Genomic DNA, 72,089 nt, shown 5'->3' with positions numbered 1-72,089 from the left:
ATTTTAAGTGTTAATTTCCTCCGCTTACCCTACCGGTGCACCTGGTCTGAACTCCCAGTTTTTAGTGGAGTCCGAGTTCCCCACCCCATTTGCTTTTGTTACTTTGTAGGTATAATTTTTTAGTTACTTTATGTTCTTTGTTGTGTGTGTCTATTTTTCATGTTTGGTCTTTGTCCCTGGATTATATTCTTTCGATTTCCGCAAGATTCTTGGTTCTCTTGATTACTCTTCGTATTAGCTACTCTGACAAAAAAAAATAGTAGATTAATTTTGATCATGTGTAAACTTGTACATGCATGTAATGATTATAAAGCATTCAAGGCTGCGTAAATCCAAATGTTAATTTGTTTTGATCCACTTTTTGTCTTTGCCTCAATGGACATTTTGGACCGGAACAACGGGAAAATAAAAACTTGAAAAAATAGAAAAAATAGTGAAGTGACGAATGAAAAATACATTTTACTACTTTTAATACTGACTGCTATCATTTGCAAAGAGAAAGATCGTTGAATTTGAGACATTATTTTATTCTGTTGGAGTATCTACTTTATTGATGGTGATCAAATGCAATGGTTCTTAAAAATTCGAGTGAAAGTCATTATTTGTTATATTAAACTTGTATATATTTTACAGGTCTGTGTGGTTTAACAAAATGGTGGAGATTGATGTTCAACTCTACTTTAAAAAATAATTTTACCTGTGAAATTCAAAGAATTTAAGACCTTATGAAATTACAAGTAACATAAACAAATGTTCCTAACATTTCAATTATTTCAAAGTTATTTGAAAATTCATTGTAATCATGATTACTTGCCAATGTAATCATTAATTCAATCAATTACTTTCAGAAATGCTGTAATAATTAATTTCTATAGAAAGTGTAGTTTTTGTTTTCCATTATCTTAACATGTTTACTCCCCAAATAGGTTTCATCATTTTAGCTCACCTGGTCATAGGCCAAATAAGTTATTGCCATCACTTGGCGTTAGCGTTCATCATTGTCGTTGTATACAATTTTTCCAAGATATTTTATTCTGAAAGTACCGAATGAATATTAACTTAGCATGCTCGTTCTTAGGGTATCTTGCACAAATTTTCCACTTCGATTTTTTATCTTTTGAAAAACGTCTTCGCCGTTTCTAAAAATATAACAATGGGGTCAGTCAGAAGTTATACTCATATATCTCCAAAATTATTTGGTTTAACCAAATTCTGATATAAGGTCTCACTAAGCACTTCTAACGTTACCATTACTTTACATGTTAAAAAAGTAAAATTTTCATTTTCATTGTGAATTCCCAGGACAAATGACATCTTAAAGTTGCATACCATTTCAAAGCTAGGAAAATAAGGCTTTCATAATCATTATGCTAATGGAACGATGATTGTAGAAATTCTTCACAAATTTACTTGAATAAATAATACTGAAAATCCACATTTTTACCTTTTCTGCTAACTGACAACATGGAGGCTAATTACTCACACATATAAACAATATTCATACACTTTTGTAGTAAAGTAAATTACATATATGGTTTTAAAGTACACATTCTCAGCTTTATTTTGACTACTTTTGATCAGAATACACACAAATAATGCACTTACAATGCAGAAGTCTAGGTTCAGTGTGTTTTTAGGTACTACGTAGGGGATGGGGGCCATTTGACCCGAAAGTGGTTAATAAGACCTAACTCATATTGGAGTTATTGCCCCTTTTCGACATTTTGGGCTATTTTTTGATGTTTTTATTTTTTCAAAAATCTTTTTTTCTGGAATGGTTATATTTTTCACCATCAGGCGATGGGCCATTGCCGAAATTTTCAAAATGATTTGTCTCCCGATGTTAGAGTAATGGTCCCTGAATATTTATTTTGTCGTTTTTGCAAGTGTACAACTTAAAAACCATTCGAAAAATTCATTGAAAGTTAGTATAATTGTTTTTAGGGTATTTTGCTCAAAATTTTTTTCATTGATGGAATAGCACAGCTATCGTTACTAAACATAGGGATCAAAATTTTGTTTTTGCTTTTTTTCACTATAGGTGAAAGATGAAGATGAAAACTACTTATAAGATACATATGATATTCTGAATTGACTGGCAGTATTGAAATGCTTTTTTTTCATGCAGCCATTTTGCCATATTGCGACCATTTACACCAGTTGATCGGAATCCAATGATTTTTGGTTTTTCTGGGCAGCCATTTTCCCAAATGAAAATGTTGTAAGTAACGTTAATTAAATAAATGCCATGATTTAAATTAATGTCATGTTCTTTATCAGCAAATGTATACTAGGTTAATGCCTCCTCAGACGCGTTGGAATACACTTGTAACTTACAGCATTCATTCATCAACATATGCTCTATTTCAGCAATGTTTTGTCAAACATGGTGGCAAAATATGATACCTTAACTTACTTAGTTAATAGGGCATGGTTTGCCAGGTGGGCGATTCAGATTCTTTCAGAGCCTCTTGTTATAATTTTATGTACACATTTTTTAAATATTATTTTATTATTAATTAATATTTTTAAAAATTTATAAATGCTTGACTCTGCACAGTACATCAGGTGGATACTATTTTTAATTGTTATATCTTAAAGGAAATGCCCCTCCCCCTAAATGTCCTGTAAATTCCTGAAATTTCTCTCTAATTCCCTATTGATGTTAGAAGGAGTTGCTCCCTATGTAAAACCCAATTTTTGGAGTTATACTTTGTTATTACGTAATTTCTAATGTTTGATCAAAAACTTTTCTGCTCGCGAAAAAAAATAATGCTTGTACAAAAAATATATAGATTGTCCATTTAGTGCAGTTCTGCCTTCAAACCAGGCAGACGTTTATGATTGGTGATTCACTTCTTAATCTAATTTTTTTTTTGATTGAAAATACTTCCGTAGGCCTAAATAATCTATTTGAAAATAACAGTGCAAATGGAAGATGGTTATTTTTGAGATATTAACTCTTAAATTTGGTTGCGGAAAAGGATGGGTAATTTTCCCGCCAGAAAATTTAAACAATAACCAGTCAAAAATATTTCACAATATATAGAAGATGCAAGGAAATGACCATTAGAAAACTTGTTTTTTATGACTTAAAAGTATTTGAACATTTTCATTGATTAGCTTGAGATAAAATGAATCACCTTCTTGCCTGGTTTTTAGATTGACTGTTATCAATGAAACATTTCGTTATAACAAGTAATTAAGAATTGTAAATTGATATCAACGATCATATATAAGTTACAAGATAACGTCTTATTAGAAAGCAAAGAAAGTAATAAAGTAATATCACTAGTTTTGTAATTCAGTCTGAATGATATTCTAAGAAGAATCTCAAATTATTTCATTTTATTTTAAAAAATAGTAATGATTGGAAACAGCACAAAGAGTTTATAAATTGCTATTATTGTGCAATTAATACTTTCAAAGTTAAAAAAAAAACATGTTTAATTCACGTATTACTTTCCTCGAAAGTGGAATTAATTAAATAATGTTGACTTGAAATTTGTCAATGTGCAGATAAACATTTCTTAAATGACTTTTCATGAAAGAGCAATATGATGAATATAAGACAAGTGCTCTATGTTTATCATATGTTTATAAAAGTACAAACCCATTCTATGGTTCAAAAAGTTATCATGTGGTTCCCATAGAACTTCATGTATGAAAATAGTATCATTTCGTTCTGTTGTAAAATATATGTTTTCATGTGTTTTTATATGAACAAATATATATATTTTTTTCTTACTGACCCCAAATATATCAGTTCACATTTTTAAAACTACGTGAAAACATATGTTGCACGCACTTTCTTCTGTGAATACACAGGCTGATTATATTAACAGTGTACTACAAGATATGGCTTAATTATATAATTAAGTGATAGATAATTAGTGAATATAAGAGGCTGCTACAACAATTCTAAAAGTATATTGACAATAATATATTTTTTTAATATTCTAAAGTATAAGATTATCAGAAAATAATGTAATGAAATTTTGTAAAGGAAACCACATTATACGAAGACAATAAAATTAATTTTTAATGTTATATTTGATGTTTTTATTTGTTCTACAATGAGGGGACGAAACTCACAAGGCCGAACCGACTCAAAAATACAAATTTCTGCATGTTTAGAAACTTTGTTTAGTTATTTATTCCTGGAGTTGGATAAACTGATTTATATGCACAAAAGTTGAACTTTGTTGACAATTTACACATTTTGTCTTGTGTCAAGAAGTCTGTTATATGCTCTGTAATGTATTTAACTTGGATGCGAAAATGGAGATGATTTAATATATTTGTGTATTTTTTTAAACTTAATAGGGACAGGGTGTTGTTGTCAATAGGGACAGGGTGTTATTGTCAATAGGGACAGAGTGTTATTGTCGTGCTATATATGTAGGGAATCTGAAAGATGAATTTAGTATATGTAATGTCGTTCGTAATTTACATTATTCGGAAGTAATTGTTCGAACATTTAACGCAAACGCAGACAAAATGTTTTAGGAATTCTCGCATATCCCTGTTGATTGGTTTCATTGACAACAACACGACGAAATAGCTCCGTTATCAAATAGACGCAGCCTGAAATCATATTAAGCATCTTTCATTGGGAGATATTATTTTTGAATTTTTGTAGCGTCTCCTGATTTTTGAATTTATTTGCTATGGGGTTTTGATGTAACAAATTCTAACGCGCTTATAAATCAGATTTTCCTTCACTTCAATAATTTTTTAAATTAACTTAAATCATAAAACCTTTTTACACAATGTCAGCATGGCCTTGGGGGTTTAGGCGTTTGTGCCATATTGCATATTATATACAATATTGTAATGTCTATGTGAAAGCCTACTGATGAGTCCCATTCACACATGCATGCTTTGTGTAAGATACACATCTATTTGGAGTTAAAATTCTTTGAATAAATTTAATTATTTTCTATGCAAGTTTGTACACATAAAGAATGCCTGTCAGTATTTTCAATAGCTTGTTGTTTGATGTATATTTGGAATATTACATGTAATTAATGATTAATGAGGTATTAGGTGATGTCTTGTGTCATTGGAAAATGCATACTGTGAAAAAAACTATTGTTCCTGGGGTACCAATTTTCGTGGTTTAAATGGGAATGCCAAACCATAAAATTTAGTTCCCAACGAAAAAGATATTTCTATTTTAGTGTATACTGAAAAGCTCCAAATCACAAATTAAAGAATCCACGTGTTTCTTCCCTAATCCACGAAAATTAATATCAACGAATTAAAGTACATTTACAGTATTAGAGGTATTGTTTTACACTTAATCTTATCATAACCGATCCTCTTTACGACTTTTAAATTGATTCGATTAAGAAACGTCTCTGGTTTTCCAAGGTCCAAAATATATGAAATTGATATGAAGAGCCTAAAAATGTCTGGTTTGAACTGGTTTTCAGGTTTTGTAGGGATCACTTTATTAGCTCACCTAGCCATATTACCTTCACTTGGCGTCAAAACTCCTCTTCTCTAAAACCACTGAACCAGTAAGAATCTAATTTGGTATAAATGTTCCTTGTGATGTGGGGATTTTTTATCCATCAAAAACATGGTCGCCGTTACTTAAAATAAAACGTAGGGGTCGGACATTAGTTTTTCGCATTTATCTCCAAAACCGTTAGGTTTATCCAAATTCTCTCAATGCTTATATAATCCTTATCATAAGGTCTACAAAAGTCTTCAGGGATCAAAGTTGTCAGACAACTCCTTGTTAAAGTTATTGCCCTTCAGATGTGAAATTTTTTTTTCAGTTTTCAGCCAACATCTTGGAGAGATTCAGGCTCCTGGGATCGTTTCACACAATGTCAGCATGGCCTTGGGGGGTTAGGCGTTTGTGCCATATTGTATGTTATATATAATATTTTAATGTTTATTGCCCTTTTTCGACATTTGTACTGTTATTTTTAAAAAAAAATGTCCTCTGAAATTACCTGACCAATTAGAACCAAACTTGGTATGAATATTTCGTAGAGTATTCTGAATAGATTTCAAATGGGGATTTTTGATGCGCAGAAGAACACCGCCGCTGTTACTAAATTTAGAACAAAGGGGTCAGTCAGAAGTTTTTCTCATATATCTCCAAAACTGTTAGGTTTAGCCTCTCCGACGACTTCTTGATATAGTTATGTCCCTTGAAGGGTGAAAAATTATGTTCAATTTCTTGAAAATTATGATAGATAGATAGAAACTTTCAATTTCTGAAATTATCCTTATAATAAGGACTATACAAGTCTACTGGAATCATAGTTGTCGGTCGACTCCTTGTTAAAGTTATTACTCTTGAAAGGCGAAAATGATGTTTTTTTTTTTAGTTAGATTTTTTAAGTTGTCAGCCAATATCTTGAAGACTATGTTGTTAGAAAGAAAGTTTAAATTTCTGGAATGATCCTTATAATAGGGACTACACAAGTGTGCAGAGTTCATAGTTGTCGCACGACTCCTTGTTAGAGTTACTGACCATGAAAAACGAAAAATGATATTTTTAGCAGTTTTTAGCCAATATCTTGTAAACGTTAAGTTTAACAAGGTGAGAAATTCGGGTTCCTTGGAACCTCTTGTATTAGGCTTTATTTAGTATATATACACGGATACGTTTAATGTAAGGCATTCCAAAAATAGTTATGCAATTAGACCACTTAACATTGAATAATGTTTTCTCTCCTTGATATTTGACTGTTCGGTACTTGTCGCACTTTTTGCATCTACTGAAGAAGAGTTGTGTCATGTTCTTTTTTATACTGTCGACAGTTGCAGTTTTCTACTTTTCCGGCGCTTTTACATTTAAAAAACGAAATATTTCATTGATAAATGCATGTTGTATATAAACATTTATCTGTCTGTATTGCTTTCAATACATTTATGTTAAATTACATAAGCTCGTTTTAACATAAAAGATTATCTATCTCATCGGTTCTTCGAATTTCTTAGTTCAACCAAACATTTGTGGACGTTGAAAGCAATATTTTTATATAATAATCATTTAGTCATTATGGTGGAAATGCTAAAGTGAATGACTTATAGTTAAATTGTTTTTGGAAATACACTATCCAACACCAGTAAAGTTGTGAATTTTAAAGATTTTATTGTTGAGAGATGTATACAATTAAGATGCTGTCCATGTTGAAACAATGTAGTCCATGCAGGTGGCACCTGGTAAATTTGATTCCACTGAAGCTTTCGTTCCAATGTAATCTTATCATCATATATGAGTTAAATAGTGTACAGATTGTTTTTAGTTGACAATGAACAAATGATTTAAACATTTTCTAATAAAGCAACAAAATTTGGACTCAAAAATAAAGAGTTATCTCCCTTTTTCAATGAATTTTAATGCTATCTATGTAATATGTTTTTCAAAAATATAGAATGACAATTTGTTTGAAAACAATATGTGTCATTGGCCACACCCTGCATGGATTTTGCATGGACGCTTTTTTAATATATTTACATAGACAGGTATAAGGTTTTGCACCAAAGGTAACTAAAATTTGAAAATTAGCCACGTGTTTTAAGATAAACAGAGAACGTTTTCTCCAGCGGTACACCCGGTCCATACTCCCAGTTAGGGTTGCTCGTTTACCATTTTTTTGTACGTGTCATTTAAGTTACGTGTTCTTTGTTGTGTATGCCGGTTTTACTGTCTAGTCTTTGACCTTTGATTATATCATTTCCATCATCATTCGAATATTTGTTACCTTGATAACTTTATCTTCATATTTAATTTTAAGTCTATGCTTTACGAGCAACTTGTGGTTTTCAAAACACTTCTTGTTTCTGTTGTTAAGAGAGCGGATTCAGTAAGGATTTGGGTTGTTACAGTTGGGGTGGCTGAGGTTTTGGGATAGGGCGTGGTGGGACAAACGAATGTTGGGGTATTTAACAAATGAATACAAATATGCAGTTCTTGTAAGAGATTCCATATACTTTGTAAACCTTATTCCAATCATCTTCCGAACATATCGAATAATGTTTTTTTTTTCAAAATACTGAAATTGTTTATCCACAGCATATTTTACCAGTGAGTTTGACACGTTTTAAACAAACGTCCAGTATTTAATGAGAACAAATTGTGTTACTCTACTTCCTGTCTTATTTCTTCATTCTTACGAGGCTGGCATAATAGCTGATCTAATCCAAGAAAGGAACATCGTTGAGCTAGATCCTTTAGTCTAAATTTCCACTTTAAAGATGATTTTTTATCGTTAAACAATCCTAGTTTCGGGTATTCGACACCTCGCATCTATCCCCAAAGGCGTGTGATCAAGGATACTACAGACCCTGTGAAGTCAGTTCCATATCTTGGCCTAAATTTAGAAATCGAAGGTAAAGGGAAACTATTGACCAAGCTATACAATGCGATGAATTTTCATTCCGTATTGTTCACTTTCGGGTGCACTATACAGTTATATTAGGCGCACTGTTTCGCACACCAAGTTCAAATTTGGTGGATATATTGTTTAAATGTAGTTAAACATTTATACATAGACAGATATAATATGTGTGCTGGTAAACAGGTGTAATTTAAAGGAATAATGGTATCCGGAACGTTTCAGTCCCCTGCCGTATTAGGTTCCCTCCTCAGCATCAGATGGCTGATTCTTAAAATACCTTATTTTGCACGAATGTTTGGAATTAAAATTGTGAGAGAATGAATGGAAAAGGGTCTTATTATTTTTACCCTTTTTCCACCTACTCCAGGCATGCTTTCATGCTGTGGTAGTGTCTAAGTGCCTGATATTTTATAAAACATAGTAATTGGCTGTTAGTTTTGGAAAGGCCTCCTGATTTGTACTAAAACTCTTTTTTTTTCAGTATGTGTTGTACTACCTTCATTTTATCTGTGGCAGCACCTGCATATGTAGTTTTCATATTTCAACTCATACGTTATTCAAGAGCTTACCGTAACTAAGCCGACTTTTTGTGTCGGGCAAGACTTCTTACAAGTAAGATTCTGGAATAGGGTTATGTTGCTAAATATTTAAGTTTAAGGTCGTCATCATTAATTCGTGTCATAGTTTTGTTTTTTTTCTTTCCTCTTTCTACTTTACACTTCACCTTGTCATGAGCAACTCGGCGGGTTTTTCTCGAACAGCAGAAGACACTTACCCTACCGGTGCACCTGGTCCAAGCTGCCAGTCTTTAGTGGAGTCTTTCCTTTCATCTGTGGCCACATCCCTTCAGCACTTGCGTATGGAGTCTTCATATCACAACTCATACGTTATACCAGAGCTTGCCGAAACTAAGCAGACTTTGTGTATCGCGCTAAAACTCTAACAAATAGGCTTCTCGACTGGGTTATGCTGCTACAAGATTGAAGTCATCACTACAGAAGTTTTATGGTCGTCATCATGAACTCGTGGATGTTATGGTGTATTCATCTGCACCACAAAAACTGATTTATTCAACGGGTCATAGTTTTCCTTTCCTCGTTTGTCTACCCCGGACTTGACTTTTTATGAGCAACTTCGGCGAGTGTTTCTAGAAAAGCAGAGGACGCTTACCCTACTGGTGCACCAGGTCCATGCTCCCTGTTTAAGTGGAGCATGTTACTTTATGTTCTTTGTTGTGTATGTCTGTTTTCCATGTCTGGTCTTTGTCCCTGGATTACATTCTTTTGATTACCGCTATAACCTTGGTTCCCTTGATGACTCTTGAATAAGTTCAGATGTATATGTATGATGCCTTTATATAAGTAGTGTGAAAAGGCCGATTCTACCGCACATGCAGAAATCATGCATAAAACCCCCAACCCGACAGCCAAATGCAAACGGACGACATCCCTATTGAGCATAGGGTAAATACAAGAATTATGGCTTTCGTATCGATCGAAGAAGACTTCATCAGTGAAGATTTCTTCCAGGAAAAGGTTGAAGAGCAGAGTCAGGAAGCTCTGAAATGGGAGGACTTACCCATCGGGGTAATTTGCAAGATCACGGAGGTGATAGAGGTGGATGGAAAGTTCGGTATGTCTAAGATCCATACCTTGAAGGATAGACAAGGAGAGAGCACCAAAGTATGGGCTTGCCCTACGCTCAACAAAGAAAAAGATCCCTTGCAAGGAGCAGACGTCCGGAGCACGGGATTCAAAGTGAGCAAAAAGTCCAAACAGGAATACCTCTTCTATGATCTGGTGAGGAAGTAAAAAAAAATAACCGAGGGCTAGGGGTTCGAAATTTCCCAATCCAAATTATTGGATTGGGAAATTTTTTTTTGGTCACTTGAGACTTTGATCTGGAGGATTCTGGAATAAGTGCAGGGATCGAGGCGTAGCCGAGCGAGGCGCGCGTTGGAAGAACCTCCCTATGGCGCATGCGTAGTAAGGTCTTCACTAAAAGTGGTGGTGGTGGTGGAAGGTTTTCGCAGCTGCTGCTTTTCGTCGTAGTAGAAGCCAAGACATTTCACAACCCCTGCAAATTCAGATTCATCGATATCACCATCCTCCAGCGCTTTGCTCACTGCATCTTCGATCTTGGATTGGTAGGATCTGGCGATACGCACGGTATCTTCATGCTTTTTACGCTTTTTAATCTTTAATCTTACTGTACTACATATGCCAATAACCATAATTATATGAGTATATGTACATGTATTTTGTTAGTTTTCAGTGTAAATTTCTTGTTCACAGACATACAAATGTAAACTGCAAATTTTGCTAAGAAATATGGCTACACTGTTCTACACTAGCAATAAAAACAGTATACCTATCACCAGTTTTGAAAATTTTAAATATCTGTGTACATACAAAGTATATGAATAAATAATGTATACCTTTAGCACTTACCTAGTACATTGTACATGTCCCCTTTAAAAAACCCTTCATTCCTTAATAGTTCAAGGCACACACCCAATTCAATTCCAACTCTCTTTTTGCAAAATGACACATTGCGGTAAAATTTTTAAAAAATTCGTTCACGTTTACTCAAGTTGTTTTCCGAACATACAAATGCACTTTTATGGACCCTTTTGGCCCCTGATTCTAGTATGGCACCCTTGTCGTATAATATCAAAAAATTCCTAAATAGTTAAGACCTAAAGTCACACCCCCTAAAAATCAATCCCGGCATTCCTTTTGTTGTATGACACCTTGTGGTAAAATTTCAAAGAGTTCTATATATTCACATCATCCAGTTATTGTCTGTGTGTCATGAAAAGGCCAGTTTTGACCCCATTCAGTCCCCTAATTCCTAAACGGTTCAAGTCACAACCACAAAAATCAATGTCAGACTTCCTGTTGTAGTATGACACCTTGTGGTATAATTTCATAAATATCAAAACACTTATACCCAAGTTATTGAGTGGACGTGGAAGTGTCTACGGACGACAACGCCGACGCCACCGATGACGACGACAACAGAATGATAACATTATACGACCGCAATGCCATGTTTTAATCTATCAATGATTATATCGCTTGCTTTTCCCTATAAGAAGAAACGCCTCGATGGTCTTAGGGTAGAGTGCTCACTTTGACTCAACCGTTCTCTTTCTCAACTGCACGAGATATTTGCTATACAAATGTACAAAATGTAAAATCAATAAATGTATCATTCTTATATGACGTGCCACAAGGACGAAAAAAGAGATAAACACATGACCAACATTTCGTGTGATTCAGAGGCTGCGTCTATTCAAAAATATGAAGAAACTAGTCCTATTAGAATCGAAATAATAGAAACCATGTCTTTTTGGTGTAGTCTAATTAAAAAAAACTACTTGTACGTGTAAAACTGTGAGCAAATTATGTTTTCTTGTTGATATCCCTTCCGTTTCCTAGAAATCAAATAAGAGGTGCAATACGGCATTATGTGCTAATGTAAAGCTTCGCCGAGCGCAGCAGGATACGACCACAGTGATCCAAACCCTGAACAGTTGGGGCAAGTGTGGACACAACATTATTTTTTACACACTCAAGCATAAGGACTTAAAATTTATTATGGACCAAACAAATGGTTTGCACAAAATATGAAATTCAATCAAAAATGTTCAAAATCCGACTAAAATTAAAAAGGAGATTGGAAAATGAAGACAAAGATATCTATTTTCATGGGAAATCCAAAATAAAGAAATCAAATCGAACAAAAGTCATTTTTTGGGGGTGTGGTCCCTTTGACACATATATATATGTATTCTGATTGAAAATTGCAGGCAGAGATTTTCATAAGGAATCCAACAACAAAAAAATTGACATCGGACCAAAAATGAAAAAAGTAGATATTTTTACCCTTAAAACTCGAAAATTGTGCGTAATCATCAAAGTCTACCAGAATTAAATAAGGAACACAATAAAAAAAAAGAATTTTCAAAAAAGGAAGAAAAACAAACATTCTACATTTTTATCTTTTCGGGCCATTATTCTAAAATAGTAGGGGCCAAAATCACTGTCCTGAACGAGCTCGGTTTAGATTTTTTGGAACCTGGTTTCGATAACGCAAGATGGCGGTCGGGCACTTTGACGAAAGGTAGGTGTCTTGTATATCATCCTGGTACGACCTAACGCATACTTGTAACTGACACACCACACTGTCGGTTTCCGTTAATAAAAACAAAAACAAAAACAAAAAAACTGAGAGCCCAGAATTTTACCAAGCTAACCTATAGCTATATAAAGTGAATGTCCAATCATTATTAACATGACATAGCAAGTTAATTCTACACATCCATGCAAGTACACCTTCAAGGAAGAATATGTATATGACATGTCCTATGGTTGTGGCATGTCATATTGTGTAATGCTATTTTTCTTTTAAAATTTAAATTAGACCGGTAAAATCAATCCAGCAATGAAATTTTAAAAAAGAAACATGCAAAAAAGTTTGAATAGAAGCAATGTGAAGTCTAAACTAGTGGATACCCGACATAAATTCAACATAGTAGATTTGTTCCTTTTCAGTTCATCTTGATTGGCTATAAACAAACTAAAAAGGTAATAGTTTCAGTCAATGATATTTTATTTGTTGTCATTAAACAAACTAACATTCCATATATATTTTTAATTGATTTTTAATTGCTATTCGATAAATTCATCACAAAATGCAGGGAAAAAAGAAACAATGCTTTTTTTTTTTTTAGATTACTACAATATGTATGAACCAAGTTCAAGTGTAATTACAACTTGTGCTAAAATAATAAAATTGATAAAATATGCTGAAAAAAATAGCTTCATTCCAATTAGATAGGCTACCTTGCAAAGTTAACCAGTCCCATTTACCTGAGGCTGACTGGTCAAGGCAGCAGTAGTTTGCCTTCGCCCAATCTCCGTCTGTCAAAACAGTTCCCCCATGACAAGGTGGCTATGAAATTTGATAATTCTAGAAGAATGAAAGTTTTAAGTTAAAGGAGCAAAAAAAATAATTATATCTTCTCTTCGTTATTTTTTCCCTTTTTTGTGTTTCTTTCTTTTTTCTTTTCTTTTTGTTAAAGTTTTCACATGAATAAAATTCATGAATGAAAATACACTCTTTCATTGGCGATGAATGCCACCCAGGAAAAACCAACGCTAAAAAACAATTAGATTTTTTTAAAAAGCGATGGAAACCTGTGACTCGAGGTAATGCCGACACCGCCTCCAGAGTAGGCGTTCAAGTCCTACGCCTTGGAAAAAAAAATAACAGAAATATAACAATAACAATAATTATAACTTCACACACATTTACAAATCTTGTTCCATTTCACCTTTTGCTCAATTTTTTTTTAAAAAACCTGTCCAAAATTTAATTTGCAGTCACATCCATAACTATTTCAACGTAGTATTATCCCACACTGTAATTATATACTTATATGGAACCAATTTCAGCCCAAGAAAATAATTCCCATGATCAATATAACATTTTCATAACTAGACACTTTTTATCAATTTGAATGTTCCCACAAATTTTACTTGCTTGAACTCCCTGTTTATTAATCATAAAACATTAATGATATGATGGAGATTTAAACATCTTTCAAGGCTGAAAGGAGTCCTTCAAATCTTCAGCTCATTTGAAGACTATTGAAGCTCATTATTGAGTTTGAGCTAAACAATTGCCAGAAATTATTTAGACAAGATCATATTGAGCTGAATAATTGCCAGAAACATATTTAGACTAGACCTTATTCAGCTGAATAATTGCCAGAAAAATATTTAGGTCTTACTGAGTTATTGATCTCATTGAGCTGAATAAGTGCCAGAAACACAGACTAGGTCTTGATGAGCTTAATGATTGCTAGAAACATATTTACAGGTTACAAAGATGTATTCAATGATATAAAATAATTATATTTTTGTGTAGTGTTCAGAAACAGTAGGAAAGTTCCTGGCATGAACCAGAAACATAAGGTATTTTGATACTAAAGGATCAATAACCAAAAAATAATGTAAAAAATATCTTTTTTCCTTCTTTTCTCTTCTGTTTCTATTGCTTTACTTTTCTGAACTTTTGAATTCATTTGTCTTTTATCTATTTTTTTGTTGCTTTTTTGTACATTGATCATCATCATTTAACAATGTCAATTCCAGTGTCTTAATTCTGATCACAAATTAACTCGTTCTTTGACCGCCAAGTTCATGCTCCAGTCGCCACTTGTTGACCTGCAGCTTCTGTCTATTGCTTTTGACCTGCAGTTTATTTCATTTCACCGCTTTTTGACCCACAGTGTGTTTTTCTTGTAATTGACTGAAAAAAATAAAAAGAAATAAAACAGACAAGGAAGAATATGAATATTTACTGTTATAATTAACAAATAATAAAATAGTGAAAGCATCAAAAAAGGGCAATAACTCCCACCATAGCTTAATAGATTTACATGAAAAATTAACCACAAAATTTTGATAAACCCTATAGTTTTGGAGATATATATTGGCCAATCAAAAACTAATACAGCCTATGGCAGCCATCTTGTTAAATCAAATTTAACAAAAATCATCTAAGTTGTCCCTTTTATTATTTCTGCCAAGTATGGTCTCCATTGGCTAAAAGAACGCAGATATATCGTTTTTCAGTGACTTTCAGTGGCCACAGCCACCCGATGAACCACTCAAAAAGTGGACCTTTGTACAAAGCATTCAGGTTATTAACCCTACCAAGTTTGGCACATGTGATTTCTGAGGAGTTGATCTTTGAAAATTGGCCGATCAGAAGCCTCTGGGGACCATCTTGTTTAATCAAGAGGAACCAAAAGTGGATCCTGCATATATCCTATTTGCCAAGTTAGGTTAAAGTTGGTCAAGGGGTTTTCATGTAATTTAGCAAAATGTGAAAAGTTGACAACAGATGCAATAATGAAATAATCCTTTGAGCTACATGAGCTTAAAAGCATGTATGACCTCTTTCATTGTACATTAGTATACATACCTTCTGAAGATTTGACTATGTATACTGGAGCTATCTTTTGTGATCTTTCCCCAAGGACAGACATCCACTGATTACCCCCGCCAAAGATAGATATGCCAAAGTCCTCACAAGAAATCTCCCCAGATTTCTTGCAAGAAGTCTCCCTCTCATTCAGCGTTAAGTGCATGTGAATTAGTAAGGGGTTAAATGTGAGTTACATTAGTTTTATGAGTATTTTTTAGTACTTGTTAGGGTTGTTAGGGTTGAATGATATTATGGAAGACAAATTTGAATGGATTTTGAATATTTACTTCCCTCCCAAAAAATCCCCAAAAAGAAAAAAATTAGATCAAGAACCAGTTTCCGAATGTCCTGGGCTTCAGCTGGAAGTTTTGCTGTTCTGAGTAAAGCTGTGCTGAAATTACAAAAAGTTTATCATAGAGAAAAGCATATTAGAAAAGGTACATCTGCTACAAGTATTCAGTTGCTTTGAAATTTATGTATACAATAACTAGAGATGTCAAGGAATACTTGAGTATTCAAGTATTGCTCGATAGGTCCGAGAATCAAGCAGCAATTTAGCTACCAGGGTACTCTTATAAAAATCGCTCGTTTGTGTTTTCCCCCATCCTTGCTACAGCTATGAGTATTCAAGAGCTTTGAAATTTAATTCCTATCTAAAGTCAAGTTTGTTCCATTGATTAAAATTTCTCAAATATGTGATCTGCCATTTTACCTCAATCAATCAACGTGATTTCAGAGGAAATGTATTCAAAAGGTTGTAAAATGTAGAAAAACTCAGATGGAAAGATTCAAACAATGGAGCAATAAAGGTGGTGCATTTGTTTTTGGCAGATGCACTAGATTCTTGGACAGGGTTAATGGTGATATATGATTACCTTCAAACTTATTAAATTTATTACTTACCTTACCAATATGGAAGGACTACATCACCTCTGTAATTCCTGCTGGGTACCTATAGCAGTGAGGCTACTGCCTGTTTGTGTATACAAGCCCTTCACAAAACTGAAAGAGCACAAAACAAAGAGCTAATTTTTCATTGCCCTTGAATAATTTGCATTTGACAAAGAGTATTTTTAACTAGAAATATGTGAGCAAGCTCACAAAAAGAATAATGTTAGACATTTGTTGGATTATCTCCTTTGGCTTCATCCAACAATAATTATATTCCTTCATGCCTTTCTGCATATGAGACCCAGCCTTCATATAAAAATATCCCTTGAGAAGTTCAGGTGGAGTTAGGCCTATGAGGTTTTACCCTTGATTTGGATTATCTCCCTTTGGAGAAATCTGAGATTATGACTTTCCTGCACCATGAAGTTTAATAGTCATCATGAACTTCTGAATCAATACAGTGTATCCATCTGCACCATGAAAATTGATTTGTTCAACTTGTCATAGAAAAGCTGAGGATTCTTTCCCTATCAGTGCATGTGGTCCATGCTCTCAGTTTTTAGTGGAGTCTGTGTTGCTCATTTACTTTCGTTCCTTTAAATCATTGTGGTTATTTTATGTTTGTTGTGGGTGTTTTTTTTTGCCATGCCTGAGTTTTGCCCCTGCCCTTTCAATTTCCGCTCGAATCTAGGTCCTTGGATTACCTTTATTACCTTTCATGCTCATCTACATGTGATACCCAACCTTCCTCCCTTGATTGGTTTAGTTGTGCTTACAAGAAATGTGGACTGACGGATGGATGGACAGACAGAGCAATTTGTATACACCCCCCTTTAAACTTTGTTTGTGGGTGTATAAAAATATACAAACCCAGCCTGAATAGTATTGTGTATTATTTTCAGTGTCTTTCAATTTAAAATAGCAGAAAAATATACCTAGGTGATACATCTTTGAGCCAATCCATATTCTGCAAATAAATGCCCCATAAAAATCAAATGCTGTTGAACATTGTTCAATTTTATTTTTATCAAGGCAGAATTCATTTTTAAAGCAACAACTGTACCTTCCATAAACTGGGAAATACTTCCAAATACATGTTCCAAAATGATACATGTATGTACTGTTCAGTGTTGACCTTTACATAAACAGCCTTTAGTTCTTTACCTGTAAAAATTACACAATCAAATAAATCAAGCTGACAAAATTACACCTCATAAAATAATACATTGCTGGAAAATTCATGATCTCTATCAAATCTTAATGTTTAAAACTGTCATCTTGTAAATGGGCAGATCTTTGGGTGTTTTCAGGCTGTTATTTGCCCATTCTTTGTACAAAATAAACAAAATTCTAAGAGCAATGGCACTGTACATCGTAAAAACTGTGACCGAAAAAAAGGGTTCAAAACACACATTAACACAGACAAGGGTAAAACAGTATACCTCACTCTCCTTTTGAGCAGGGGTGAAAGAGGGCAGTAACACCTCTGGAACCGCCACTATGGTATTGTTAATATAAAAATATCTACACGTCCTGGATATTAAAAAACTATCATTATAAACAGTATCAATAAAAGAACAGAGTAAAAGTAGAAACCTTCTACTAGGTTGAACTCTTCTTCATACAATACATTCTGTTTACTGCTTCTTGACCTTCAGTAAACATCCATTGGTTTTGGTGACCTGTAAAACATACACAATATCTAAATAAAGTACATAATTTTGGTTATATATAATAAGCCTAGGATGACAAATATAACAGATTGTTACATTACAATTGCATTTGGTAGCAATGTACTGGATTTAATTCTGCAACCAGAATTTAATTCTTTGTATCAATTTCTGTCTAAACTTCTTCTATGGCTTTCTAAACAAAGATCATAGATTTTTTTAAACCATTAGTTCTTGTCCAACCTCCTAATGTTAAATCTGACTTGGAAGGATTCATGAAAATAAAATGCTTTCTACTGGATACTTATTGTGAACAGACTGGTAGACACCAATTTCCTTGTTAGGCTTGTAAAATGAAAGATTACTTACGTCTTGACCAATGTAAAGTATCTGTAATCGTGTTGCTCCTGCTTTGTGATATATTGACCAGTATCCTCTGGAGGCCTTGTTGAGAGGTTATATCACATTGAGCAGGGTACCTTGGTATGTAGTTAAGCTTTACTACATACAGAAGGGCAGTATCACTGAAATCTGTAGACCATAATTTCAGTGAAGATAGCCAATCATTTGAGGTATTGTGTCAGCAGAAATCCTTCCTTGCTTTACTCAGGCAACACGATTTTCCCCCTCAAGCACAACATGGAAGATATAGCCTGCAGCATATTAAAGTGAAGTGTTAGTGCATTTTTTTGTTTTTGATTGCATCATTGAATGACAACTCAAATGATAAAGAACATTTATTTGAATACATATCTGTTATTTTATATATATTTTTTCAATATGAACTTTAATCTTAATGATTGTTTTCTCATTATCAATTATTAAAAAAATAAATATAAGCACAACATCACATACAATATGTACTCACATTTTACAAAACACTTCAAAGACTAATGTTAACTGACCCAACGTGGTGACATACTGTGTATCTTCTTCATTTGTCTTTTTATCTTTATTTTGTATTTTTTTTGTACAATGATCACTTAACAATGTTTATTCAATTGTCTTAGTTTGATCACAAAATAAGTTGGTGTTTTACCTCCATGTTCATGCTCCAGTAGCCACTTGTTGACCGGAGGCTTCTCTCCACTGCTTTTGACCTGCAGTTCATTCCATTTCACCACTTTAAACCTACAGTTTTCTTCCTTTTCTTTCTTTTTTAGTGTTCTTTTTGTCCCTTTCTCATCATCAGATTAACTTGTCAATTCTAATGTCACAATTCTGATCATAAATTAACTTGGGTTTCTGACTTCCAAGTCCTGCTGAAATTACCAATTTTTGACCTGCTGCTTTTCTCCACTGCTTTTGACCTGCAAATTTTCATTTTTATACTATATATATATATATATACCTTCCGATGATTTAACTTTACTTATACTGGAGCTATCTTATTTTATCTTTTCCCAAGGACAGACATCCACTGATTACCCCCGCAAAAGATGGTTTTGGAGATATATGCAAAAAACTACTGTACGACCCCTATGTTCTATCATGCTGAATACTATTACCCGATGTCAAAATTTGGCTAAAGCTAACAATTTTGGAGATATATGCAAAAATCTGCTCTCTGACCCCTATGTTCTATTTTCAGTAATGGCGGCCATGCTTTTTACCCGATCAAAAATCTAAAGTCATTTTGTTAAGGATACCCTAAAAAACAAAAATACCAACTTCAATTGAATTTTGTGCAGTAGTTTTTGAGAAGAAGATTTTTGAAAGTAATAACATTAAAAACAGCAAAAAACTTCCAAAAAGGGCAATAACATGGATCAACAGATTTTCACTAAACTTTGACCACAGATAGATCTCATCATGCTGAATACTTATACCCGATGTCAGAATTTGGCTAAACCTAACGGTTTTGGAGATACGTGCAAAGATCTGCTACCTGACCCCTATGTTCTATTTTTAGTGATGGCGGCCATGTTTTTTAATAGATCAAAAATCCAGAAAGTCATTTTGGGCAGGATACTCTAAGGAACAGTCATTATAAGTTTCATGCAAATCTATTCAGTAGTTTCAGGAGAAATTGTTAATGACAACGGACACAAAGTGATGGCAATAGCTCACATGGCCTATGGCCAGGTGAGCTAAAAAACTCAGGAAACTTTACCTAGGTTTCACATTCCATCCAAACAAATGCAAACCTAGCTGTAAACAGTTAAGTAGATAAACAATTAAGTTAAGTGTAATAATAATAACTCCTGATGTTTAATCTATACATAAGTGGAACAACTCATGCTGAATTACATACATACTGACTTTGAAATTATTTACATGAATTTCTAACTTTAAGCTGACAAAATGTGAAAGGTGGGTATTGGCCTTAATTGACATATTACAATTGAATTATGATTAAATGTGAAATCACTGAACACATATATTATTAAAACAAGTACTGTACCTTCCATAAACTGGGAAATACTTAAAATACATGTACCAAAATGATACATGTATGTACTGTTTAGTGTTGACCTTCTCATAAACAGCCTTTGTTCTTAACCTGTAAAAAAGTACATACAATTGTCCTTACACAAACACATTTTTTTTTCAAAACAAGAGGCTCCCAGGAGCTTGAATGGCTCGCCTGTTTTTTCTTGTCTTTCAAGGGCAATAAATTTAACAAAGAGTTGTCCAGCAATTTTGATTCAAGAAGACTTGGGTAGGACTATCATAAGATCATTTCAGCGATAGAAAGTTTCTATCTATTATAGTTTTCAAGATATTGGCTGAAAACTGTAAAAAAAAACCTGTCATCTTTCATCTTTCAAGGGCAATAACTCTTACAAGGAGTCATCTGACAACCTTGATCCCTGAGGACTTTTGAAGGCCTTATAATAAGGGTCATTTCAACTATAGAAATAATTTTGCTAAACCTAACTGTTTTGGAAATACATGCAAAAAACTACTGTCCGACCCCTTTGTTCTATTTTTAGTAACAGCGGCCATGTTTTTCGAAATATCAAAAATCCCCACATCAGTTCTATGCAGGAAACCCAAAGGAACATTCATACCAACTTCAATAGTGACAGAGGAGAAGATTTTTGAAAGAGATTACATTAAAAACAAAAAAAAAAAAAAAAAAAAAAGAGAAATAGCATGGCTTCACAGATTACAATGAAGAAGTGACCACAGATAGATCTCATCATGCTGAACAGTTTTACCCTGTCAGAATTTAGCTAAACCTAACAGTTTTGGAGATATATGCAAAAAACTACTGTCTGACTGTTCTATTTTTAGCAATGGCGACCATGTTTTACAACAAATCAAAAATCCCCACAACAGTTCTATGCAAGATATCCCAAGGAACATTCATATCAAGGTCGGTTCCAATTGGTCAAGTAGTGTAAGAGGAGAAGACTTTTTTTGAAAAATTGTTAACGACGATGACAGAAGACGACGACAACGGACACCAAGTGATGGCAATAGCTCACATGGCCTTCAGCGAGGTGAGCTAAAAAAACAAATAAATCAAGCCAACAAATTACACCTTATAAAATAATACATTCATTGCTAGAACATTCTATGGGTTTATTTATGTTTAGGATTTACCTCAAATAAATATGACGTACATGGGCAGGTTTTGGAGGGGTCCCATTTTCCCATTTATGCTCAAATTTTGCACAATTGCACAAAATGAACAAAATATTTGAAAGAAGGGGGTCCACCATTGCAGTATTATTGATATAAATATCTACACTTCCTTGATTTCAAAAAAACTTTTATCATTATAAACACTATCAAAAAAGGAAAATAGGTATAGTAGATACCTTCTGCTAGGTTGAACTGTTCTCCATACAATAAATTCTGTTTACTGTTTCTTGACCTTCAGTAAACATCCACTGGTTCTGGTGACCTCTGAAATATAAACAATACCTAAATAAAGTATACTTTTTTGGTTGTATAAATTACAATTAGGATTATTAGCAAAATAGATTGTTACATTACAGTTGCATTTGGCAGCCAAACTGCTGTCTATGGCTTTCTAAACCATGATCATGGTTTTTTTTAACCATTAGTTATTGTCCAACCTCCTTATTTTAAGATAGCCAATCATTTGAGACATTATTTCTACAGAAATCCTTCCTTGCTTTACTCAGGCAACACAATTTCCCCCCTCAATGACAACTCAGAAGTGCTATAGAAAATTTATTTTTTAATATAAACTTTAATCTTAATTACCGTCTTCCTTTGACAATTATTAAAACAAAAACTTGCTTTATGAGGAGAAAAAATCAAAATAAGATATGACAACATAACCAAATGTAAGTACAATATAACATACAATATGTACTCACATTTTACAGAACACTTCTAAGACTAATGTTAACTGATCCAACGTGGTGACATGCTATGAATCTTCCTCATTTGTCTTTTTATCTGTATTTTCTATTTTTCTTTTTGTACATTTATCATCATCATCAGTTAACAATGTTTATTCTATTGTCTTAGTTCTGATCACAAATTAACTTGGTCTTTGACCTCCAAGTTTATGCTCCAGTAGCCACTTTTTGACCGGAGGCTTCTTGCCACTACTTTTTGGTTGATTTCATTTCACCCATTTTTGACCTACAGATTTCTTCCTTTTTTCCTCTTTTTTTGGGTTCTTTTGTCCCTTTCTCATCATCAGATTAACTTGTCAATTCTAATGTCACAATTCTGATCATAAAATAACTTGGTTTCTGGCTCCCAAGTCCTGCTCAAGTGACCACTTTTTGACATACAGTTTATTTCATTTCACCATTTTTTACCTACGGCTTCTTTCCACTGCTTTTGACCAGCAGCTTACTTCATTTTAACATTTTTTCACCAAGGCTTATCTCTACTGCTTTTAACCTGCAGTTTTTTTAATTTCACCTCCTCTTGACCAATGGTGGCTTTTCTTTTAATTGACTGAAAACAACAAAATAGGCAAGAATAAATGGGAATACATCCTGTTGCATGCAGTAAATAATTAACCAGAATTAACTGTGTTTCATATTAAGTGAAACAAGCATTCTGACAGTATTGCTGATGCAACACAGTGTCCCCTTTCAGCCTTTGAACTCATTGCCTTTGTGAGATTTTTTTTATATACATGTATGTGAACTAAAATGAATGGCGTTATTTTTTAACAATCAAGAGAAAATAACTCTTGAACAGCAAAAGCAAATTCCATCAAAATCAAACCTGAGGTTCATTTTACAGTAATAACATTTTTGCATTACAGAAAGCTGCATAAAGACATTCTCTTTCTATCACCTGGAAAGTTGAAAAAAACTTCGTTATTATGAATTAAATAACTCTAGAATGACAGCAGCAATTTGCATCAAAATGATGAAACATAAAATTTTATGTAATTTTCTATGTCAAAGGGCCACAAGTTCCATATAAACCATTTTATGCAATCAAATTTAATTTGTAACTTATCAAGATAAGACTAGCTAACAAATATGAAATCAATTGGATGAGGCATTACAAAGGAAAGTCTGGAAAACATAAACTTAAATGAAATTTTCTATATCCAAGGGACACAACTTCTGTAAAAATCATTCAACCGTAACATCATTCGAACTTAACTTGTCATGATAAGACTATATACCAAATATGAAATCAATTGGATAAGGCATTACAAAAAAAAAACCAAGTGTGAGTGATGGACTGACAGACGGAGTGCAAATCTAAGTTCCCTTAGGCATTTGCCGAAAGGGGACAAAAAAAAATTTCTCTTTCATCAGTTAGCGAAAGAGTAATCAAGGGAACCAACGTTATAGCGGTAATCAAAAGAATGTAATCCAAGGACAAAGACCAGACATGGAAAACAGACATACACAACAAAGAACACAAAGTAACTAAATTCATACATACAAAGTAACAAAAGCAAATGAGCAAATCGTAATCCACTTAAAACTGAGAGCATGGACCAGGTGCACCGGTAGGGTAAGCATCCTCTGCTTTTCTAGAAACATCCGCAGTGATGAAATAAGTGTAGTTCAGAAATATAAAAGGGGGCATCCCCATAGGTTCCACCTAATTTTCTGATTACTACAGTACAGGTCCGGGTGTTAAAAGAATAGGCCTGCAGCAGCGCTAAGCTTGTCGTAAAAGGCGACTAAATAGTGCTCAGAACCCTAGCCGGGGGCTAGGGCGCTCTGCCCACAGAGCAACTGGGATGTGTGCCCCAGGTGGTGGAATGGGGTACCCCTGGCGTGTTACATGCTGGGGTTGTCAAGCTATAATACGGAAAACCTGACCACAAACCATAGTGGTGCACCGTGTTGGGAAAGTGCCACGTTCCTTGCACGTTACAGAACCCTACTGTGGTATTCTCCCGGAGTAGGTACCATAGGGCTCCGCCACAGGAGACCCTACCCACTTCTCCCTATTTCCAGTGGCAATCAAAATTTGTCGACCCCATTGTCCTTTTGTCCCATCCCTTTTTCATTTCATCATCATTTCATGTTCATTTTATCATCCATTTCATGTTCATCATCTGAATATAGCTGAAATATTGCTGCTCGGACGTTAAACCCCAACAAACAAACAAACTGATTACTACAACAAAAAGTGGGAGGTAAAAGCAATAATGTAAAGCCAATTAAGATTTATTTTTAGAATAAAAACATAGATAGATCTGATCATGTTGAAACTTTCACCAAGGCCGGATTTTCAAAAAACCTTACAGTTTTAAACATGTGTGAAAAATGTCTGCCATTTTAAGAAATGATGGCCATATTTTTTGTGGGATCATACATCTCCATATAGTTCTATGCAGAATTCCTTCAGAAACACCCATACCAAGTTTGGTTCTAATTGGTAAAGTTGTGTCAGGAGATTATTTCAATTTAATAACATCAAAATAGCGAAAAAAAAAAAACGTTAAAAAAGGCTCCAACATGGCTTAACAGATTTACATGAAAATTTTACAAGATAGATCTCATCATAGTAAAAGTGTTAAGCCTGATGAGATCTATGTCGAAATTTTGATAAACCTAATGATTTTGGAGATATAATCCTTTGGGCTAAGTGAGCTAAAAGCGTATCTGATCTGTTTCTTAATAAAATAATATACATACCTTCTGATGATTTGACTTTACACAAACTGGAGCTATCTTTTGTGATCTTTCCCCAAGGACAGACATCCACTGATTACCCCCGCCAAAGATAGATATGCCAAAGGCCTCACAAGAAATCCCCCCAGATTTCTTGCAAGAAGTCTCCCTCTCATTCAGGGTTAAGTGCATGTGAATTAGTAAGGGGTTAAATGTGAGTTACATTAGTTTTATGAGTATTTTTTAGTACTTGTTAGGGTTGTTAGGGTTGAATGATATTATGGAAGACAAATTTGAATGGATTTTGAATATTTACTTCCCTCCCAAAAAATCCCCAAAAAGAAAAAATTAGATCAAGAACCAGTTTCTGAATGTCCTGGGCTTCAGCTGGAAGTTTTGCTGTTCTGAGTAAAGCTGTTCTGAAATTACAAAAAGTTTATCATTGAGATAAGCCAATAAGAACAGATATATGAAGTTTCTTATGTATACAATGTATGTAATTTCAGGAGTCAATCTTAGAAATTTTCAAAAGATCACATAGCAACATGTCCCTAGTGTTGATGTCACCCAAATTCCATAACTCTTGCAAAATTTGTTAAAATTCTATTGAGTCCAAATATGTCTCAGTGGATTAAATAATGTTACACTGAATTTTCATCAACATCATTCAAATGAGGAGATCATGCTTACTATATAAACCAAATATTATTGAAAACAAAGATTTATAAAAATTAGCCGGGAAGTGGCAGACTTTCAAGACTATTATCTGAATATAATAGCATTAAAACCTATGATTTTTCAACACTGTATACTTCTATTCCCCATACTCAGTTAAAATCCTGACTTAAAAACATTATACATCATTGTTTTTCCAAAAACGATGGTAAACCTAGATACAAATATATAGTTCTTGGTAGAGATTTCTCGTACTTTGTAAGAAATAATTCCGAATCATCTTCCAAATATACAGAGGAAGATGTTTACAAAATGCTGGAATTTTTAATCAACAACATATTTGTCCAGTGTGGTGGACGTGTTTTTCAACAAACGGTCAGCATTCCAATGGGAAGAAAATGTGCTCCTTTACTGGCTCTGATCCGAAATATGTTTAGCATGATTGAAGTCATCACTACAGAAGTTTTATAGTCATCATCATGAACTCATGGATTGTTATGGTGTATCCATCTGCACCATGAAAACTGATTTATTCAACAGGTCAAAGTTTTCCTTTCCTCATTTGTCTACCCCGGACTTGACTTTTTATGAGCAACTCGGCGGGAGTTTCTATAAAAACAGAGGACATTTACCCTACCAGTGCACTTGGCCCATGCTCCCAGTTTTTAGTGGTCTGAGTTGCTCATTTGCTTTGTTACTTTGTAAGTATGATTTTAGTAACTGGTGAATTTGGTCACAAAATGGCAGCAATTTTAAAAATAGCCACCTAAAAAACATTTCAATGTTGCCAGTCTACTCAGAATATCAAGATTATTTTATTAATGGCGCTCATCTTCAATATTCTTCTATGGTGGAGGAAATAATAACAAAATAGCAAAAATAGTATTTTGACCCCAATCTTCTATTTTTAGTAATGATGGATATGTTTTTTGACTGAAGAAAATGTTTTGTGTAGGATACCCTAAAAAACAATTACGCAAAATTTCATTAAATTTTGTCGTATTGTTTCAGGAGAAGATTTTTAAAGTTGTACTCATGAAATACGACAAAAAATCTGTTTCACGGGCCATTACTCCTACATCATGCAACAAATCATTTTGAAAATTTTGGCATAGGTCCGTCTGATGGGGAATAATATGTAGCTCATCAAAATTTTGTACAATTCATTATTTTTTTTAATTATTTGCAGAATAATTTTTTGATCCCTATGTTCTATTTTTAGTAACGGGGGCATGTTACCCTAAGAAACATTCAAATAAAGTTTCATCTGATTCTGAATAGTAGTTTCAAATAACAAGAGGATCCCAGGAGCCTTAATTGCTCAACTGGTTGAATTTTGTCTTTCATGGGCAGTAAATTTAAGAAGAATTTCTATCATAGTTTTCAAGATGATAGCTGAAAACTGTAAAAAAAAAAAACCTGCCATTTTTCTCTTTTCAAAGGCAATAACTCTAACAAAGAATCATCAGACAAATTTTATCCTTGAAGACTTTTTTAGTCCTAATAATATGAATCATTTCAGATATTAGAAGAATTTGGCTAAACCTAACGGTTTTGGAGATATATCCAAAAAACTATTGTCTGACCCCTGTTCTATTTTTTGTAACGGCAGCCATGTTTTTCAACAGATCAAAAATCCCCACATCAGTTCTATACCCTAGGGAACCATCAACCAAGTTTGGTTCCAATTGGTCAAGTAGTGTCAGAGGAGAAGATTTTTGAAAGAAATAACAAAAAATAGCAAAAAATGTTTATAAAGGGCAATAACTACAACATGGCTTATCAAATTAAAGTGAAAATTTGACCACAGATAGATCTAATAATGCTGAACACTTTAACCCAGTCAAAATTTAGCTAAACCTAACAATTTTTGAGATATATGCAAAAAAACTACTGTCTGACTGTTCTATTTTTAGTAATGGCGGCCATGTTTTTCAACAAATCAAAAATCCTCACATCAGTTCTATGCAGGATACCCCAAGGAACATTCATACCAAGTTTGGTTCAAATTGGTCAAGTAGTGTCAGAGGATAAAAATTTTGAAAAATTGTGAATAACGACGGAGACAGACGCCAAGTGATGCCAATAGCTCACTTGGTCTTCGGCCAGGTGAGCTAAAAATGTTGAAAAAAGGGCAATAACTCACACATCAGTAGAACTATTTTCATGAGAATAACCACTCAGATAGCTCTCATCATGCTGAATACTTTTATCCTGTCAGAATTTGGCTTAACATAACGGTTTCGAAGATATATGCGAAAAATTGCTGTCTGACCCGTATCTTCTACTTTATTTATGGCAGCCATGTTCTTCACCATAGTCTAAATCAAAGCAAAAACTTTGTGCAGGATACCCTACGGAACAATCGTTTTAAGTGTCATCCAAATCCATTCAGTTGTTTCAGACGATAAGACGTTTGAGAAATTGTTAACGATGACAATGACGGTGGACGCCAAGTGAAGGCAATAGATCACATGGCCTACTAATTTATTACTTACCTGACCAATAAGGAAGGACCACATCACCTCTGTAATCACTGCTGGGTACCTATAGCAGTGAGGCTACTGCCTGTATATATACTGTATACAAGCCCTTCACAAAACTGTAAGATGCAAAAAAACAAAAAGCTTTAATATTTCAGTGTCCTTGAATAAAAAAAACTCAGGAAACTTTAAGCAGACAAAATGTGAAAGGTGGGTAGTGGCCTTAATTGACATATTACAATTGAATTAAGATTAAATTTGAAATTACTGAGCACATACTGTATTTTCCGGACTATAAGTCGATATTTTTTTTTCAGCAAAGTGTCAGCCATGACTTATTGTCCACTTATAAGGATTTTCCAAGAAAAAATGTTCATTTACAATGCATTTCATTAGATTTGTTCAGTTCACTTTTGATTGCTTTAATTCAAAATTTTGAGTAAACTGCAATCAACGAAAGCTGTCACTCAAACTGTCAAACCGGCAATCAAACTTTAAGATTATTGATCAGTGCTGCTTTCCATTTTGAATGAATACCATAAATAATAAAAACTATATAAAATATAAACAAACACTAGATGATACGTTTTTTAACTGGAAAGACATTATTGAGTGTTCCGGAGTTATCCGTCCTTTGATATGCAAATGTATACTCATTTACGATATGTCGTAACACATAAGTAACATCGCTAGAATATATGCTGTTAAAAACAAACCGCTCAACTCGTATCACAGCTAACACCTACAATATACATGTACATGTCTGACCCTTGATTTATCTGCCAAATTCGACTTTTTTTCGTTGATTTTGGTCAAAATGAGGCAATTCGACTTGTACTCCACATTGACTTATAGTCCGGAAAATACGGTATATTATTAAAACAAGTACTGTACCTTCCATAAACTGGGAAATACTTCCAAATACATGTTCCAAAATGATACATGTATGTACTGTTTAGTGTTGACCTTCACATTAACAGCCTTTAGTTCTAAACCTGTAAAAAAATACATACAATTGTACTTACACAAACATCATTTTTCATAAAAACAAATAAATCTAGCCAACAATAACATTTTATCAAATAATACATTCATTGCTAGAAAATTCTTATGGGCAGGTCTTGGAGGGGGGCCCATTTATACCCAAATTTTGCAGAATTATAAATATAAAAAAAAATTCCACTTCCTTGATTTTAATCAACTTTTATCATTATAAACACCATAAAAAAAGGAAAATAGGAAAAGTAGAAACCTTCTACTAGGTTGAACTGTTCTTCAAACAATAACTTCTGTTTACTGATTCTTGACCTTCAGTAAACATCCATTGGTTCTGGTGACCTGTAAAATATACACAAAACCTAAATAAAGTACACACTTTTATATCAATTAAGCTTAGGATTATAAGTAAAACTGATTCTTACATTACAATTACAATTGTTAGCAAAGTACTGGATTTAATTCTTTGTATCAATTTCTGTCAAAACTGCTGTCTATGGCTTTCTAAAAAGGGATCATAGTTTTTGTTTTAACTATTAGTTCTTGTCCAACTTCCTTATTTTAAATCTGACTAGGAAGGATTCATGAAAATAAAATACTCTCTACTTGATACTTGTTGTGAACAGACTGGGAGACACCAATTTCCTCGTTAGGTTTGTATAAATTTAAGATTACTTACGTCTTGACCAATGTAAAGAATCTGTAATCGTGTTGCTCCTGCTTTGTGATATATTGACCAGTATCCTCTGGGGGCCATGTTGAGAGGTTATTTCACATTGAGCAGGGTACCTTGGTATGTAGTCAAGACTTACTACATACAAAAGGGCAGTATCACTGAAATCTGTGGACCATAATTTCAGTGAAGATAGCCAATCATTTGAGGCATTGTTTCCGCAGAAATCCTTCCTTGCTTTACTCTGGCAACACGATTTTCCCCCTCAAGCACAACATGAAAGATATAGCCTGCAGCAAAGGTAAGTGAAGTGTAAGTGCATATTTTTGTATTAATTACTTTCATTGAATGATCACTCACAAGTGATATAGAATGCTTATTGATTTTTAATTTGAAAACATGTCTGTCAAGCTAAATTATACTTTAATCTTTAAAAAAAATTAAAAAGCAGAGGACGCTTACCCTACCGGTGCACCTGGTCCATGCTCCCAGTTTTTAGTGGAGTTCAAGTTCATTTGCTTTTGTTGCTTTGTATGTATGGTTTTGGTTACTTTATGTTCTTTGTTGTGTATGTCTGTTTTCCATGTCTGGTCTTTGTCCCTGGATTACATTCTTTCGATTACCACTATAATATTGGTTCCCTTGATTACTCTTATATCTAATAATTATTTTATCATTGGCGGCATAACCGTAAGATTAAGAACAATATCACATACAATAAATACTCACATTAAACTGTATTTTGGTGTGTATTGTGCACACTTTTTTTACCAGGAAACTAACTTCAGAACACGGGGTGTGTATAATACACCCATACATCGTTTCAACACATTTTTACAGACCTTAGATCAGTCCAAAATTAACGACCTCGAGGGAGTCAACATTGAATCAGTGACCACTTATGAGCTGCCAAAGCATATTTATGGATTTTTCATGAGTTTTTCGTTGACTTGTTACCTTTGTAAGCATTGATTGTCAATAAAATCTTCTTGAACAAAATCTGGTTTTGATTTATTCCTCCCAAAAGAACATGGCAGATTATGTTTACAACCGCCATACTTTCATTTTTGTGTATTGATTAACAATATAATATGTATATAAATATGTCTTTACAATGTATACGACTTTTCCCGACTTGTGGACCAACATTTTGTCAACATTTATCTCCCTTTGGAGCGGGTGTCTATTTGGAACATGCAAGGTTTCCCATCCGATATCAACGATACTTTACAAAATCTCGAAAGTCAAAAGGGAATTTCTCATTCTACTGACCCTGCCATAAATTTTCTTTACCCGGGATACAAATGGAAATCATCCTTATGTAACCTACCAACAAAATGAAACACCCTGTAAATTTTAGAAACACTGTTGTGTTTGTCTGCTGGGGATTCCATTTTCATTTTCTTTTAACTGCACCCAAATCCGAACATCGATTAGAGAGACTTCGAAATTATACCTGCTCTTACGGGAGGTAATTCTGCAAAAACAGGATAAAATATGCCTGCATCCCCAGCTCCATAATAGGGAATACAACTTGTTAACGATTTGAAATAAGTAATTAAAATACACAACAATTTAATTACTAAATAACAAAATCTTCGGCACATTGCTCATAGAGCCCTAAAATATTTCCATTGGACAAAGTAGTCGGTTAAAAAAATATATTGTTATTTACGCATAACTCTCCTTCATAGTTATTGGATATTCTACTTTTTGAAAATATTGACTTCCTTTTTTCACTGAACTAATATCAAAATCCTTATCCAGTGTAAATACTATAATTTTTTAACACAAACCTTTATGTATCCCCGACACACATCAGAAAAAATTCTGCATCTCATTATCACGCTTGGCCGAGCTATCAACACACATGCCCTATTTGATGACCGTCTGCATTGTTCACTCAGACCCCTTAATTTATTGTAGTAAAAACAGTCCTTTTTCTAGAATTAGCAATTTTCAGAAATTGATTACTCTCAATTGAAACCTTTCAAAGGTAATCAAAATGTATGTCCAAGACAATTTCAGCTATTGTCTACGTTACGTATTTCTTATTCGAACAGTAAATGAATACACATAAACACTGACAAAACAGATAAATACAAAAGTAACAAAAACAATCTTCTTTAATGAAATAAATACACAAAACAGACGAAATGGTCCCTTCTATTTAAAAATAAAAAAAAGCCAGTAGTGTTCGTGGTTCTATACATACATCGATAAAGAAGTTTTTTACATCAACTTTTAAAGGAAAACAACCCTGCGCATTATACACAAATGCACACTATACACACCAAAATACCGTAAAACACATCTAAGACTAATGTTACCTGATCCAATGTTGTGACATGCTGTATATCTTCATCTGTGTCTTCATCTGTCTCTTCATCTGTGACTTCATCTGTGACTTCATCTGTTTCTTCTGGCTGTATCATAAAACTTTGGTGTTATGCTCAGGAAAACAAGATCATTTTTACAAAGTACAAGTTTGAAGTGTATAATTCTACCTACAAATCATGCAGGGAACCAAGCAAGTAGTCCTGCTGGAGCTTTCAGTCCCTTTATAAGACCAAATAAAGGCGGCTAATGAAAGAAACACTACAAAGTACCAGAAACTTGTAGATAGTTGCATGCAGCAGGATGGAGTCCATGGTGACTTGAAATAGAAGTGGTATAAAGAGGCTTTGCAGGGCAGTCATTGTGGATCTTGGTATTGGTAGGGACTGATTATAGAAATGTGCAGAGAGACATCCCAATGGACTTGGAGGAAGAAAGAAAATGTGTGGGAAAGTGCAGTGTACTGATGAACAGTTATAGCAAAAAGAAAGTGCAGTGTACAAGTGAACAGTTATAGTAAAGAGAAAATATGTGAGAAAGTGCAGTGTAATTGTGAACAGTTATGGTAAAATGAAAATGGAAAAAAACACTAAGTAACTGAAGAACATAATAGCAATTACACCAGGAGAATCAGACTAATGTAGGCCATCCATTTCCAGGTTCAGACTGGTCACCTGAGCAGGCGCACCTCTGGATGTTGTGGAATATCACCGAACAGCCAAGGAAGGAGGACGCCATCTGGTGATGGAATAGGATTAGCATCCATAAGATGTTATAAAGGTAGAGGAAGACAATAAATGATTCACATTTACCAGTGTAACACAATATTTTGACAGAACTCTATAGATCCCAGGGTTTTTTTTCCTGGATTTTGAATGCTTTAGTCACTTTAGCGTGAGAAAATTAGGCCCATTTTAATGGTATATTTTTAAAGTAGTATTTGCATCTGACATAAGATATTTCAGTATCATCTGTTATTTACAGCACTGTGTAAAGACATTAAATATACATTACATACGAGTAAAGCACATTATTTTTTTACTATCATGTAAGCATGTTTTCCAGACAATCCAAATAGTAAATATACCTGAGATTAAAAAAACAAAATCCCCACCCTTTAAGAATCATCAAAAATAGAAATCCTTTTAGGACACTCTTACACTTAATTGGGGACTATATATGTGACGAGACTATTCACTACACTGCTCCATCCGATCAAATTGATACAGATCAAATTAATATAGCCTAGCTGGCCAAGTGGTCTAGGGCGCTGGACTTTGTGCAGGCAATATTGCCATAGATGTCACAGCGGTATATATATAGCAAGATTTCAACTGTGCTTTTGGGATCCAGAGCCAGTTATATGACAATTTCACAGTTATATTCAGTATTGGTCTCTGAGGAGTTTATTGATATTGCCAAAATGTAACTACAAAATGGAGTAACATCTGAGTACTCGTCATTATTGTCATTCTGAAGTCTTTTGTCAATGACAGTAATGACGAGTGCTAGAAAAATCACTGAATCTTTTAAACAACGTTTTCAGCAGTTTAAGTAGTACATGTATTAAATTTAGCAGAAATATAAAAAAATTATGACCAGTCACAAATTACCTGCATATCTATACATGGATATTTATATGTATTAAAAAGAATTATTTTGAAGTGTTGTTTAGTCAAACTTATCTTCAATACTTAAAGCTATATATCTAATAGACGACAAATCACAAATTTAGGACTTTTCTCCTATAATTTCAACCCAAAATAAATAGAAGAAATTGAGGCACAACATGCAAGCAAATGTCAGACATCATTGACGAACAACGGGATTTGCAGCCAGATGACTAGTATTGTAAGGAAAATCTTATCGCTACTTCCGAAGAATGTTCATGTTGCTGGTAAAAAAAACTTATAGAACATTTCGTGCAATCGTAAGCTTGACAAGTCATCATGTTTTGGTGATTAGATAAATACGATCGTAGAAATATAAATGGAATATTCTTTGTTTATATATTATTTGCAGTACTTGTATAAGTACCAAACCGACTTAGAGACGTCACGAGCCAATCGGAATCTATTGGTAAAAATAAATAAACTCTGGCTATGGTCTTCCTTCAGATAGGAGAGTTCTGCAAGATGGCTATCCACTTATATTTCAAGGATTTCGAACTTTGCATAGCCTTGAGCATTTTATAAAAGTGTATTTTGTATTTAAGGTTATTTATTTTTGTTTACATGGGTATGATTTATCATAAAAGTCTAATTTAATGCAAAGGTGGTCTTTCCCTTTAAGTTTTGAGAACTTTAGGTTTGTGTGAAATGATCCGTAAAAATCAGCTTTAAGGTTTATGAGAATTCCAACCAAATCGGAGCATTTTAAATTTTTGGCAGAAAAAATCAGTTGCCATGGCAACTGGCAACATATCTTTCCATTTTTTGCATAAATTGTTCAGCATGCAAAACACTACCTTTGTACCAAATTTCTGGTTCCCAACCAAATATTTTTTCCAAAATAATGCAATGTCCTATATTTCATACATGTGAACTACCATTGGTAGGAAAATCTACCGCACCATAAACTAAGTGCCCAAATTGTCAAATTCATGTTTTTCCTAATTATTGCACTTGATCCTAACAATTGTTTTGTAATTTGAGATTATCCCCGTACTAGTGAATTTCTATGATTTGGTTTGTCTAGGTTCACTTACAAATTCACAAATTCAATAAATTTTGTGAAATTCTGAATTAATTAATTTGAGATAAATACTGTAATCTGATTGGTTAAAATAATTTTGTTATATCTCAATGGATAAAATAATATTGACACGCCTCTATCCAGTTAAATTCAGAGCTACTTTTCTCATGTTTAAAGATGAAAATATGTTTTAAAATTAATTTGTAAGAATTGGCTATGAAAAAAATTTTGTCTATTGAAAAATAACAAATTTTCCATGTGCATATTTTGTTTATTGCACTTTATCATAGGCAATTCTCAAATAGCTCTGAGTTATCCAGCAACATTGTCCATTTCGTATAACCTAACTAAAAATTTCTGACATTTCTAGATACTTCATGGAGTGAAATGAAAATAAATAGTATTACCCTGATATGGTTGAAAATAAATTTTCTGACCCTCCTCAGAATCAGATTGTCATCCCAGTTAGCACAGATCCATTCTGTCAGGTATGACAAGAAGCATCATTATTGTTTGTTGTGTGATATAAAAATTATTTGTAATTAAGTTTCACTTACTGGCACAAATCCACCTAGGTGCAGTTCCCCCGTCTTCTCAATGTGGTTCAGCTATAAATTAAAAGAAGAAAATGGATACATATGTCATAAAAAGCCAGGAAATCTGATGCTACAATATACCAGATAAAAACATTATTTGTACACATACAATGTATGTACTTGGCTTAACATGTACTTAATTACAAATCTAATGTCTTATGTTATAAAATCACTTGCACCAAACACCCTGGCTACTCTTCATGAAAGGATAGAATTATCTTCCTTGTATCTTATTACTTTCAATATCTCATACATGACCTCTTTTAAGCAAAATTAAGATTTAGAAGGGCCTAAGCATGCTTTAAAAACCTGCTAATCCCATGTCTTTCTTAGGAAAACATTGTCACAGTTATTAAAATCTTGATTCTATCATCCCCATCTGCATACATGTATTTATATTGCCTAGCAGGTTGATATTGATGTAATGATAAAAAAAAATATTTCAGAGGTTTATTACCAAAATGAATAGATGGACAAATCTATATTGTAATTTCTTATACCCCTAACTTAGAAGGGTATTAAAAATTAATACATGTAGTTAATAAACTGTTACTGAACATATTCATATATAATAATTGACAAAACAAGCTTAGCAGCATTGTTACTAACCTTGACCTGCTGGTATCCACACCAGTGTTTCCACAGTGTCAGAACCACTGTGTAAGAATTGCATCAACCTATCATAAAAAATAGAACTTCATTACCTTTTAATTGAGAACAGCAGACATGTGATCCTTTAGAAAACAAAAATAAAACAAGTGTGCATGTATACATGTATATTAAACAGCTGATAGAGAATATGAATTGATTTATATTTATGTATCAATAAATATCAACACACCTTTTTATGAAAGGGTCTACTCTTTCAGCAATTATGATGATTTGCTGTCTTTGGAACCGTGGGATGCAATTCCGTAGCTGTCTTTCCCCAGGAATCAGACTGAATCTTCTCCCGCCAAAGACCTCACAAGAAATCCCCCCAGATTATCTTGCAAGTAGGCTCACCACCCCATTCAAGGTTAGTGGTTTTAGTAGTATTAGTTGAACGAGAATGGACGAGTGTTTTGAAATGAAGAATTCAGTCAGAGGGTCCTGTAACCTATGGGAACTTGGCTTCTGAAGCTTGCTGTTCTGAGTACAGCTGCCATTTTCTGAAATAAATAAATCATCTTGTAATTTTGGAAAACCATTCAATAACATGATTGTTGGGTTTCCAAGCCCGAGCAGCAATATTTCAGCCATATTCAGGTGATCATTCAACAACATGTATTAATTGTAAATGAAATGATGCAAATTCAAATGTTACCTTAAATATATATACATTTTTGAAAAATAAAAATTGAGCACATTTTAAAATAAACTTAGCATTTTATCATTTGTATTGAAGCCTCATTTACTCACAAGTTCAGTTTAAGTTCGGTACAATCAGGGGTTGAAGTACAACTTCAGTATAATTAGGAGTTGAAGTACAACTTTTACACAATCTATCATACACTACATTGTATAATAGTACCTTCGTCATTAAGATCATTGCATTAGGCTAGTTATTCTTTTAATTTTCAAAAATTCTCTGGTACATTTTATATTTTGAAGGTCAAAAATTCTAATAGGGAGAAAAACAACCTCAACTCAATGAATATCTTACTTAGTATAATCATATGGATATTTTATTCAATTATAAGCTTTTTTCTAAAACTACAAGATTTTAAATTATACACATTAGAAGCAGCTTAAAAGTGCTAATTGCTACATTTAGCCTTTTCACAGCCAATAACTCAAATTTGGAGTTGCCACACAAGTTGGACTCAATAATGAATACAAATGTATTTCAAGGGCTTAAGCTGAAAAAGCATTTGTCACGTTTTATTTTCCAGAATCTTATACATTTATTGATAAAAGTTGCTTCATCAGCATACTAATGACACAGTTTAAGAACATACCCTGATACATTTGGTGACAATCCACTGAGTAGTTAGAAATGAAAATAATTTCAAGTTAGGTTAACTACAACAGATGATGACAATACATGTACATTTAGCTCAGGTGGACTGTAAGCTGAAAAATGCAACAGTGAATACTTTACCTGACGTATAAGCTTCTTTGACCACAAGATAATGGCTGACCTACAGGAGGGTAGGCTGACCCTTTCTATTGTACATGATGTGGACAGCAGGGGCTTCCACCTCACACCACTCAGAATGTACCTTTAAAACAAAAAAAACTTTTTTTCAATTTAAACGTGTATAAATCAGTATGATGAGAGTCTGTGAGAGATAGCTCACCAATTAAAATTTTCAAAGTTATCTACATACATGTATTTCATGGGAGAAACCGGCTCTCCCGAGTCCTGTCGTCCTGAAGCAAATTTCTTTTAGTTTTTAATGATTAAAAAATAAATGTTACAGTTTCCAAACTTTCAACTTTACATTATACATTAACCTGTATTTTGAGTGCCATAGCCAGGCCAAAGCAATGTGGAAGCCTTTCATAGCACAGAAAAGGGGGAATGACTTCTCGAAATTGAAATTTTAACTTACTAAATAACCAATACTCACAGTGACGTCGCCTTAAAACAAATCATTTATAAATATAAACAAGCAAGTGACAGATAAAATCACTTACCTTTGAAGCCAAGTGACAGCGCTCTAAATTTCTTTTTTTATACAACATGTTTCCTACTCCTTAAATTACTACCGCCTTGTACGATAGCAGATGGCCAACTGACATAATAGCGGGAAATCTGTAGATAGAAATTACAGGAGCCAATAGAATTGCAACAGTGCTAGTGCGGTCCAATAAGAATTAATGTTATTTGAAATAAGGCCCGACATAAACCGAAAATGACCGAATTAAGACGATAGGTTCAGTTATTTTCCTACGGAAACTGATACGAATTCGTGGCCTGGAGATAAGTTAAATATTGCCCGAAATCAGGTCATAAAATATCCAACTCAACATAACCCCCAACAGGCAAAAATGACTTGCAGATAGTAGCCTGACGGACGTATTGCTTTTCCGAAAATTTTGGGAGAGTCAGTTTTTTTGGCTTTTCCGAAAATTTTGGGTTTTTTTTTACTTTTCCGATTTTTTTTTGTTTTTGTTTTTTTTTGTGAAAATTATTTGCAAGTGAGATACATGTATTGGCAATACGAATTTTTATAGAAATTCCATTTATCTTTTCATCAAGATGTTACGAAATGGTTGAATATTACATATACTATAACACATATTACCAATGGCAGCATTTATTAGTACACACAAAGTAAACAACTATATCATTAACCACAAAAAATAGACGGTATATTTTGACATTCGAATCTATTTACTGATTAATTTTTGACCGTTTTGAAATGTTAAGTCAATGGACTTGTGTGCTTAAGTTTAAAGTACACTCTAAAAATGACCAAAATCGCGAGTCAAAAAGGGGTGATACCCTCATAAAATAACCGTGTTAAAATGATACGTGTTATTTTTGGTCCGAAAAGCCAAGCGATTTCAGGAAGTAAACTTAGTGAGTATTGTACGCATGCGTACATGCCTTTCAAATTTTTTAACGGGGGGGCTTTAAAACTACTTTATTTAAATGAAAAATCCCGTGCAGGTCCGGGTGTTCAAAGAATAGGCCTGCAGCAGCTCTAAGCTTGTCGTAAAAGGCGACTAAATAGTGTTCAGAACCCTAGCCCGGGGCTAGGGCGCTCTGCCCACAGAGCAACTGGGATGTGTGCCCCAGGCCGTGGAATAGGGTACCCCTGGCGTGTTACATGCTGGGGTTGTCAGGCTATAACACGGAAAACCTGACCGCAAACCATAGTGGTGCACCGTGTTGGGAAAGATGCCACGTTCCTCGCACGTTAAAGAACCCTACTGTGGTGTTCTCCCGGAGTAGGAACCATAGGGCTCCGCCACAGGAGGCTCAATTGCCCGACCCTACCCACCTCTCCCTATTTCCAGTGGTAATCAAAATTTGTCGACCCCATTGTCCTTGTGTCCCATCCCTTTTTCATTTCATCATCATTTCATGTTCATTTTATCATCAATTTCATGTTCATCGTCTGAATATAGCTGAAATATTGCTGCTCGGACGTTAAACCCCAACAAACAAACAAACATTTAAATGAAAAACTGATAAATTTGTCAGATATTTGTTCAACTGGTAACAGTCATGGATGGAATGGGAAAGCTGAAAGTCGGTGTCAATGTCGACATTCAAAGAACGGACGGTAATCTGCACTTATCCATATGACCTAAAGCGGTTGCTAATAACTCCCCAGCATGACTGGGCTTTTCGTCATTTACCATTTAAAGCTAAGCATGTTGATTTATGTGCACTGTACAGTAGACTTGTTATAGAAACGAATGTGACGAATGTGTCTATTTGTTTCGTTGGTTTAAATTAAACAGGTTGGTGTAAATTTCAATTTATGATGCATCAGCCTGATAGGCCTTCGGGGATTTGATGTTACAGCTAATACTAGATACTGGGACTGGTCACTCCTAACAAAGTCTATATAATGTACAAAAGTAAATATGGCTCCCGGTCTTAATACAGGGTCAACTTAAAACATGAGATTTATATTTGACTTAGCATACTGGGGAGATAGAAATTATTCAGGATTTTAGTTATAGAAGTTAATTATATTAGGAAGGCAATGACCTTGGCTTAAGTGCAAGCGAAATCTGAAGCAAAAGTATCTGGTTCCCTTTTTAACAAATTTGAAATTTGTGCCTTTTATCATTTTGCCACCTTTTGTTAGGAATTTTTCATCAGTAATAAGTGGGAGACGGCAAAGGGAATTCCAAATATTTGTAAAGTAATTGGAAGAACCAGGAATGTCAATAGAAGCCATCAACCAGCAAAAATGGAAGGTTACTTGTTCATCTTTTGACTTCTACTCTATTTTTATAAATGGGTGAACTCTTACAAAAATTTCATCAGTTTACTTCCTACTTATTATATTATTCATGCTACTTAAAATACTACTGATATCCCACAGAACTGTTCCCGGTTCAGTGTAAATTGCAGGGTTTTATCAAGATCCAACTTGAAGTAGCTTTTCTAGATGTCTTTTAAACTATTATCTAGCCTACATTTTTACTATTTCTGACGCTTTAATCATACAGTATGTATCCCGATAAAGTGTTTTGCTTAGACAAAAGTTTCTCATGTGTCAGTATAATGAATTTTAGACAAATTTCTATACATTTATGAGCTGGCTTATAGAATTAACAAACTGATTATGACAAAGTTATGATGGAAATACTGAGGTAGGGTGTGTTCACAAAACAAACACTAAAATATAATAAAAATTTCAAAATTTTCCTGTAAAAATCAATAATTACTTATTAGTTTTCAGTAATTGCCCCTGAGAAAATTAATGAAATTAGTCGCCTTCTAACTTAATAATCCTCTTACTGACTAGCAGACATATGTGTCCATCACCAGCTCGTTGCCAAGCAGATATATATATCCTTTTTAAATGAAAAGGAACTTGTATCTTTAAATCTCTTTCTTTCCTTGCTATCAATGCATTAAGGTGTAGTGAAATGCACGTATGACTATTTAAATGTATAATAGAGTAATCAAGGGAACCAAGGTTATAGCGGTAATAAAAAAAAATGTAATCCAGGGACAAAGACCAGACATGGAAAACAGACATGCACAACAAAGAACATAAAGTAACTAAAATCATACATACAAAGTAACAAAAGCAAATGAGCAACTTGGACTCCAATATAAACTGGAATCATGGACCAGGTGCACCTGTAGGGTAAGCGTCCTCTGCTTTTTCTAGAAACACCCGCCGAGTTGCTCATAAAAAGCCAAGTACATAAACATGATTACATAATTTCATTAATTACGTCATGAACGCTGACTTCCAAAGATCTACAAAGTACTGACACTTTCAGAATTTAAACTTGACAATGTCTGACTTTGATGACTGATGGTTTTTGACTTAGGACAACAGAAAAGGTGGTGAGGGTGATGTTGATGAGCCAGGCAATAAGACCTGAGTCACTCACCTTTGGAAATCAGACAAACTTATATGATGATTAATCCATTCAAAGTGCAGATGTCTGTCCACATCTGAAAAAATCCTTGTGCAGAGATAAAGCCTTCTTCATATGGGTATTATGAAAAAACCGACGATGAATCAAATCATAGTTTCATACATGTGTACTGGCAGAAAGGATATAAATTTCAATTATCCAACATGCCAGCACGTGGCCTGGTATTGAGAGAAAATCAAACATTTCAGAATATGTGTAATAAAAATTTGCCCTTATATACTCAAGTATAAGTTGATCCCTCCAAAAATTGGACCCCCTTTCAGTCTCAAATTTCTGGAACTTAGTCTTGTCCCGCTTATAAGTCAGGCTGATATTTGGTAGTTGCATTGCTAATATTCCTGAGTTACAATGAGTATACCTGTTTGTTTTGCTAACTTCAATAAGTGTTGAAATAAATTAAATGGTCAATTGTTACAGAACAATTGAAAGGTCTTTCCCACCAATTCTCTCTTGACAACTATCATGTTCATGAGAAATGACCTTTGTTTCACGGTTAATGGCTTATTGTGTTCTAGCCTGTCGAGACGGCTCGATCGACAATATTTATTTCTTGTATATGTTTTAAAAGGCGAGATTTTTGACAATTATTAAATTTGCAAAACAGCTCTGATTCTTATAAGAACGATGAATTCTGCAGTAACTGTGTTGTAATAAACTATTTTTTCCTGTCAATTCCATCAATACAATCAGTTGAGAACAAAATGAACTTGTGATTTTCATGAAAATAGATAAATTCAAAGGGAGATAATTATAAAGTATTGCAAAGCAAAAGGTCTCAATCGTCACTTCCAGGTCAAATGGCCACCCCTCTATGAAGTACTAAAACACACTTAACCTAGAATTATGCATTGTAAAGGTATTATTTGAGTGTGTATTGAACAAATGTGGTCAAAATTAAACTCAGATTGTAAACTCTTATTTCGTACTTTTAAGTCGCTACAAAAGTATGAGTATTTTGTATAAGTGTGAATAATGTGCTTCCATTGTGTAAGTTGGAACAACAATGTCGGAAGAAAGTGATTTTACAAAATTACTGTACAATAACTGTTTAAATATTTTGATAACCAAGAAGTCGGTCTCTGTTCTTGCTATTTTAAGGCAACTTAAAGAGTAAATGTAAATTGTTTCAGTACATGAGTACTTTGATTTTCCTATTTAAATGACAATTGAAAATTATTAATACATGTTTATTTATCGTGATATTCTCGCTATGCTGTTGTTTAAATGTTAGGCCATACATGGGATTGTTTTGCATTTAATGATCGTGAATAGTGGTTTTTACTGATAAAAAGCTGGACACTCCCGATTTAGGTGCCCATGATAGGTCTAAGGCCACTTTTTAAAAAAATGTATTGGAAGTATACTTTTAAAGACAGTTTTCAGAAACGAACATTCACGCATGTATTAACATTATTTACTTATTGTCTTTATCCATATGCATTTTTTTAGATTAGTTTTTAAAAAAATGCATTAATTACGGTAAGTACTGTTGTTTTCAAAGTGTGCACCAATTTTCAAAGAGAGAGGTGATTTTCAATAACGAAAACCGGCAAAGACACCACTAATGGAATTCGTTGTATTCGAATATAGTTCTAAATGTCGGTGGAGAGTTTTCCTATATAGATACATATTTAGACACTAAATACCGCGTTACCAGTAGTTATAACTCATACTATAAAGACTTAAACAAAAAAAAAACTATAGCAAAAAAGTGCCTAATAGAGATTCAGAAATGAACATACAAATGAGGTAAAATATCTTGTCAAAGTTTGACTAAGAACCAAGATATACAAAAACATACTGCAAATCATTTAAGATCAACAGTGAAGGTCCCAAGTCTATACGACTTACGGTTTAAAAGTTTAGTGACCAACCGAACAATTTCATTTTAGGTCGCGAAATCGCGTAACCAGGGAAACCTCAAATCTTTTCGAAACTTTGTCAAATAGTACTGCCCGGGTTTCTAAAAAAATACGGAGCTTTCGGTTTGTGTGTATCTAAAACGGTTTAAGAAATTTTAGCAAAATTAGTTTTTCCGCCACGGGGCAGATAACTCTGGACCGACAAATCATCACGTCTCACAGGGTGAATTCCAAAGATTGTCAAAATCGTGTCGTGATACGTTCAGCCAAAACTTTGGCAAAATGACTGGCGGAAAAAAAAGAATAATAATAATAATCAGAAGAAATACAAAAAGGTCTTCCCATTGAAATGGGAAAGACCTTAATAAAATTTGTCGAAAAGGGCTTATATTGGTTATTCCAAGGAAAATATGGTATCCTGGAGTCAATACAACAAAAAAAAAATGCAATTTTTGAAAATGTCGCGAATCGGTGTATTTTCACCGACTTCTGAAAACCGTCAAATTTGACCGGAAGTATGCATTGTGGCATATCATTGGAGGTCTCAGTATCGTATTAATTTTCCCATAGACTTCTATAGTGAAGTGCATATTTTTAGGATTTTTTAAAAAATGTATAAATTGATTCAATAAAACTTTCACTTATGTAGCATTTCTAAGGACATGTGAAAAAATAATTTCCCGCAAAGAAAATAGGGTGAGTCCACGAAGATTGGACAGAAAAGTAGTCTTGAACTATAAATAGCCATTTTCCCTACTTTCACTGTCGTTTTGCACTCACCAAACCAACCTTTTCAGTGGAACATTTTTATGATATTATGTTAGATTTTCTTTTAAAAAAGTTCTTCATCTTACAGTGTGATGTTTGCTCTATTTTTTAAGTCATTGTTCATGTCTTTTGACAAAACATTAGTTTGTAAAGAGGCAAAAAGAAAATGCACTATATTTTTATAGCATCCATGTTTTGATGTACACCCGCTCAGGGATATGCAATACGATACTGGTACCTGAATGTGGAACCATGCGTCTAAATTGATTGGAAGTAGTTTGAGTTGTCTATCTTGAACCATATTGGCAAAAATGGCAAAAAAACCATTTTTGACCCAGTTTTTGACCATTAAAACAAATGACCTTGACTTTTGAAATGGGAAAGACCTTAATAATTACAAGCCAGAGTTGTTTTTACAGTAGTAAGTAATTAAATTCTTGACAAGCCACGTGAATTGTTTTACTACAGCCATTTTTTCATTCATTCTAATTTTGGTACAACTAATAACCCAAATTAAAATCATTTATATAGGGAACAACAATGAATAAAACAGGAAATTCATGATATTCTAACAAATCATTATTGAAGATATTTCAGTAAGTTAAGAGGTTTTATCTGAAGGAAAAAGAAATTAAAAACATATAATTGTCATAACCAACTCAAATATTGATTACTTTTGTCAAATTATGGTACATTATTGGGTCATGTTTCCATTACACCTTTTTTTTGCTACATAAGCGGACACATGTAAAATGGATGAGTGGGAAATACAAATAAATACAAATAGCAAAATAAAGACGGTAAACAGTAAATATAATTTTAATGCATTACATTTTAGCTGTAAAACGTAGAAGATGAACATTTTATTTCATAAGATAGGTCTTGTCTATAAGTCAGAACCCTTCTCAGCAGTTAAAAATGTATCCCCAAAATCTTACTTAAAATCATATATGGTAGAAGCTGTTCCATCTAGTTAGGAAGGACACTGCAGGTTATTAATGGTGAATTCAGAAGAAATTGTCATTTAACAAGGGACATAACAATACATGTAGATAAAAGCATTGTGAGATTTAGAGAAACAAACTGTCTTTTGTCAATGAAGAAAGTATTTCATAATTTTGATTTATAAATAAAGCGATAAACTTCATAAAATTTATCAAGACGACCTAATTAATATGCATAAATGAAAACCGGAAGTAACACCCACTTACCATATATGGAAGTGCTATGTCATTGGTTCTCAATCTCCATTTGGGTGCATTGAAAATGTATACACGAGTGGCTTCTTTTATCTTTACATGGTTCGGTGCCTGGTGACACAGGTGTCGACGCAGGTGTATGGCTTCGATAATTGAAATATAATTGCATTTCTTTTGTCTTACGATTTTGGAAATGAAACAATTTACATGAATATTGGACACAATACACAATTTATAATGGGCAACCCTAGGAGTGTTGAAGGGAGTTTTTCTGGTATGAATAGTACTTTTTACCTCACATGGCCTTTTGCCATGTGAGCTATTGCCATCACTTGGCGTCCTTTGTCATCGTTATTAACAATAATACTAAAGTCTTCTCCTCTGAAACTTCTTGACCAATTAGAACCAAACTTGGTATGAATGTTGCTAGGGGTATCCTGCATAGAACTGATAAGGGGATTTTCGATTCGTTAAAAAAATGGCCGCTGTTACTAAAAAGAGAACATAGGGGTCAAAGGGGGCTAACTAATTTCTTGGGTTTTACTTAATCATAGCGTGACCAAATATTGTGATAAAGTATACTGACGAACTCATTCAAATTATACAAAAGTAGTCTTAATAGATATCTGCATTTCAAGACAAGTATGGTGTTATAATAATATTATTTGCCATAGTATACTCACACAATGGTAAATTCAAATTAGCAATTATATACATTTATACATATATGCATGTATCTAAAATTTGGTGATGACTGTTTCTCACCACACCAGTGTTCTTTCCAGGCCATTATAGCGCTGTATTTTGCACCGCTATGATTTCTTATTACTGTGTTATCAGTAATTCATTTTAGTTAGAATGCACTTTGAGCACTGTGCTATACTTTTAGAGGAAGGCCATAAGAGCTGTGCTATGCCAGGATGCACTGTGCTACTTAAAAAAAATCTTCATTTCTTTTGAAATAAGCCATTAAAAATATTTATCTTTTTTATAGATTGAAGTAGAAGCAATTTTTATGTTGAACCCTGACCTGCAATCAGCACCCACCGCTCCTTCAGGAAGAGAGACTAAATCATCAACGGTAAGTTTTTATACGGCTGCAAAAAATTGCAGTGGTATAATGGTATCATCCTGTCATTGTCTGTTATTTCATGACAGGACAATAACTGAAGTACAAGTGTATAGATCTTTATGAAATTGTACCACATGGTGCTATACCACCAAAGCAGTGTTCAAACAAGAAAATTGCACAATAGCCCCCTTGACAGTAAAACGGGGTCATTTTCAAATAGAAGGAAGCCAATATGCCAGTTTGATAGGTGGTCATTTTTGGATAACAGGAGAGTTTCAACCAGTAGATAAGTTATCCTCAGGTTCTTTTCTGCTCTCAGGACAGTGCAGCATTATGGCACTTTGGTGCAGGGTGTATGTACAGTGATGAAAGTTGTGCTCTATTTACATGTGATGACTGCAATCTGTATGTGTCGTGCTACTTAAAATCGATATAAACAAGTGCAACATCTACTTCATCTTAACAAGCCCTGATTTGAAGGATTCAAGGGCTTGTACGGTGGCAGGAAATTCAGACAGGTGAATCAATAGTCTGACGCCAGATGAGAAGAATGAACATTTGTATATTTCAGTCCTGTAGAATAATACAATAAATCGGATTGTGTTTCCTCTGGTGTTCAGGCTTGTTGGGTGTATGTTTTGTGCTTCAGGGATGTTTACCAAGTTGCATACATCAGCATGAGGTTGGTGTTGGTTCTATGTTGCTGCAGAGTTTAGTTTTACTTTTGCTTCTCCTGTTGTGGTCAAGGCTACTGGTGCTTTAAATAACGAACATGCATCTTGACATGAAACTGAAAAAAATCTGGAAATTCAGAGATCAACCTACGTAATACTGTGCGCCCGCAGGGCCCACATGCCACACTTTTTGTTTGTCATATTGAAATATCCATGCCAATGGCCGAAGGATATGGCCTGGAATGAACACTGCCAAACGAAGCCTTGGATCAATTTTGGAGGTTGTGACTTGATCTTTTCAGGAATTAAGGGCCTGAGACAAGCATTTTCATGATGTCTGGACAATAACCTGACTATAAAAGAATGGATCTCCTGTGAAACAGTACTACAAAGTGTCAATCCACAAAAGAAAGGCTTTTTGGGTTTAGTGATTCAAACCATTTAGGAATTAGAGGAAAAGAGGTCAAAAACAAGCATTTTCATTATGTTCAGACAATAACTTGATTAATTGTGAATAACTCTCTGTTTTTCTTTGGAACAATGCTTTACCATGGCAAGTTACAGATCAAGTTTAAATTTAGTTTTGGTCCGCAATTTTATGCTGAGTTATGGCCCGTGGACTAAGAAAATTAATGCAGACTTGAAGTTTTCCACACTTTTTTTATAACAAATTTTGCATGAAATTTGCATTCAGTTCTCTTCAACAGTGATTTCTTTTAGTAGAGGACTTTGTATTGGCATGCAATGCACTCAGAATGCTTGTTTAATTATGATAGATGTGTTGTAGTATTATTTTTTATAAGCTGGTCAATTTTGTTTTCTATAAAAAATTCACGTTTTGCGATTTTGGCACTTTTTCATGAAAAAATGTGGGACTTTCCGTTTTCATGCCCTATTGCTTTATGTCTGGTATATTAGCCAATGGGTGTATCATGCACTCATGGCAAAGCTCTTTATTGAGAGAATGTAGTTATGAGATACTTGAATGAACATAAGAAAGTTTTATTTTGCAGGGGAATAAGCCAGATGGTGATGGTCCTTCAGCTAGACAACTTAATGTTGTCAAGAAAAGTAAGTTGTTTTCTAGATTCTTGCAGGAATGGATTACAAGATTATCTCCCCTTAACCAAAGGTCAATGGGAGTTTATGCTATCACTTTTTGCCTGTCATCATCCTTTTAAATCCACGTATAAAGGATTGTTTTATTTGTCACAACCAACCTTATAAAAGTAATAGCACTTTTTCTGTCAAATTGATGATTTCCACATTTTTTATGTGACTCCAAAATTGTCGAATTATGATGTGGTATTGTTTTTAATACCAAATGGCGTATATCGCAGAAACAATTACCGGTACTGATTTTATGAATATGGGGACGGGGTACCCATCTTTTATTTGCTACACCTCTTACACCATCGGTAGGAATTTAATGAAACTTTTTCAGAATCTTTATTACGGGGTGAGGGATGGTAACATACTAAAAGTGGTTATTTAAACGTTCACAGACCAACCCTTGTTATTTAAAGACTTTTTGAGATTTATTCTATGACAGAGGAGGGTGTTTTGTTTTATGGTATTGTAATGTGCATGAGGTCTCCTTGTTACTGTAAACGTGACAATATAATCTTAAATACTGGAATGATTCAAGTTCATTCAACATGCTTCAGGCACATGTCCAAAAAAACACTATATTTGTTGGGTTCAATGTTCAGAAGAGTCATATTGCATGTAAAAAACATTACCTTTGAAGAGTATTGACAAGTTTGATTTATTATTCAAACGTCAAATATTGATTATAGTATATTTTTAATGAAGTAGCATGACACCGTCTTCAGTGTTTATGAATGACATTATTTTCGTTTACTTTCACTCCCGGGTTTTGGGGATGGCATTTCATAAGTTTTCAACCTAGGTTTAAGTAATATGTTTATCAATTTGATATTGTTTAATGTAAATGTTGACACCTAGAATGATAGCAGTTTCGATATTTATTTCAACATTTCACACCTATAGATGTTTGGGACCATGGACTATTTGTAGTGACATATTTCACAACTTCACATAGCAACAGCATCAATGGAAACACTAGCCAATTAATTTGAGTTTTATAGAAAAAGAACAAGTTCATGGAAGAGAACCACAGGGATCTTTACACAATTATGAAATAACATTAGGGACATATTATGAGCCAAGGTTCTTTTGTTTGCTTACATGTAATCATTATCATGAGCCTGCGTATGAAAAATTTCGAAGGTATAAATACGGAGCTTTTGTTTGTTTGTTTGTTGGGGTTTAACGTCCGAGCAGCAATATTTCAGCTATATTCAGACGATGGACATGAAATTGATGATAAAATGAACATGAAATGAAAAAAAAAGGATGGGACACAAGGACAATAGGGTCGACAAACTTCGATTGCCACTGGAAAAAGGGGGATGGGTAAGGTCGGGCAATTTAGCCTCCTGTGGCGGAGCGCAAAGGTTCCTACTCCTATCGAATACCACAGCAGGGTTCTTTAAACGTGTGAGGAACGTGGCATCTTTCCCAACACGGTGCACCACTATGGTTTGCGGTCAGGTTTTCCGTATTATAGCATGACAACCCCAGCATGTAACATGCCAGGGGTACCCCATTCCACCACCTGGGGCACACATCCCAGTTGTTCTGTGGGCAGAGCGCCTAGCCCCCGGCTAGGTCTCTGAGGACTATTTAGTCGCCTTATACGACAAGCTTAGCGCTGCTGCAGGCCTTTTCTTTTAACACCCTGACCTGCACGGGGATAAATACGGAGCAAGTTCGCAAGAACATGGTTGATTGCATTTGGCTGCAGTGATATCAACATCGTTTGAAATATAAGGAAACAGCCGTGGGAAGGACTTGCTGCTGGAAACCAATATTAGTGGAATCACCCACCACACCGATATTGTCGTTTGATGTTTATTACATTTTATAATATCATACGATGTTTTCCGCCAATATAGGACACCACTGGAGGAATTTAATGGGAACCTGACTTTGAAGTGAGTGAAATGCAAGCATTATTTATGGTGGATAAGAAATATGAAGGGACTTTAGGATTCATGGTTAATATTTTTAAGGATCGTGTGATGTGGAAAAGGAACTAGGAACTATTAACTTTAGTTGGTGAATACTAGTATGAGTGCTGTTCAAGAGCTATTAGTAAATTACAGTTGGAATAGGATGAGGCAACATAACAAGGTACACAGGCGTACATTTTATTAAAGACACAGAAACTGCTATCACCAGGGGTCAATAAGTTTTAAAACTGAGAACTATCTTACCAAACGAACCATTCGCCATATCTGTTACAATATAATGTGAATTATACATGTTACCCAAAAACGTTTTACATATTCTATGGAATAAAACATGCATGCATCTTCCGAAAGGTAGACATCACTTTACGCTTTACTTAGGTATCTCAGTATAATGTATCAACATCTAAAAGGCTGATCTTGAGTGAAAATTGAATTTATAAAAGACATTTGCTGCCTTCTTTATAAGAGTAAAATTATGTGCAGAAGGTGCCTCATTAAGAGTTTACATTAAAACTTATTTCCCAATAGAATTTATGGCCTTTGATGATAATAAATTTAGTTATTAATAACAAAACTGCTGAATTGCCTCAAAGGTATTTATGAATGCATTTGCATGCTAACTCTATTCAAAACTTTTACAGCAAAGATTTTTAAGTTTTCGTCTGTACATTCCCATTTAATTTGCTATTTGATCACAATTAGTCCATGAATTTAAAATAAAATTCCAAAAAAGTCTGCTACTTTTCTGCACCATGTATTATGTCTCCCCTGTTCATCTGTCTGTCACCCTTTTGTAATTGTAACTCTCCAGAAACTGCAGCTCAAAATATCTTGAAACTTTTTAGGTAGTTAGGTTAGGACATGATTTGTAGTTGTGCATAATACCAGGAATGTATGATCCTCTAAATGTTATGAGCTTAGGAATGGGTGAGACATACGTTTTTTTTTAATTTAATTACACTTATTACAACTGTATACCTCCTACTTTGTATGTTACAATTTGACTCAAATCAATTGCAAGGTCAAAAGGTACTTTTTATCAAATGGGGGAGCAGGGCATTAATTTTGTGAGCAATTAAAAGCTTTACTTAGAAGGAAGCATCTTTATGATATGAGTATAAATGTCAAGCCGAAAATGAATTACAAATGTATTATATGAAAACAATGGTTTAGGCTTTATATAACTTAAGTCTACATGATTTATTTTAATTAAACTTACAATGACTGCAAAAGACAAGAAGTACTCTTATGAAATTTGAGGTTAATAAGTTCTGAAGTCAGCAGCATGTTTCATTTTGTATTACTGAAAACATAATTCAAAATGACCGCAAACCTTTCAGCGATTTTTCTATATATGATTTAGAGCCAATATAAGACTGTTTCCTAATGCCTTGAGCATGATCATTTTCCTTAATGTCTCCAAAAATTACCAGAATCCTGCTATTCATTGATTTTTTTAATTTGACACGTGCAGGCTCTGCTCACCTGATCAGGTGAAAACTTGCAGCATTGTTATGAAACTTTGTAGGATGTAATATAACCATGTTGTGTCAAGATGTGCATACTGTCAGTAAAATATGTCTGGACAAAACTTGTAGAAATGACAGATGTTGACCTTAAGCCTTTTTCAGCAAAACTTGGTGTCATGTGTTGTCCCCAACTCCTCCTCAGTGACCTGCAGGATTGTTATGAAACTTAATAGGATATTAGATTACCATATTGGGATGTGCACATTGTCTTGATTTGTGTAATGGACATCCTGCTACCAAACATGAACCTGATCCTCCGAAACCTCTTGGCGCTGCAGGTAAGGTTATGATGATCACAAAAGCTGTCACAATAAATATAAATAAACTAGTAATAAATATAAAAAAAAATATAAGTGTCCTGCAATGGTGATCAAATATATTAAAAGCACATCAAATGTTACTTGACGTAGATAGGATTTTTAAAGTTGATTAAATATCTCTTTTCTTCAGTCTTCAGAGTTCTGTTTGTAGTATACATTTGCATGGTTTTTTTTCAGCTCGAAGAAAATCTAACTGTGTAAAGGCTGTTGAAAGTATTCAAAAGAAAAGAGACGAGAGAAGAGCACAACAAGAGGCACTACGTTTGAAGAATGAACGAGAATATGATATGTCAGATCCTAATTAGGAGTTTTTAGCTATGATAAAGTAAGCATTGTTGTATTAGCCATTGGCCAGTCAAGGGGGAGAAGGTGGGAAATTATTATTTTTAACATTGGAAAATACTCAGAAATGAATGTAGTTTAAAAAAAACAACATCCGAGCAAGAACGTTATTTAGCATTTTAGTATATCTAAAAGTAAGTTGATGCATTTTTCTGGAGTAAAATTTTGTGGTCCCAGGCCCCAGCGCCACAAAGGTAAAAATATTTAAGTCTGAGAATATTTTTAACTTCCATGGTAACTCCAATCAGTGTCTTTGAAATTGATGACGACACAAACAATTTTAAAAGAATTTTCTCAGACTTAACTAATTTTTCAAGTTTTTGGCCCTGTGGCCAGGTTAGAGCACCTGCTTTCTTTTGTAAGTCTCTGGATTCACTGGGCGTGCTCTTATGGTACATGAGTTTAAAATTTCATTAACTATTGTATCACGGAGCACCAAGGCTGGCCATTTTTGTCTCATAATGACTAAACTGGCCGGTCTCTTATAAACTACAGTCTCTATGATTAATTCAATTTTTATGAGACTACAACTTTTCTTTTGCCTGTTGTTACAAAGCTACACTCTTGTAATGGTGTTGAAAAAAAGTATAATTCCGTCTGTGAAGTTCTAATCAAGTTGTTCCTCGTCTATAATGTTTATCATGACACATCATAAGTGGGTTTTGTGGAGGTTGAAGAAATTTCATGTCTTGGTGTAAAATAGTTAATGTTTTATGCATATAATTTAAATTTCCCAATCCCAATCCGTATTTAGGAATAGCAATAAATTTTTGAGGGGTAAAAATTTGTGTGTTTTTATTTTCACGTCCTTATGTTTAGGTGAATATAGAATAAGTACACATTAAGGTACTACTTAATAACCATGACATGTATTCAGAGCATTTGTAAGACGTCTCATTTAAGAAGACTATACTTCACGCAAGAACTAGTGTTTGAGTTGTGTAATACCTTACCTAACTCCACCCTCCATAATATTTCATCTTTCTGTTTTGAATGTCCCAATTCATTGTTTATTATTAATTTAGTATTTTTGCTTAAACTCAAAAATATAATTTGGTTCATTTACATGTAGTGTGCATTTAGATATTTATTTATTTTGGTAAGGCGTTTTATTTTGAAATATGTGTATAAGCATGGGACACAGACATTGCCAGTACTTGCCTTTAGGACTGGTGTTTACTGGAGTACCACACAAGGAAGAAAATATCAACTTCCACTAAGCCTTTAGCAATAGATTATTTCCTGTGTATTCTATTGTAACAAGATCTATTGCATGCTGCATTTATAATAACTGTAAATTCTACTTGTATGTGACATTTATGCATTTGGCAAAAAAAAATGGGCAAAAAAAGATTTCTGAAAGTTGTCACCATAATTCCATCACACATGACCTCTTGTAAGTAATTCTTTATTATTTGATTTCAGGGAATACAGAGCAGGATTAGACTTTCGACCTTTGACCTCTTCAGATCCTATTGTTTTTCTTTATTGTACCTTTGATTGTAATGGTGTTCTAAATGTCTTTTTTAGCTCACCTTACCATAGGCCAAGTGAGCTATTGCCATCACTTGGCATCCGTCGTCGTTAACAATTCTTCAAACATCTTCTCCTCTGAAACTACTGAATGGATTTGGATGAAACTTAATATGATTGTTTTAAAGTGTATCCTGCACAAAATGATCGTTTCGATTTTTGATATGTCAAAAAACATGGCCACAATTACTAAAAATAGAACATAGAGGTCAGACAGCAGTTTTTGCTTATATATCCAAAACTGTTAGGTTTAACCATATTCTGACATGTTAAAAGTGTTCAGAATGATGCGTTGTATCTGTGGTCAAATTTTGGTGATGATCTGTTGACCCATGTTGGAGTTATTGCCCTTTTTGGAGTTTTTTTTGCTGTTTTTGATGTTATTACTTTCAAAAATCTTCTCCTCAGAAACTGCAATACAGAATTCAATGGAAGTTGGTATTTTTGTTTTTTAAGGTTATCCTAAACAAATTGACTGTTTGGATTTTTGATCTGTTAAAAAAACACCGCAGCTGTTCCTAAAATTTGAACATAGGGGTCAGATAGTAATTATTTGCATATATCTCCAAAATGGTTAGGTTTAGCCAATATCTTTCAAATTTGTTGAAATGATTCTTATCATAACGCCAATATCTTGAAAACTATAATAGATAGAATGAAACTTTCATTTGATGAAATGATCCTAATGATAAGTCCTACCAAAGTCTTCATGGAGTCAAAATTGTCGGACAACTGTTAGAGTCATTGCCCTTGAAAGGCAAACATTTAACCAGGTGAGCGATTCAGGGTCCTTGGAGCCTCTTGTTTATTTCTTGAAAATGAGTGAAGGGTAACAAAAATTGTGTTTTTTTAACTTCATTTTTCACGTATGCCTTCTAGGTTTGTTTATAGGAATAGAAAAAAGATCAACTGCAGCACAAACACTACATTTTCATCATGTCTTCAGTGAAAATAAGTCCTGAATAACTTCCAATGTTACTCTAATGATTGCTAGGTATTACCTCAACTATCAACATGTAACACTTCTCAACCCAGTACTTTCAGTGCAACCATCTGATTCACCCTAAGATTTTTTATTTACATTTTATCATTTAAAGCTATGTATTGCAAAAATCATTTCCAAATGAGTCAATAAATGGAGATCATTGCATATTATTTGAAGAAGAATACTATTGCCCAGAAACTTAAATTAAAATAAATCACAATTAATTACATTCCTTTTACATTTCATTTAACTTTGAGGTGAAACACTTTTTCAGTAAAAAGAGGTTGGATCAGTAAAAATTCCAAATAGTATAATTAATTGGAAAAAGTGAACAACCAAATTATTAACATTAGTGCCGAAGAATGCCTAGATTTAATGAGTGTGAGGAACTTTTTCCACACACAAGTTAAATTTTCAAGCATTCAATATTTTGGTTATTCACCAATTGATTATCCTATTTATTATCTAGATTTTCCTCATAATTTATCGATATTTTCAACATGAATTTTAGATTCTGATATTGGCGTATTGATATCAAAGTTGTAACATTTTGAGAAAGTCCAAGAGTGAAATTACCGAATTTATTATACCCCACGCAACAAAGTTGTGGAGGGTATAATGTTTTTGAATCGTCCATCAGTCTATCTTCAGTCCATTTTCAGTTTTGCAGACACTTTTGAAACACTTGCAGATATGGACATGATTTTTATACCCCTCGCAACGAAGTTTCGAAGGGTATAATGTTTTTGACCCGTCCACAGTATGGGAAATAATTTTTTCCCCAACTTGCCATTCTGGCTAGTGGAATATTGAACTTGCTAGCCAAATAGAAATTCAACTATACTCGAAGTCACATACAGCACATTTTCGATTTGAAGCTCTATTTTTTAAACTGTCGGGACTTGCCCAAATTCAAGAGAACTTTTTTTTATCTAAACGATAATGACATGATTTTTGGTCTATAAGTTCACCATGTTAATTTTCATTTTGCTCTGATGATTTACTGGGCCTTGAACTAAACTAATTTCACTGAAATCACTGTTTTGCTGACTTTTTTTCTAAACGCTTGCAGATTATGACATGATTTTATGGTATATAAATTCACCATGATAAGTTATAGGTCAAGTGTACGTTTTGTTGGAACCCATCACCCATCTGAATGGACTGAATATGACACTTGCGAGAAACGTTAAGCTAGAATCAAACAGAAAATGATATGTTTTAATTGCTTCGTAAATCACAATGCATCAGAATGCAAATCAAAACATTCCTGCCATAAATGTAACAAGCCACGTCACACTAATTATGTAATGAAAGGGAGAAGAGGGAGAAATCTGTGGAAGAATTAAAAATCCCTGAAAATCCACTTTTAGTGATTTTTCCAGTGTTCCAAGGAAATCAAAGTTGTTGAATTTGTATACATTTCATTAATATTATGCTTATAAATAAATAATTATATAAAATGACATGGTTTACCAGGTGAGTGATTCAGGCTCTTGTGAGCCTCTTATTTGTCTTTAATATTTGGGATTAGGGTAAGTCAGCTCCAGACAATTTGTCATGTACCATGGTTGATGATCTTTGACCTTGAACTTAGACCTAAAGGTCAGATCAATGATTTTTTGCATGAATGTTTTGTGTCTCAGCTGTAATGAGTTTTTCCTGATAAATTGAATGTGGCTGATGTACAGGATTTTTACCACAGTGGGTTTCCACAGAGATGGATTCCATCTCAATGATATCTAGTAAGAATATTTATATCATTTGAATGTTGTTGTGTATTAAGTGAAACTTGTCTCGAAATCAGCACTAGTCTAATGCAGATATGTTCTGAACAACCACCATGCCATAAACAATATATTTTGATCCTGTCTAAACCCCTATCTAAATTGTACAAATTCTATAGTCTGAAAGTGTTTAGTTGACACAGCTTTCACTGAACATGTACATAGCTAATGAGCCTATTATACTTCCTTTCAGATTCACTGCCAAGCCTTTAGTAGAAAGTATATTTGATGGAGGAATGTCAACATGTTTTGCCTATGGTCAGACAGGAAGTGGGAAAACACATGTAAGATATTTAACAAATATTGGTTAAAAACTAGATAATTTTCTTATTGGTGTAGCCAAAGAAGATTTGGTTAAGGTTGTGTCTTCTATCCAGTCTGCCTATCATTCCTCGCTCTGTTTGGCTCGTGAATCTATCCCTAGAACCATTCTCTGGAAACGGTAAAAAAATGCTGGTCATTGAACAACAAATTTTGCTAATGAGCAATGACAATTTTCCAATGTTGGACACATTATATCATTTGGCAAAGCAGTGCCAAAAGCAGTAGTACCATAGTTTTCCCACAACTCAGTTTAAAGACAAGGAGAAGTAAAAAAGTTGTCAGTACACATGATAACCTTGATATATTAATCGTCCATTAATAATGCAGTTCTTGACAGGGGATGCTAGGCTTCCTTCGCTTCCAATAGTTTTGCCTGGGTTTAAAGTGTATATCAATATCCCTTTAGAATAAGTTGTCAAAACAATAACTGTCTTGATATCAGGATATTAACTTTACTACTAGCAAATGGAATAATAATTACACATGTATCTACAACCAGCTGTTTATTCAATAACCCCAGAGGCTGTTTCGTAATTAGGTAATAGGTCAAGTGGGGCAAGTCAGGGATACGTCATCAGTTTTGCAGTTTCTTGTTCAGTTAACAGGCTATTTATTGAGGTCATCCTAATTAGTGTTTTCTTTTAAATTTTCGCCATCCTACCCACCACTCACCATGTTGTCAGTGCTTCAGGGTACTTATATTGTTTATTATTTCCATGTGTAGTTACTGACCAATGATCTTTATTTTGATGTTTATCTATACTTTAATGTTTTTGTTTTTCATGTGTACTCATGTTGTATATTTTTCTTTTTGAAACCTTGCTAATAATTTTTAAAAAATGCTTCCCTTTTTGATGCTATGCTCACGTATGGATGTATGCCTTTCTATTTCGATATCATGCTTACGTACGGCTAATTACCTTCCCATTTTGATACCATGTTTACGTATGGTTTAATGCTTTTCTTTTTGATACCATGCTTACGTATGGTTGAATGTTTTCCTTTTTGATACCATGCTTACGTATGGTTAAATGTTTTCCCCTTTTGATACCATGTTTACGTATGGTTAAATGTTTTCCTTTTTGATACCATGCTTACGTATGGTGAAATGTATTCCCATTTTGATACCATGCATACATATGGTTAAATGCTTCCCTTTTTGATGCCATGCTCACGTATGGATTTATGTCTTTCTATTTCGATATCATGCTTACGTATGGTTTATTTTCTCGTTTTGTACCATGCTTACGTACGGCTTATTACCTTCCCATTTTGATACCATGCTTACGTATGGTTTAATGCTTTTCATTTTGATACCATGCTTACGTATGGTTGAATGTTTTCCTTTTTGATACCATGCTTACGTATGGTTAAATGTTTTCCCCTTTTGATACCATGTTTACGTATGGTTAAATGTTTTCCTTTTTGATACCATGCTTACGTATGGTGAAATGTATTCCCATTTTGATACCATGCATACATATGGTTAAATGCTTCCCTTTTTGATGCCATGCTCACGTATGGATTTATGTCTTTCTATTTCGATATCATGCTTACGTATGGTTTATTTTCTCGTTTTGTACCATGCTTACGTACGGCTTATTACCTTCCCATTTTGATACCATGCTTACGTATGGTTTAATGCTTTTCTTTTTGATACCATGCTTACGTATGGTTGAATGTTTTCCTTTTTGATACCATGCTTACGTATGGTTAAATGTTTTCCCCTTTTGATACCATGCTTACGTATGGTTAAATGTTTTCCTTCTTAATACCATGCTTACGTTTGGTGAAATGTATTCCCATTTTGATACCATGCTTACGTATGGTTAAATGTTTCCCCGTTTTGATATCATGCTTACGTATGGTTAAATGTTTTTTCCTGTTTTGATACCATGCTTACATGTGTTTTAATGCCTTACTATTTTATTACCATTCTTGCCTTGTTATTTTTAACATGCTTTAATATATTAGTTTGGCTATGTCAATTCAAATTTTGGTAATTATTAAAAATATTTTTTAATGGTGTGTCTACTTTCCAGCTGTCCCAGCTGTTCAGGGTTTCAACTTTTGCAGTCATATCAAGCTTGCCCTTAGAAGAATATTATTAGTGGTTTTAGATAATGAGTTGATATTTGGTTTTTAAGTAAGATCAACGTTAAGTTTTAGCAGTTCAACTAATTTACAGAATGAACATGTACTTACATCATGAGAAAAAAATGTCTAGGCTATATGATTTTGCTTTGTATTATAGATTGTGTTACCTTAAAGTCACTCATGTGCCTTTCAGTTTAGTAGATTCCTGTAATTTTATTTAGAAACTAAAAACAAAAAACACAGAAAAAACAAAAAAGACAAAAAAATGATTGAAATTGACAATATTTTCAGACCATGGGTGGCGACTTTTCTTCCAAAGGACAGCAGGACTGTTCCAAGGGTATATACTGTTTAGCAGGTAAGTTCAAGGCATAAATAAAATCAGATAGGAACACAGATAAACTGTATGTTACTACTTACATTAGTTGCAATTTTGGTATTTTGTTCTGACTGATGATATGAAGCCATTGAAGGGGTCATGAAAGAGGTGTTTTCATATCAATCTTGTTATTTGATCTCATCAGCCATACTTGTCTCCGCATCTAGCCAATACTCCTAACCTCAATCCAGTCCAAAAATATATTGAATTTGTTGTATGGCACCTTAACAATTATCACAGAAAGTGTGCATTAAAATGTGCAATGTAACATCAAATTCATGATTTCATGGGTGACAAAAAAGCATTTAAAAAATTTACTATACGTGAACAAATTGCATGAGTATATGGTAGTATACATATGGCTCTGTCAAGCTTGTGCTATATGACCATATTTCCCAATATTCATTCTATAAATCCTGTAATACAGGATCAGTACGACAATATCCATTAATAATAATGTAGTATTAATGATGAAATGATTCTATTAAAAAACTGGCATGAAAGTTTGTACATTATATTTAATTATTGTGTACCTTGTACAGCCAGGGATGTGTTCAAATTGTTCCATTCGAAGTACAAGAAAGCAGATTTATCAGTGCATTCAAGTTTCTTTGAGATATACAGTGGCAAGGTTTGTATTCAGTTAAGTCATATGTTTTTATTTTTGAGCCATTCGGACTTGTAAACTGCAAATCTAGAGGTAAGCAGGGATAATTCTGGGACACGGAGTTAACTCATTTATTTTTAAAATGGTGGGCTGTCAAAGTTACCATGTGTTTCATAGATGCTTGATTTTCTGAAATGCCCCATCAAACTTCAGTTAAGTGCACTTGCTTCAGTAAAATTTGTGTTTGTCCTTAAACATTGACATCGTTTTGATTAGACTGGTTGCATATTGAATCACTCTTACAGTGTTTGTAAGACAACACTTCAGAAAGCAGTTTCCTTGTAAAAGACTTTAATTCATGTTTTTGTTTCTGAGTATGGTTCCAATTTTCTCCTCTGACACTACTTGACCAATTGGCACCAAACTTGATATGAATGTTTCTTGGGGTATCCTGCATAGAAATGTTGTGGGAATTTTTAATTCATGGAAAAACATGGCTGCTGTTACTAAAAATAGAACATTGGGGTCAGACAGTAGTTTTTCGCATATATCTCTAAAACGGTTAGGTTTAGCTAAATTCTGGCATGGGATAAAAGTATTCATCAGATGAGATCTAATTGCGGATAAATTTTCCTTTTAATCTGTTAAACCATGTTGGAGTTATTGCCTTTTTTTAACATTTTTTGATATTTTTAATTTTATTTCTTTCACTAATCTTCTACTCTGACATTACTTGACCAATTGAAACCCAATTTGGTAAGAATGTTGCTAGGGGTATCCTGCATAGAACTGATGTGGGGATTTTTAGAAATAGAATATAGGGGTCAGATTAGTTTTTTGCTTATATCTCTAAAACCGTTAGGTTTAGCCAAATTCTTTCAATAGCTGGAAGGATCCTTATTATTTAGACTACAAAAGTCTTCAGGGATAAAAGTTGTCAGACGATACCTTGTAAAAGTTATTGCCCTTGGAAATAATGACCTTTTATTTTACAGTTTTCAGTCAACATCTTAAAAACTGTGATAGATAGAAACGTTTAATTGCTGAAATGATCCTTATGATAAGTCCTATCAAAGTCTTCTGGAGTCAGAATTGTTGTACAACTTCTTGTTTAATTTATTGCCCTTGAAAGGCAAAATTAAACCAGGTGAGCGAGTCTCTTGTTAAATTCATGGTATGATTTCATTCATTATTTAATATAACAAATTTCCAAAACATCAAGACCCGTCTTGTGCATTGTTATAGTTATGTAAATTTATACAATTCTATAATTAATAAAAGGTTGATAAAATTCAGTAATACATTTTCCTGTGAATCAAATAAACATGCCACAGAAAAGAACAATTGTGTGGATATAGGTTTTTATAGAAGCAATCGAAATGAGTAAAGGCAAATGAGTTTGAAAACTTTTATTTTTGCATGATCATGTAATCTCCTTACAAAGGACTAAGTTTAAATTTTCCAAAACAAAACTTAAGGAAAGTACGCAAAATTTATTTTATTATGTTGTTTGTTATATAAAAGTGAATCTGATATAACTGGTAATGATCGACGGCACCTTTCCCTTCTTTCCGTTTGTTTCACAGTACCCCTGAAGACTTTTGTTGTTCCCCGTGATGTGTCACAAGGGGACATGGAAAGGCTGGGCGTCCACCTGTGTTTTCCGCACTTTTTAAGCTCACCTGGCCAAAGGCCATGTGAGCTATTGCCATCACTTGGTGTCTGTAGTCTCCGCCGTCGTCGTTAACAATTATACAAAACTCTTCTCCTCTGAAACTACTTGACTAATTAGAACCAAACTATGTATGAATGTTCCTTGGGGTATCCTGCATAGAACTGATGTGGGGATCTTTGATTCGTCGAAAAACATGGCTGCCATTACTAAATTTAGAACATATGTGTTAGACAGTACTTTTTCACATATATCTCCTAAACCGTTAAGTTAAGCTGCAATTTGATGGGGTTAAAGTTTTCAGCATGATGAGATCTATCTCTGGTCATATTTTGGTTTTAATCCGTGAAGCCATGTTGGAGTTATTGCCCTTTTTCAACGATTTTTGCTATTCTTAATGTTATTTCGTTCAAAAATCTTCTCCTCTGACACTACTTGACTAATTAGAACCAAACTATGTATGAATGTTCTTTGAGGTATACTGCATAGAACTTGTATGGGGATTTTTGATTTGTTGAAAACATGACAGCCATTACTAAAAATAGAACATAGGGGTCAGACAGTAGTTTTTCACATATATCTACTAAACCGTTAGGTTTAGCTGCATTCTGACTGGGTAAAAGTATGCAGCATGGTGAGATCTATCTCTGGTCAAATTTTGGTTTTCAATCTGTTAAGCCATGTTGGAGTTATTGCCCTTTTCCAACGATTTTTGCTATTTTTAATGTTATTTCTTTCAAAAATCTTCTCCTCTGACACTACTTGACCAATTGAAACCAAACTCCGTATGAATGTTCCTTGGGGTATACTGCATAGAACTGAAGTGAGGATTTTTGATTTGTCGAAAAACATGGCCGCCGTTACTAAAAATAGAACATAGGGGTCAGACAGTAGTTTTTCACATATATCTCCAAAACCGTTAGGTTTATCCAAATTCTTTCAATAGCTGAAATGATCCATATAATTAGGACTACAAAAGTCTTCAGACTCCTTGTAAGAGTTATTGCCCTTGAAAGGGGAAAATGACTTTTTTTAAAATAGTTTTTCAGTCAATATCTTGAAAACTATGATAGATTAAAAGAAACTTTCAATTGTTGAAATGATCTTGTGATAAGTCCTACCAAAGACTTCTTGAGTCAAAATTGTTGGACAACTTTTTGTTTAATTTATTGCCTTTCAAAGGCAAAATTCAACAAGGTGAGCGATTCAGGCTCCTGGGACCCTCTACTGTTGTAATGTTTTTACCAAATAAGTTTGTTTTTGGTATGTGGCCTTGTTATGAACAGTTACAGATTAAGTTCGACTTTGGTTGTGGTTGAATGATTTTTACGAAAGTTATGGCCCTTGGATTTGTTTATATCTCCATCTGCTAAACTTGCAACTTTTCTTTTTGTCTACTTAGTCTGTGGTGCTTCCGCCATGATTGGTTGAGAGTTATTATGGAACGTTTATGACCGGATCTAAATTTAGAAGTATAGCATCAATATACATATAAATAGAAACATAGCATCAATTTTAAAAATAGAAACAAGGCTTAATGTAAGTGGAATATCCTTGGCATCATGTGATCATAATAACCAATGAACAATGAAGACTGTTACACCATATGTAATATATTACCATATTTTTCAAAATATTGGCATTTGTTTATTGAACTGAAAATCCCTGTCTGCCTTTTTTTAATTCAAATTCCAGATATCTTTACATTTTTAGAGTTATTAGGATCATAGACTAAGGTTTTTTATGAGCACCCTCAAAGCAGAAATTTTGTGCAATATTGTTTCCAAACCAGTTATTGTGTAAGTCCTTATGCTTAAGTGAGTCAAAAATTAATATTGTGTCTGTCCCAAGTGATCAGAGTTCAACATGCTTGGGTCCAATCATGCTGTGTTCTGCAAATTTCTTTGTTAATTATAATTTTATAATCAGGTTATTAGATAATATCAAAGCCTTAGGGGGCAATTTTGACATTGTGGCATTTCAGCATATTCTTTCAAAGTTTTAAGTAGGTCAATGAGTGCCAAGGCTACATCCGTTTTCAAAGACCCAGATGTACAAAAAAATATTGTCTACTATACATGACAAATATGTTGTCGTACCAGCAGACAAAGCCCAAAACAACATTGTTTTTGTCTGCAACACGTCTTACATCCAATGTTAATTGTCAGAGGTAGACGTAGAAAATAATAGCAGTGATAAGACCTATACTGCTACCACACTCTCCAAAGAAGAGATTGTGGAAAACCATAAATCTGTGCTATCCTCTTTTGGTCTCTCTACCAAGGACGATGATTGTGATTTACCGTCTATGTACTGGATTCCTAAACTCCACAAGAATCCATAAAATCAACGTTTCATAGCTGGATCTGCAAAATGTACCACCAAACCTCTTTCAAAACTTTTTAACTTCTATACTCACAACTGTCACAGTCCTACCACAACACTTTGTACTCAAGTAGTGGTATTAATTCAATGTGGAGACTGAAAAATTTGAAAGATCTTTTGGAGACAATCTGAATATAATAGCATTAAAACCTATGATTTTTAACACTGTACACTTCTATTCCCCATACTCAGTTTAAATGGCGAATTAAAAACATCATACATTGTTGTTTTTCTAAACAATGGTACACCTAGATACAAATATATAGGTCTTGGTAGGGATTCCTCATACTTTGTAAGAACTAACTCCAAACATACAGGGGAAGATGTTTACAAAATGCTGGAATTTTTAATTGACAACATATTTGTCCAATGTGGTGGACATGGTTTTCAACAAATGGTCGGCATTCCAGTTGGAACAAATTGTGTTCCTTTACTAGCTGACCTATTCCTTCACTCTTATGAGGCTGACTTTATAGCTGATCTGATCCGAAAGAAAGAATATCATTTGTCTAGATCCTTTGATCTCAGTGTCCGCTATGTAGATGATGTATTATCTTTAAACAATCCTGATTTCGGGGATTTGATACATCGCATCTTATCCCAAAAAAATTTGAGATAAAGGATACTACAGACACTGTGAAGTCGGCCTCATATCTTGACCTACACTTAGAAATCGATGGTAAAGGAAAACTATTGACCAAACTTTACGACAAACGTGTTGACTTGTCATTCAAAATTGTCAACTTTCCTTTCATCTGTGGCAACATCCCTTCAACACCTGCGTATGGAGTGTTCATATCACAACTCATACGTTATGCAAGAGCTTGCCGAAACTACGCAGACTTTGTGTATCGCGCTAGAACTCTAACAAATAGGCTTCTGGAACAGCATTATGTTGCTACAAGATTGAAGTCATCACCACAGAAGTTTTATTGTCGTCATCATGAACTCGTGGATCGTTATGGTGTATCCATCTGCACTGTGAAACCAGATTTATTCAATAGTCATAGTATTCCTTTCCTCGTTTGTCTACTATTGACTTAACTTTTTATGAGCAACTCAGTTGGTGTTTCTAGAAAAAACAGAGGGCCCTTACCCTGCCGGTGCACCTGGTCCATGCTCCCAGTTTTTAGTTGAGTCCGAATTGCCTATTTGCTTTTGTTACTTTGTATGTATGATTTTAGTTACATTATGTTCTTTGTTGTGTATGTCTGTTTTCCATGTCTGGTCGTTGTCAAGATCAGCCACCTGATATTCAAGTAATCACAAAAACCAAGTGTCTGCAGGAAAATATAATGTCATTGTTGTTGGCATCTGTTAACTTTTGGTTTTTTACTAGAACTAAAGTAAAACTTCTTCAATCTCTTTGAAATTTCAACATATTGTTCCTAATGACATGACAGGGGGCCAAATAGTTTTTGCAGGTTTTTTGCCCCACACTTTTTAACAATAAGGGGCTAAAACCGGTGAAATGGGTGTTATAATTATAATTGATGGGAAAAGTTTTTTGTTGATCTGATTTTTATGATTTTGTTTTTAAAATTTTTTTGAGGGTAGGGTATCTTAACTTGTTTTGGAGTTAAATAGATACAAAATTTTGACCAATTTTAATCATACTTGGCAGAAATGATGTATGCATGAGTTTCTTCAAAAGATCCACTTTAGGTTCCATTTGATAAAACAAGATGGCCACAAGATACTATCTCAGCCTCTGATTGGCCAATTATCTCAGATCAACTTTCTTAAACCACATGTGCCAATGTTTTGAAACTTGATTTGTTTGATGACCTCAATGCCTTCTACTTATGATCCACTTTTTGTGTGGCTCAGATGGCCGCGGCCACTCAAACGTTACCATTGAGTCCCTATGTGGAAGCTTATTTTTGCCTGTATCCCTGCTTCTACTTAGCCAATGGTGCCCAGACTTCACAAAAATAATGAGAGAGACAACTTTAACATGGGATAACATTCTGGTTCTGCTTTATTAAACAAGATAGCCACCAGAGTCTATTGGTCATTTTTCAAAAATCAACTGCACTGAAACCACAGATATTTTTTGAATAATGGATTAAAGACCAATCTTGTTTGGGTAAAAATTGTAGAAATGATGGCTGTTGGACTTTGTCTTTGTCTCATATGTTGTCAGCAACAACTTGCAGGATTGTTATGAAACTTAATGTGGTGCTAAATTACAATATTGGAATGTTCATATTGTCATGAATTTTGTAGTCATATATTGTTATTGTGTTGTCAACAAAAGTATATAATTGTTTCAAGTTGGGAGTTTTAGAAATGGCCACAAATTGTTTGTCAAAAGTTTTAAGTCTATCCCTCATTAAAATTGTGTCCAATATGAGTTTGTGTCCACATCAGTCACTAAATGTACAGGATTTAACAGGCTGCAGAAGATATTAGTCCAGTTAGGGGTCATGTCTAATTTAATATATATAGCTATGGTGCTGTCATCACCTGTTTCCATAGACAGTTGGTTTTGTCTGTGATCTTGAATCCTTACATGAGGTTATTCAATACTTGTTGATCAAAGTCAAAGTTTTATTTGGCTAAATTTTAACCACACTTTAGACTATCCATGAGATAAATTGTCACTTTTGATCATAATCAAATTATGAGATTTGATATTACTTGTATAAGGTTGATGTTTATGGTCATATTTATCTGTTATCAAGAACATTTTCAGTCTGTATTTCAAGTGAAAGTGGGTCCAAAGAATATTTGAATTATTTTATGTGCCCTAATTGCCCTAAGAATATTTTAAATACCAAATATATGTGTATATGTTTGGATTTAAATTTCAGAATTTTGATTTCTTAAATAAAAAAAAAATTCAGAGTATTGGAAGATCACAAAGTTCAAGTTCAAATAGTTGGATTAAAAGAAGAATCGATAGACTCAGTTGATGATGTGTTACGGCTTATTCAACATGGCAACAATGTACGGACATCAGGACAAACATCGGCAAATCAACATTCTTCTAGATCACATGCTGTTTTCCAAATAATTGTTCGGAAAAGGTAAAAGAATAGTGTTATTATTACAGTTTCATTATGATTATATCCTTTTATCTTTAGCTAGGAAAATTTCTGATATATAATGATAATTATCAGTATATGGTAGCATTGTATACATGTATTTTATCATTCTACTATTTTTAAATTAGAAAATGATGTTTGGTGTTAAGCATTTAGAGGACCTATCTTTAACCTTTCGCTTAATATGCATTATAAATTTACTATTACAGATGTAATACAAACAAACAGTATTAATACAGAAAGGGGTAGATTCACTAGATCCTAATAATGGACCTGCAAATCCTTCTACATTAGAGAATTTCTTTTATGAATAATGTTTACTTTGAAAAGCAGTAGCCTAAAAATTGTTATCATTCTATTTGAAATTAATTTGAATTGAAATGTCTGCGATCCTAGAATTGTAATAACATGATCATGGGCTCTGTAAGGAAATTAGTGATTTTTTTTCCATTTTTTGCCACTTTTCAGTGAAGTTTTCTGCAAAATTAAAGTTGACTACAGACGATGTTTAAAGTTATTTTTCTGTGTTTATATCTTAGAAAAATACCTCTTTATAAGGCTTTTTGATTGTGTTTTTAGAAATGTGAATTCTTGAAGGAAGTATGCAAAAATGCAAGAAATAAAAACAAAGGCAGTAGTTTTATTAAGTTTGCAAAGCTTGAAATGTACCCAAGTATAATTGAATCTACAGATATTAATCAATTCATTGCTTTTAACTATCAAATTTAACTTTTCAGGAGTAATGGTCGACTACATGGAAATTTTTCATTGATAGATTTAGCAGGTAAGACTGATGATGTATTTTGTTATATTACTTCTAACCTCATCCAACTTGCCATTTCATTCCAACATTACTATAGAGGGCTTTGATCTGCTGTAATCATGTTTTCAATTGTTTTTGTTATGCCCCCTTAAAGAAATGAATGGGGATGGGTTCGTTTCACTTTATTCCATGCATGCGTACTTCTTGGATATGCTTACTACTGTCCAAGAATTCATTTCAAATTAGGTTTAAGCTTTAGTTCAATGAGATTTATCATATTTCAACTCGGTCATATATCCTCTTCCTGTTTATCAAATTTCTGTCTTTATTGTATTGTACTTAAGTTGTGTAATGTTTTATCTGTTATAACTAAGAAATATTTCCTACGGTTTTATATTTGTTATGCAGCTTTAGATGATTTCTTGTATTGTGAGTTACTTATTATCAGTGATGTAATGTTGATGTAGGCTTGATCTTAACTCAGAATCATCTGTCCACATTGACATAAAATTATTATTTTGTTATGGTCCATCAAGTGGGGGAGAGGGAGTTGCAGATATGAAATATTTGTATGTAGCCTCCTTCCAGAGTCCATTGCAAGGTCAATATTACACCAATTGAATTCCTTTAATAATTCTGAGAAATAAAGTCAATCATGTATAGAAAATTGATGCCAATTTTCAGACATCAATCAGTGGGGTAAGTTGGTGTTGAAGATAGGCCCAAAGAGAAATACAAGAGAAACTGTGTATTGACCACCTAGTACCAACCACTTTGAAGTACGAAATACATTATTATATATATATATATATATATATATATATATATATATATATATATATATATATATCTATATATATATATATATATCTATATATATATATTGCATTGTAAGTTATTTGACATCAACATATGAATTGGGACCAATAAGATATGTCGAATCATGAAAGTGAGAGATATAAGAACTTTAAATAAATAAAATCACAAAATAAATATATTAAAAAATAATATTAACCTCATATTGAAAGAGTAATCAAGGGAACCAAGGTTATAGCGGTAATCAAAAGAATGTAATCCAGGGACAAAGACCAGACATGGAAAACAGACATTCACAACAAAGAACATAAAGTAACTAAAGTCATACATACAAAGTAACAAATGTAAATGAGCAACTCGGACTCCACTAAATACTGGGAGCATGGACCAGGTGCACGGGTAGGGTAAGCGTCCTTTCTTTTTCTAGAAACACCCGCTGAGTTGCTCATAAAAAGTCAGGTCCGGGGTAGACAAACGAGGAAAGGAAAACTATGACCCGTTGAATACATTAGTTTTCATGGTGCTGATGGATACACCATAACGATCCACGAGTTCATGATGACGACCATAAAACTTTAGTGATGACTTCAATCTTGTAGCAACATAACCCTGTTCCAGAAGCCTATTTGTTAGAGTTCTAGCGCGATACACAAAGTCTGCGTAGTTTCGGCAAGCTCTGGCATAACGTATGAGTTGTGATATGAACACTCCATACGCAGGAGCCGAAGGGATGTTGCCACAGATGAAAGGAAAGTTAACAATTCTGAATGAAAAGTCATCACGTTTGTCGTAAAGTTTGGTCAATAGTTTTCTTTTGCCATCGATTTCTAAGTGTATTCAAGATATGAGGCTGACTTAACAGTGTCTGTAGTATCCTTTCTCTCCAGTTCTTTTGGGTAGACGCGATGTATCAAATCCCTGAAATTAGGATTGTTTAAAGATAATACGTCATCTATATCGCGGAAAATTATGAAAATATGATAATTATCCTTTAAACCGAAAAAAATATTTTAAGCGATTGTATTCTCTATCAAAATTATAAAACAACACATACGTATTGGTATGCCTCCCTGTATTCTGTAAGCCTGAATAGTATACATAAGATCAATTTATTTCAACGAAGGGCTGATATAAATATTAAAAATCTCTCTAGTGATTTTGAGGACAAACTGCTAAGAAACAACTCTTACCTCTCCACTGTATCTGAAGAAGCCTTTTGTTCTTATTTGGTACTTGTTGTCTACCAGGTACTTGACCAAAAAATGTGTAGGTGACCTTTTCTGCATACTTAGCACTCGAGACGTTGGTAACGATGCCATCATGGAGAGAATGACCATATTAAAGCTTCAATTTTGTTCTTATGTCAGGGCGTTTTTCCCGAATCCTGTCATAGGTTAGCCCTTACAAGCCATACAATTTGTGACAGAAATAACAAAAAAAAAGGAAATGTCCTGCAAGAGGGTAGCCCCAAAAGCGCATACTATGTGACAGAAATAACAAAAAAGGAAATGCCTTGTAAATGGGAAGCCCCAGAAGCGCTGGAAAGTGTGTAACAAAAGTGTCAAATCCCCAATGTGGATTTGATATGTCTGACCGTAAGCTGTTAGGGCGTCTGTGACTTTTTCTCTTTATCGTAGATGACAATTTTGCACACATTCCATGCAATTATTATTTGTAATTATAAAAATAAATTCTGTAACAAAGTAATCTGTGACAAAACTTTTCCTCTTGCCCGTTCTCGTACCTTTGACAAGTGCACCGTCAAAAGTGCAAAATTTTAGTAAGACTGTTTATAAAGATGGCTTTATTCAAGATTATAAACATGGTTTTAGTAACTGTCCTGTATACACAATTTACGTAGTACATTACGTTATACTTTCAAAAAAAATGTTACATTTGTTTAATGATAATTCTCTTCTTGTACAAACATGTGCATCAGCGATATCTATTATATTTGGCTTGTCTTGACAAAACATAATTGCCTAAGTATCAATAAAAATCAATTATTTGTAATGACTTTTGAAGAGTAAGATTAATTTCATACTGGAAGTTGATTTACAACAATTTCGACGATCCGTTGATATTAAATGTCGAGAGATATCTAAACACACGTCTGTCCGTGAGCTACCCGACAGGTTAGTCAAGGACGTTAAAAAACCGTAGTTGAGGTAAACACACGTTCAAAGCGATCGATTTATAATTTGATGATAAACGGAACAGAGATTTTTTTTACCCCACTCTTGCTGACGTGGGCATCGTGGACAACCAGTGTTCACGATATATGTAAATAGATTGACAATGATAACCCATTATAGCCTTTTTAAAATTCATTTGTTTTAAGATTAACTAAAAAAACAGTTATAATTTATGAGAATGACGGCAGGTTAATTAACGTATACTAATACTGCAGGGATAGCTTGGCTACGCCAACCACGAAATTATAATTTTTTTTAATTTGATCTGGCGATAAAAACCCGCTGGATTATTTTGGGGTCTTTATTTTGTGTATTGAAACTGGCAGGAGTGGACGCACGTTTAATTTATTATACTTCATTTAAGGTACCACAGTATCAAAATCACGAGTACCTTTCTCTGCATTAATTGGTAGATTAGATGTCCAATAAACCATGCCTTCAATATTCATATAATGTATTATCTGTCAATCAACAATGCTGCATTCTTACTTTATAGTACACGCTCGACATTAATATAACTGATTACCTGCCAATCAAAGTTCAGATGCAGGACACCTGCATCTTTAGCCACCGTGAGAAACTAGACAAAATCGCGATGGAAATAAATGTATTGATTATATTTACGATGGTGTTTAACCCCGGCATTTACTTTTCAAGACAAGGTGTTGGGTCCAAGAAAGCAAATACATTGTAACGTATGTTGAAGTATTGAAAAGTTTTGAATAGAGCAATTAATTTATTGACTGGTGATAGGTGCACTTGTTTTAAAGCACGCGGCTACCGTTAATTGATTAACTGTCAACTGAAGAGATCAAACGGCTTCTGTCAAAGGATGACCGCGAGTTCTTTTGTTGGCAGATGCTTTAATGCCTGTCTAATCGGTAATTGATGAAACTCTATTGATACCTGTAAAATATTGTTACCACGGTTCATACACAAGACGTACAACCGGGCCTCAGTATTTAATTCGTAAGAATGCGTTATTTCCGGTTCCTGTTCTAACATATAACAAGATTAAAAACTGATCATTAGAATGCGTGGGCAGCGTGGACAGAGATCAACCACGTGCCCACGGTGGGCCGGTGGGAATCGTCTAAATGGTCGTTGGCCGTAGTGTAGTTGTTTTAGGAAACCGTTAATGATTTTGATTTTTACAGTAAAAGTACTAAGATTGTGTCGTGTGTA

At 33.9% G+C, this 72,089-nt stretch overlaps 1 protein-coding gene and 1 long non-coding RNA gene across 2 annotated transcripts; one reads left to right on the top strand and one right to left on the bottom strand.

The window, feature by feature from the left end:
* Window positions 1-12,965: 12,965 nt before the first annotated feature.
* LOC148610765 (uncharacterized) lies at window positions 12,966-38,177 on the bottom strand. The gene is made up of 21 exons (XR_015924754.1): window positions 38,040-38,177; window positions 37,501-37,621; window positions 36,259-36,568; window positions 36,027-36,094; window positions 35,379-35,429; window positions 32,121-32,216; window positions 29,797-30,080; window positions 29,374-29,459; window positions 29,016-29,116; window positions 28,137-28,240; window positions 24,988-25,382; window positions 22,231-22,825; window positions 21,703-21,790; window positions 20,337-20,435; window positions 18,972-19,242; window positions 18,302-18,585; window positions 17,859-17,944; window positions 17,326-17,426; window positions 16,275-16,373; window positions 15,369-15,762; window positions 12,966-14,690 (listed from the first exon to the last, which is right to left on the bottom strand). It is a non-coding gene; the product is annotated as an uncharacterized LOC148610765 (long non-coding RNA).
* Window positions 38,178-56,771: 18,594 nt separating this feature from the next.
* On the top strand, window positions 56,772-60,129 carry LOC148610764 (kinesin-like protein KIF2A). The gene is made up of 3 exons (XM_088543234.1): window positions 56,772-56,900; window positions 59,329-59,395; window positions 59,959-60,129. Exons 1-3 carry the CDS (start codon window positions 56,772-56,774, stop codon window positions 60,099-60,101), a joined length of 339 nt encoding a protein of 112 aa, XP_088399360.1. The 3' UTR covers window positions 60,102-60,129.
* The last annotated feature ends 11,960 nt before the right edge of the window (window positions 60,130-72,089 follow it).

This window comes from Perna viridis, chromosome 8 (genome assembly GCF_037379345.1).
Source record: "Perna viridis isolate PV_CMFRI_1.1 ecotype Kerala chromosome 8, ASM3737934v1, whole genome shotgun sequence".
Lineage (NCBI taxonomy): Eukaryota > Metazoa > Mollusca > Bivalvia > Mytilida > Mytilidae > Perna > Perna viridis.
The sequence above is the reverse complement of the archived record's forward strand: the minus strand, read 5'-3'. Positions and strand labels throughout refer to the sequence as shown.

Coding starts and splice junctions, on each gene's coding strand:
- LOC148610764 (XM_088543234.1), top strand. CDS start 56,772: ATGTACATAGCTAATGAGCCTATTATACTTCCTTTCAGATTCACTGCC. Junction 56,901..59,328: donor CAGGAAGTGGGAAAACACAT/GTAAGATATTTA, acceptor CAATATTTTCAG/ACCATGGGTGGCGACTTTTC. Junction 59,396..59,958: donor GGGTATATACTGTTTAGCAG/GTAAGTTCAAGG, acceptor TACCTTGTACAG/CCAGGGATGTGTTCAAATTG.